Here is a 52778-nt window from a genome sequence, read left to right as displayed (position 1 = left end):
GTGGATCGAATTCAAACCCTCTTACTTTAAAATGTTGTACGAAGAAAAAAAATTAGCATTTTGCATTATTCTAAAATTTATATCTTATGGTAGTAAGGTATTGTTATTAACATTCCAAAATTTTCATTTTACATTTCAAATTTTTTATATTTAAAAAGAAAAATACACTTATAAAAAATATAAAGTAAAATTTTTAAAATGCTAATAATATCTTTTTCAATTTCGTAACACTACGTCAAAAGCTCGAACAAACGAATTCAATGGCTTGAAGGTAAAGAATTCGTAGGCGAAGACACGTATGGAGGACACTGTCGGCCAAACAAACCAGTTCAATTTTAGGCAAGCAGCTTCTCCAACGTTGACCAAACCAACTACACTTCCCTGACTATCTCTCTCTCTCTCTCTCTCTCTCTCTCTAAAACCTCCATTCTTTCTCTCTCATCATCTCCCCTCCCTCTCCACTTCCCACAACCTTCATCTCCCAAACCAATCAATCATTCGACTCTTTCAATGGCGGGGGAGCCACCGTCGTCGGGTGCCCAAATGAGAGTGAACTCACGGCGGCACTACAACGTAGTCCACCCAGTAGACATTGAGACGCCGCCGCTAGCCTCCCCAGCTCCGGCTGTGTCTCCGCCCGTGTACAGAGAGATCAAGCATTTCAAGAAATGGGTTGTCTGGCTGATTCCTGTCTTTGTTGCTGCCAACGTCGTTATGTTCATCATCACCATGTATGTCAACAACTGCCCCAAGAACTCAGTCTCTTGCATTGCCACGTTCTTGGGGAGGTTCTCCTTCCAGCCTTTTAAGGAGAACCCGCTTCTTGGACCGTCCTCATCGACGTGAGTTCGTAATTTCTGTTGTCAAATTTGAAGGATTCTGATTGTTTTCGCTTCGATTTTACATTTCAAGCAAAATTGGCAAGCGATAGGATAATGTACACTAAATTCATCTAAACTACGGCCAGTGCGGAAATGTTTGAACCCGAAGACGCAGCGGGTTGAAGAGAAGGGCCCTGTCCACCACTTGCAAACCCTTTGTTTTAAAAATTTCGTACTTTACTTTTCATTGTTATGTATTGGGAACATGTGTTCGAGTTTAGAACTTTATTCGAAATCATTTGGTGGGTATTTGGAACTTTGGAATTAGATTTTCAATTGGTTTGTGAAGTACTAACTTTTAATCTCATTTGGGTCTGACCCTTTAGCTGTTTTTGTTATGAAATTGTTAATTGATTGCATATTGTTAATTTGATACATTTTGTTTGAGTTAGCCCCAATTTTGTGCTTTAAGAAAACCATTTGGTTCTAAGTTTTGCATACTTTCCGTTGTTCTGTTTCAATAAAAAGATGTTTTACAAGTTTGAGGATTGATCCGAAATCATTTGGTGGGTGTTTGTAATCAGAGTTTTTGATTAGTTATGTTTTAATCTCAATTGGGGCGGACCCTTTTTGCTCTAAAGGTTGTTAATTGATTGAGATTGTAAGTATAACATGGTATTGTGTTGGATTTTCGTTGGTTTAGGTTGCAGAAGATGGGGGCTTTGGATGTAAATAAGGTGGTTGACAGACACCAGGGGTGGCTTCTCATCACTTGCAATTGGTTACATGGGGGTGTTTTCCATTTATTGGCTAATATGTTGAGCCTTTTAGTCATCGGATATCGGTTAGAGCAAGAGTTCGGCTTTGGTATGTATTCGAAAATTAGTTTTTTAGTCTAATTCCGTGGTATATATCATCTGCAAATTCAAAGAACTTTGTGATCATAAGCAATTTCATCATTCAAGGGAATCGACTGATGATTCTTTGCACTGCAACTTAGTCAAGTTAGGCTTTTATTATCATCGAGTCAAGTCGATTTGGTGATGTAGGTTTTGCTTATTTTACTTCATCTCAGTAAACTTACTCATGTCGTTTGTGCTATTCTCATGTGTTTCTATTGCAGTCCGGATTGGGTTGCTATATGTCATCTCTGGACTTGGTGGGAGTTTGTTGTCTTCACTTTTCATCCAAACAAACATCTCTGTTGGTGCTTCTGGTGCACTTTTCGGGTTGCTGGGAGCCATGCTTTCTGAACTTATCACTAATTGGACAATTTATGCTAGTAAGGTAATTGTTGAACTACTTTAAAGGAGCTTCATACTTCAGAAAACAAAAATTTGGTGACATTCAGGAACCCGTATCTAATTCGTTATTCTTGTTCAGTTTGGAGCACTTTTCACCCTCCTGATCATCATAGCAATCAATTTGGCAGTGGGAACACTCCCACACGTTGACAACTTTGCTCATATTGGAGGATTCCTTTCGGGATTTTTTCTTGGGTTTGTGTTTCTTATCCGCCCCCAGTTTGGATGGGTTAACCAAAGATATACTTCTCCAGGTCCAGGATATGCCTCATCTCAAACAAAATCAAAGTTCAAGACCTATCAGTGCGTTTTGTGGGTCCTCTCTGTGATCGTTTTAATTGTTGGGTGAGCCAATTTGTTTCTGTGCTTGTGTGCTTCTGTGCACTTCATGTTTCCATATTTAGGTTGCCATAGTACTAGTAAAAGTATATCAAAAACAAGATTACTACTAACTAAAAATATAACGTGCGGACTTCTTTCTACCCAATTAACATTTTTAACAAGTTCTTTTTAGGCGATATACAGCTCCTTTAGGACTTTAGGTTTTGCTCACTTACCAGCTTCAGCCCGGAATTTTTTTTTGTACTTGTATTGAAAGCGAGTTTCTAAAGTTCTTGTACCAAGTAAAAAGAGAAACACACTTGCCTACATGTTGAAATCTAGCTTTTGGAGTTCAACGTAATCATGAAACAGAACTTTCTCTATTTCAAATACCAGATTAGTGTAGAGTTTCCCATTCCTGGCTGAAGCTTTTTTCTTGGTTTCTTCTACCTAGGAATAAGCTTCAAAGCATCGGAAACTAATAATAGAAACTTTTCCAATTTTGTTGCCTACATATAGACTGGCAGGGAACCTTTTCGAAACATGGTAGCAGCTTACTCCGGAGTAATAATTAGATTGGAGACATGGGTTCAGACCGAGACTGAGGAGAGCTCTATATCAGTATATTTCTTTGGCGTGATCTTTGTTTCTCTAGAAGTGAAACATGTATACTTGGAGAGGCTTTGCAACACTCAGCACCCTCATTTTTGTTCTTGCTTTTCTTCTTGGTTGTATGGTCTCCTTCTATTAGTTCATGTCAAAATTGGTGCACCCGGGGGATATCATATATAGTAAACTTAGGTAGTTTGGATTTACGCCTGGCTGGGAAAGTTTGTGTAATTTGAAAATTTAGTAGTCAATTACGCAGCATAAATTTACAATCTAAACAGATTTTTGCTGATATGACAGGTTTACAGTTGGCCTCGTTATGCTTCTTCGGGGAGTTGATGCCAATAAGCATTGTTCTTGGTGTCATTATTTATCTTGTGTCCCTACTTCAAGATGGAGCTGCAACTCGGAGCCTGCATACTGCACGGTACCTAACACTCTACACCTGCTCCTACCTGTGCATATAATTTAAGACGCGCAATCAGTTTTACAATCCAAACCATTTTTCTAAAACTGGATTAACTTCTTAAGTTATTAGTAGACGCATATTGTCCTAGTTCCCGTGCGTTAAATGGAATTGTTCATTAGAAAGAGTCGGTTTATATACTATGAAATAATGTTTTGAGGCAATGTACGTATGGCACTGGTGAGCAAAAACAGTCTGTCCAGTACTCACCGTGTGATAACTGCATCAATCTGACTCCTGTGCGCGATGATCTCATTGCAGACAAACCAGATGGGTGATCAAATCTATTTAACTTGCTCGAGCAACGGTAAGAACGGCACGTATACGGTTCCAAATGCAAGCAGTTCTCAGATCCAGGGGTTATGCTCTCAGCTTTGCAGTTGATTTTTGCAGTCAAGAGGTTCCATGAGTTGCTCAGATGTATACCTTCGTTATTATATGTATTCATATCATCGTGTAATCTCGACTCTTGATCTTTACTATCAGTAGAAATTTGATTTGTGTACACTTTTAAAAAAAGCCTTATGTTCGACTCTCATAAATGGTGAGTTCGATATCAAATTTTTACTTCCCATTGTGCGGCTTAATCCAACTATTGCCACCCATTGTATGACTTATTCCAACCCCCAACCTAATATCATTGCATAAAAAGAATTTATTTTCAAATTTTTATTTTCATTTTGCGTCCTTGTACACTTTTATTTCGCATTCTTCTCCATTCTTTGTTCTTCCCTTCTCCCAGACTTTTCCTTTAACTATAACGGAAAAACTCAAAACAAAATAGTTATCAAATCGATCAGATTTTTTTTTATGAGAGGTCGTTTGATAATTATTTCGTTTTTAATTTTCACCTTTTTATTGTAAAATTGAAAAAAATAGAAACTGTTATAAATAGGCAAAAATTAAAGAGATAGCTTTTGATAGGGACAGGAGAAAAACTGGTGCAAAATATCATATTATATAGTTTCGTAACTATAACACAAAATGATTGCAGGTAAAAAGAGAAATCACTCACAGAGTACTCTTTATATATAGCTACATTCGTGACAAACTAAAAAGTGAAATGATTGCCCTTTTTGAAAACATCACACAACAACAATTACACTACTATTGCCCCTTTGAAAACATCACATAATAACAATTACACTACTGTTCTCAAGTCTTTCTCACTTAAAAGAATGTGTGCATCTATCCTCACAATTTTACAACAGAAATAGTTATTAAATGGTTTTTTAGTATTAATGTAAATACATATTAACAAACCGAAAAACTGCAAAATAACGTTGCACTAACGCTATTGTTTGTAAAAAAAAATAAAAAACGAAATGATTATGAATCTATTCGTTTCATTTCAATACAAGAGTTGGGTGTGACAAAAACTCAAACAAAAGGGCGGGTGTAGGAACAAACATTTCGCAATCACGAAGTGATAGCCCATTTTATCAACAACAAGAAGAAGCAGAGCAACCCAAAAACTCGCTCGCATTTCACCAAACCTTTCATCGGCCATGGCGGTTCGAGCCACTGTGGGCAGCTGCTCAATCTTCCGCTCCGCCTCCTCTTCCGCTTCCTCCCCCACTCTCCTTCCCTTCCGCTGCTGCCCTTGCCATTTCCCTACTCTCCAGTTCCGCCGACTCTCCAAATTAGGCATTCGCTTCCCGATATTTCGGTCCGGTAAGCTAGCTCCCGGCCATGGCAGCGGCGTTCAAAGCACCTCCGTCCACAGCCTCGTCGATAGCGTCATGGAAGAGCTCGGCGCCCTGCGCAGACGGAGACTAGTTCCTGCTGCCGCCAAGTACCTTCTCTCTCTCCCTCACAAAATTATCACGTTTCTCCTAATTTTCTTCTAATTATCGTTAATTGTGAACTTAGAGAACTTGGACTTCGTTTGGCAAAGATAACTGGATTGGATTGGATATGTGAAAGGGCTAAATGTGGCGGGAGATGGATTACTCGAAGAAAACTAATTCATTGTAGGATTAGACGGGAGAACAATCCCATTCTAATCCCCTCGAAATGACCTTCGATAAACCTGTTCAGGTTATCCATTCCAATCCAGTCCAATCCTAGACACCAAACGAAGCCTAGAGTAAAGTAATTATGCAGTGTTTGGTTGAATAGAAAGAAAAGGCATATCTTTAATGCATATATGATATACTGTTGTGAAGGGTGGAGCTGACAAGTAGTGGCGGGATTGTAGAGGATAAGCTTGTGAGCCGGGCACTGCAGCAAGGGTTGCTGCTTGAATTCAAGAAGGATGCAGAGAGAGTGTTGCTGGCTGTTGCGCAGAAGCCCGATGGCAAGAAGAACTGGATGGTGTCCGATCAGGTTCTACTAGAAACACAAAACAACTAATGCGGCATATTAATAGGTTGCTAGGTGTTGGAAAACTCACTGTTCGTTGTTTTTAACTTTAATAAACGCAAAGATTATAGCTTGTTTTCTTTGCTGGTATTCTGAAGTTTGTGTTTTGATTGTTGTACTTATGTCAGAATGGTGTTACATCGTCGATTAAACCACAACAGATTACGTATATTGTTCCCGGTGTTGAGAATTTTGACCACACAGATATATCAGACTTTATTCAGAAAGCTCAAGCTAACTCGGTTGGTGATTTGGTTCCTGCCCAAAAGTAGTTGCGGATAAAAATGTTTTTGTTTTCCCTTCTTGTGGTTTGTGTTTTGGTGAAGGTATTCGTTGATTTGGTGCAGGATCCAGCACTGCTTGAATTTGCTTGGGTTGAGCTCCTTGAAAAGAATAAGCGGGTGACGGCAGAAGAATTAGCTGAGGTACTGTACATTCCAGTTAAGGTTTTTATGTACTACTGCTCCTTCCAGTGACACTATCTCATTCATACAGATGATATTTGGTAGTGTAGAGCCTCTTGAATGCTACTGTGCTCATCTGTTGCTTTCAGAAGATGAAGTATACTTCACTGTTCTGGAGACAAAAGGTTCTCGCTCTGTATATGGACCTCGACCTGCTGTACAGGTACATTAGACATTGGGTCAACATCTTGTCCAAGAAAATGGTTCATGTGGGTCCAGAGGCCAATTAGATATGTTGCCTTGGTTTGAACATGTCTATCTTTAGGGCTCCTCATGTTTAGATGTGTTTCAAGAAGGAGTGATTCTAGATAGATGTATGCTTGAAGGAGTCATTCTTGTCATATGCTATTTCATAAAAGGGGATCTGCTTCATTGTTCATGGAGAGAGATAGGATGGTGCCCTTGTATTGACCATTTCGCAACCAAGTATTGACCGTAGTGATTTTTAGAGTAAGGTGCTTTTCCCCTGTTTTTGGCCTGACAAGAAAAAAAGCCAGTTATTCTTGACACCTGTTAGAAGTAAATGCAAGATTATTGGGTTGAGTTATCTTTGATAACCTTCATCTTGATTACTTGTTTGCTTTTCCAATAATTTTAACATGAAAGTCCTTTTAGGTTGAGGAGCTCCTGCGTAGGAAGCTCGCAAAGGAGGCTGCTGAGAAAGAACTGCAGGAGTTTAAACAATTACTGAAATCTGCTAAGGCAATGCCTTTAAATGCTAAACCTCCCAAATCTTCTTGGTTGGCTGAAGAGAAAATCAGACACAAAATTGAGTCTCTTGAAGCTTATGCTATTGATGCTTGCACAAATGATGACCAAAGGAAAACAGCCGGAACAGTAAGTCTGACTTAAACGACGGTGTTTTAGTTTACTGTTGTAATAGGTACTTACTTCTAAGCTCTGAAAATGTATGGGTTGCCAAGAGAAAAGTTATCCTCATATGATATTTCAGGAGCTAAAGATCTTGAATGATGTTATGCCCTATTTCTCTTTAATGCTCTTTGTATGATAATACATGATGCTTTGTTCCTGATCTGTATCTTGTTGTATACACATTTTTGTCAGATCCTAAGAACAATGGGGATGGTAAAAACAGCCTCATCAGCTTTGAATCTCCTCATAGACATTGGGTATTTTCCTGTACACGTGAATCTTGACCTGTTGAAGTTGAACATCCGTACTGATCATTCAGATGGAGTTATATCAGCTGCAGAACATCTTCTGTCAGATTCATCTGATTTAGATGTGGTTAGCCTGTTTCTTTTATAAATGTAGTAAATTAGTAGTACTCATGGGGGAAGATATTATACAGTATTACATTTTTCATTTCACATACTTAATTCTACATGGAACCATTTTGTGTGCGTGTGTGAAAATAATTAGTTAAATAATTAGACTAATTCTGTAAATGTTCTTGCTATAGATTGAAAGGACAGATCTCACTCACTTGAAGGTCTATGCTATTGATGTGGATGAGGCTGATGAGGTATGTTTTTCACATGCCTAACAATGATATCATCCCTCTGCTGTCAAAAAAGTAAAATTTGCCGCATCAAAATTTGACCTCTCTTGTGAAATTTTTTATTGTAATATGTTAGCTTGATGATGCCCTGAGTGCAACGAGGCTACAAGATGGACGCATTAAAATATGGATTCATGTTGCAGATGCAACTAGGTTTGTCCAACCTGGGAGCATAGTAGACAGGTAGCTCTTGAACACTACAAGAAAAAATGGATAAATGTTTGTGTTGCACTCATTTCTTATTAATTTATGATGTATAGGGAGGCAATGAGAAGAGGAACTTCTGTATTCTTGCCCACTGCTACTTATCCTATGTTCCCGGAGAAACTTGCCATGGAGGGAATGAGTTTGCAACAAGGAGAGATTTGCAATGCGGTTACTGTATCTGTGGTGCTACACTCCGATGGAAGGTAAAACTTTGCTTTTTGCAATTGGCCCCCCTCTTTGAGATCTCATCCCAATTGATGCTGTATTTTAGTTTAATGGAGTTACACAGAGGGCTTGGGAACCATTACCACTTAAAGGTTGTTGATTGCCATGGAATTGGGATTGAAGGTGGTGGTTAGATATATTTTAAATTTGAGTGAATCCTTATTCTACAGAGTGAAATGAATAAATCATTCTTGTCGTCGATAAGATAATTCCAAAATCCATATTACGTCCCACCTGGATATGTGTATTATGACCTTAGCTTTATGCCACTACCATATTTATGTCTCTTAGCCAAAATGAATAGTAACCTGTAAGTTAAACTTATGTTTGGAAGTTCATAGGAGTTTAGGAAATCCAACTTAATCTAGGAGTCTTCTATTACCAACTACATATGTAGAATGTTCCCACCTTTGAGGCTTTTTACACCGCAAGGATTATATAATCATTCGGAACAAGTTGGGTCGATATTTCTTTAAAGCATTATAGCTTTCGCTAATTTGAAGCGTAGTTTTCTTTTTGCCAACTAAATTTTACTAATGAACTAACTCCACCTTCTTTGGGGTTCGACAGTATTGCAGAATATTCAGTGGACAACTCAATCATTAAACCAACATACATGTTGACATATGAGAGTGCATCTGAGCTTCTTCATTTGAACCTGCAAGAAGAGGCTGAACTGAAAATCCTGTCTGAGGCTGCAACTCTCCGGTCAATATGGCGTCGAGAACAGGTTGAACTTAAAGAACCAGAGCCAACTTAACTCCGAACCTTTGTAGTGTGATTCAAAGTTCCAATGTATATTTTTGGTGTCTCATGATCCTCATGATCATGGTTGTACTATCCATAATAACATGGACCTATAGAGATTCTACTATAAATAGTAAATACTAATCCTGTGCAAAATCGTAAGATCACGACATATTGGGAAAAAAATCGGAAACCTGTCAGGAAAAAAGAAAAGATCTACAACTCATCTCAAACAGTTTCATTGATAAAACAAACATGCATTTACATTTGTTAATGGAAAATGTTGATTTAAGATCTCAGCAAGGATTGTTTTGTAGGCATGATATGTATCAGTAACCCTCCAATTCTTCTGATAATGACTATATGTGCATTTCTCAGGGCGCAATTGACACAGCCACATTGGAAGCACGCATCAAAGTGGTTAATCCAGAGGATCCGGAGCCTGTGATTAATTTGTATGTAGAAAACCAGGCAGACCCTGCAATGCGACTTGTCACTGAGATGATGGTACTCTGCGGAGAAGTTATAGCCACTTTTGGTTCTAGAAATAACATTCCTTTACCCTACAGAGGACAACCCCAGTCCAACATCGACACCTCTGTATATGCACATCTTCCAGAAGGACCTGTTAGAAGCTCTGCTCTTGTTAAACTAATGCGTGCTGCTGAAATTGATTTCAGAAAACCTATACGTCATGGAATTTTAGGACTTCCGGGTTATGTTCAGTTTACATCTCCCATCCGTAGATATATGGATCTACTAGCTCACTATCAGGTGAGTTTCTTTTCATGCAAGTATAGTTCTTAATAATCTAAAATGTAAAATGTGGACCTTGCCCTTAATGGGTCTGCTATCAACAAAATCATGTAGTGTTTTTTTATCTTTTGTTTGCCCTTTGCAAGTAGACAAAACTGTTAAGTGTCACTGCTATGTCGAGTCTATTGTTCAAACCAGACTTACGAAGGTAATCAAATCATATTTCTGTCTATATTCCCTCTGTGGGACAGATTTGCCACGCAGAATAAAAATGCGGGTATTTTATGTATCTACCCTTTTTTAAACTGGTCTTTAGCCATATTCTTCTCACGGGGAAGCTTGAACAGTTTTATATGTAATATCGTGCTAGTTGAGCACACATTTATTTAACCTTACTCATTAAATCTTATAAATTCGACAAAGCCAAGGTCAGAGAGTTTAGTGAAGGTGGTGGGGGCAAGTGCTATGACTTCTTCATGTTTTATGAAAATATTTACACTGTATTTAGCCACATTGTTGAGCTAATGTTGTTAATCATTCATGAATCCATTTGTTATGTAGGTGAAATCATTTCTCGCAGGGGAATCTCTTCCTTTCTCAGCTGGTCAGTTGGAGGGGATGGCATCTATTGTGAACATGAATGTTAGAGTAGCAAGGAGGCTCTTTAGCAGCAGTCTTCGCTACTGGATATTAGAATATCTGAGAAGGCAGCCAAAAGAAAAAAAATATCGGGCGCTGATTCTTAGATTCATTAAGGATCGGATTGCAGCCATATTGTTAGTTGAGGTAGCATCCCATTGCATCTGTTAATTGTAAATGCAGATATTTGTGTCGTGTTATTTGTAGTTTGAAACTTCCAGTATCGTATTAGAATTTAGAATTACATGCTAGGATAGTTTCCAAATAATTAGTTGTACAGTTTCATGATAGATTATATCAACGACTTTTATGGAATATCCCACACTCTGCAGATCGAGTGTGGACATATATGGTATATGTCAACTGAGATTATTATCTTTTTTGTGTTTTCCCTTCTATCTTGCTTTCAACTGTTCTTTTATTTGTGAGTGTGATATTCTTAAGCTTTAATTGATTTTGGTCACTTGCAAATCATTGCTGATTTGTTGCACTTACGTCAATTGTGTCCAACTTGAAATTTTGCAGGTGGGACTTCAATCTTCCGTGTGGATATCCGTGGGAGCCCAAATTGGAGATGAAGTTCTTGTTCGGATAGAAGAAGCTCATCCACGGGATGATGTGCTTTTACTTAAAGAGGTTGTCATTTGAGAGACAAAGAGACATTCGTTTCACTGGATTTTGTCATCAAAGAGACATATAGTCGCTGATATGACAATGATCTCTATGGGCAAGCAATGCTCTCTTGTTACACCATCTGTGAGGAGTTATTGTAAGCATCGTCATCTGCAGCAGACGATGCCCGAGCGTTATTGGAAAACCGTCAAATATGAGGAACAGGAATTCGCTTCAAGACCTTAGCTCAGCATGTTCCCCGTACTCTACTTGTTTTCTGTGGGCGCGCTATTGGCATCCAATCTATTGGGATGTATTGCTCAATACATGGCAGAAATCGTAGGTCAGCATTATACCAGGGGATTGCCATTTCCCAACAAGTTTTGTGTATTTCCGGTGTCGAATCAGGTGTCGAATTTTGATTGATTTTAGAAGTAAGCATATCTAAATCAGCTGTTCAATTCGTAACTAGCCGAATTTTTAGAAATAGTATATGAATAAGAAAATTTGAAGATGTCAGGACAGACAGTGGTGTAAATTTGCGTACTTTTGAGAAAACTGGAGATACTTCCGAATCCTTGTAGTAATGAATGTCGAAAAAGTGGTGCATTGTAAATCTTATCAGTAAGGGGTGGTTTGGGAGTGAGGTGCTTAAAAAAAAAGCACCCATGAAAAAAAGCTGTGAGGGTTTTAGGTGTTTGGTAAACTAAAAAAAAAGGGCTTATTTTGGAAGTTGCTGTGAGAATAAGCTGAAATCAAAGGAAAAAGCTGAAGCTGCTATTTGCAGCTTTGGAAAACTGGCTTTTTCTCAAAGCACACGGAACTACAATGCTCCTTTAATGAAAAGACACACTATTAGACTTCTTTTTTTTCCAAAAGCACTTTTACAAAAAAATTTACCAAACACTCTGCTGATTTATTTCACAGCCTCTTATTCTCACAGCACAGCTGCTTATTCTCACAGCAGCTTTTTTTTCAAAGCACAACAATACCAAACCAGCCCTAAAACATGTTACTTTTCCGTTCTCAGTCGACCTTCGTTGTTTGTGGATTGGTGAAGGCTTGTCACTTTGCGCAAGGTTGTAGAAAAATGGATCTGATTGTTTCAGTTTGATACTTGATATTACTATCTTTTAATAGACCGATAACGTTAGTGGGCTAAAGAGTTAGTTGTTAGGGGGAAGAGAAGCGGTAGGGATCAAACTTGCACCAGTGTGCGTAAGTATGAATGTTATTCGCCACTCATTTTAACATATATATGCTTCTAAAATTTTAGAGACGTTAGTATAGCTACACAGGTTTATGCGAGTATAACAGACTTAGGTATAGGTGTCCAACAATGTCATTCGCATGTATTTTTTACTAAAGAGTGACTCATTTTATATTTTAATCTCATCCGATTTCATGCAGTTTTACTCGAAGTTGTTTTAATTAAGCACTCCTACCAAATACTGGCAAAATCAGACAACCTTACCAAATATCTTATGATGTTTTAGTTTTTTCGTCTTTTTTCCCCTCTATTTTATTTTGGGAAAATCTCTATAGCCGCATCATGCATGTTAGCTTTTATAGTCAGTCACGTGAGAGGATAAAAGGTCAGTGATAATTACCTTCAGACTGCGAACGGCAGGGGAGACATGCTTATAGACTTGTGTGCTGCTTCATATTTAATTCAAAGAATAATTATATCGGGGAAATTCACCTCACAGGGATGAGGGATCCTCCATCATCAAATCGCAAAGCTGCTTTGTCTAGGGTTTCACATGTTTCAGAGGCTAAATTAAGAACAATAGTTAACGGTTTCAACCGCGACTTCTGCTTTTATCCAATTAGATTTAGACATATGTTCGAATAATTGAAATTATAAACATAAATTCAACACGTGTTCAGATTTAATTGGGTGAAAACAGAAGTGGCTACTGAAAATTCAACAACCAAGTATTGTTCCTAAATTAAAGTGCTAAAAGGTGCATGATATATGGTGAAGAATTAGGGTTTTTTTGTGCTCATATCATGCAGTCATGTGTAGTAGTAGTGCACAAACATTGACACAGGATCTCAATGGCCACCAAAGACAAACTTTTCTTGTTTTGTCCACCATTTGTGGGGCTATACCTAATTGCTTTGACCCCTTTAGGGCATAAATGTGAAGGGTTGTTAGCTAGGGTTGGTTTCTGTTTGGTCCTCAAATGAGCATGCATGATGAGGTAGCTAGCTAGCAACCAAATGAGAGGGTGTTTGCACTTAACAGGTGGAGGACCCTCTCAATTTGCTCATTTATTAATGAATGCCCTAGATGTTTCTCTAGTATAGTACATTACTTAAAATCAACGTTGTTTTGCTTAAATCGCAAGATCATAGTTGATCTAGATCAAACGCAAAACTTGGTATATACTATTATAGAAGCATGAACAATGTGGTCTAGTAGAACTATAGTAGTTATCTTCTCAATGTTAGACGAGATTATGGGTTCGACTCCCCATTTTTTATAATAAAAGGAAGGTATTCATTCTTTTGTGCATACAAGAGCTATGGCAAGTAAAACCAACTCCAACACATGGGTTGAGCTGTGATATCGTCTGATGGGTTCATGCATCGATCCAAAAGAAAACAAAGGGCTTTACAACACGTTTGATGGATTGACATATGTGGGGACTTGATAGTGGTGGTAGGGGCTGGCCAGAAACACAGAGATCGAGCCTGTGTTTGGTTCATTGAATTGAAGCTTGATCATCTGTATTACTTCCAGCCTAAGATTACTTTTGGTTACTAATTTTACGGGGAAATTAGAGGGCCAACTTGGCCAACATATTTTTTTAGGCTAACTCCATTTAACACCCTCAAAATTTGATCGAGATGATTTTTAAATTGGGCACGAGGTTTTAATTTTGACACATTGTCCCTAAAGTTTTGAAATTGTATCAATTTATACCTTATATATTTGAACATCTCAATATCCATTGTTTATGAGATTTTAGGCTATGTGGTGAAAATGTAGTTTACATGTCGACTAAGTCATTATTTATGAGTTTTAGGCTATGTGGTGCAAATGTAGTTTACATGTCAACCACAAGTTACGGGTTTCATGCTCATTGTATCATCAGTTTAGTAAAGATTTAAACAATTCATTGGAAAAAATGTTTAAATTAATACAGTTTCAAAACCTTATATAGAGGGTAATGTGAGAAAATTGAAACATCCTGACCTATTTTAAAAAAGGAATTTTAACGAAAAACTCTCGGTACTGTTCACTTTAACGAAAAATCACATTTTTACATTAAAATGTCAATCTTGGTACTATTCATTTTACCCTTTATTTTGTCCTTATCGTTAAACTCAAAGTTTTCAAACACTTTTTATTAGTTTTCTTTTTTTTTAAAATCGCCCCAAACATGAAAAGTGGAAAATGCAGTTGGCCTTTTCTTTTTCTTTCAAAAAGGGCCAACATTGTTGTTGAAAACATTAGGAGTTTATTTTTGGTCCGATCCAAGTTAAGTTTGATGGGTACTCTACTCATTGACATGTCCTTTTATTTAGCCAGCCTCTCTGCAGGTGTCCCAAACTCTGTGCCAAATTACATGCTAATCTGACATGCACTGATGCAAGCACATGTTTTATTTTGTTTGTAAATCGCATCAGAAGATGATACACGCATAATAAAACGACCATACAAGAAATTTAACTCGTATATTCTTTTGGGAATAAAGATGATATTTACCTCATTTTGGTGTTTCTGTCAATAACTCATTTCAATGACGGACAAGGATTGTCTGCCCTCCACTTTCGGTACCTTCTTCGTGCCCTCTTATTTTGTGTGGTCACGGTTAAATCACGTCAACATTTTATATTATTTTTTTATAAATATAATAAGATAAAATGAATAATAATATAAAATGTTGACGTGGCTTAATCGTGATCACACAAACAGAAGGTATTAGGAGGATACCAACAGTAGAGGGCAGACAATCCTTGTCCTTTAATGACGGTCTCCTTCTAGATACTTTATCAGACTCTGTCTGGATGGCTTCTGTATATGGCTATTTTCCTCATACATTAGAGTTTGCTTACAGAAAGAAATTCTATAGGTATGCTACAATGCATACTATACCGACCTACTATTATGTAAACTCCAAAACCTCCGTTGGCGACAACCACGTAGCAAGTATAATTATTGTTGGCATAGTTACTGTTAAACGCGTGACAAGCAGTCCAATGTGTGACAATTTTTTTACTTTTTGTCTTATTCTTAGCCATGCTTTTAGCAATAACTACTCCAACAACAGTCGCGTTTGGTTCGTGATTGTTGCTCCCTTTTCTTGTAGTGGGACACATACAACTATTAGATTGGCGGATATAACTCTCCTCTAAATACAGACACATTGATCATAAGACTGATGCAATTCGCTCTTCTCTATTACGGTATAGATTAATCACAACAACCAAATTGTGTTAACATTCACTACGAACTCACATTGTACATTGTTGGTTCCATATGCAGCGTAGAACCCTAATTTGAACTAAAAATGATAACAAACTACATATGCATGCATGCATGTACAAAAGGAAATAATAAATATGAAAAGGTTCGTGCTGTGCGTGTCCGATCAAGAGAGGTCGCAACCGCTCTGGTTAGGTAGAAAACCTAATTGTGCTTGGACAAATTAACGGTTGCAGAGGAGTGAGATATCACATGGAAAGAGCAGAAATCTGCAAGAGTTCTGTTGATGGATGATAGGTCAGGGAAAAGTGGCATGCTGCTGTAGATCTTTCTTGTCACATCATCCACTCCACTCTTTGTGCTTAGTTAATTTTCATGGCATATTCACACACCTAGCTCTATGATATGGGATAGTTTATATAGATTGTTATTCCTGTACTATTTTCCAATGTATTTTTTGAAACTTGAAAGTAGATAATATTATTAGCAAATATAAATTGCGACAACTCTTGAATAGTATTGATTATTTAGTTGACGTTAATTCGGGTTTGCATCTAGACAACAAAATATGATTTTATTTTTAACAATGTATTTGTTAAAAGTAGGTGTATTTATATATAGGTTTTAGTTTTAAGCACCAAAATCCGTTGTAGCACAACTTGATGAATTTTAGTCAATCCCCACCATCAGAATAAATTTTATGGTTTAATTGTACATTTGCTGAATGAGTAATGCTAGGAGACCATCAATTTAAATCATATTTGTAAACCATATGATGTGATTATTGATGATTGAATTATTACTTAAGTGTTGACTAACGTGCTTAATTCATATTAGTAACACATCACATGACTTGCAAATGTGGTCTAAAAAAATTGTCTACGTAGCATTACTCTTGCTGAATTGAGCTAATAATATTAACTATATTAGGATGATTAAAAGTGTGACAATTCTATACTTTCATGAGGATGCCTATGTTAAGGGTTACATATATAAATCAGTTGGCAAAGACTTTTTCATAAACTAGTTAGCTAGTTCGATAAGAAAGGCATAGTTTCCATTGAAAATTACAAATGCTTTTAACAACGTGCAACCGAGAAAGAGTGGTCAATAAGAAATCTGAGTTCTCTTTTATAGATATATAAAGTATTATTACAACTCGCAATATATAATTGGCCGTACACATTATCTGTTTCTACAAAGTGTACATTCTTTTTCTTGTTAATTAAAAGTCCAAGGTGGTGTCAAACAAGAAATTATATAACTTAGAATACCGTTACCATTTAGAAATACAAAGTCAAAAATTCGACACTGCATTTATAAATACAAAGTCAATACATGCACCCAAATAATGTATATAATTTAGAACACCATTAGCATGTTGCTGTGTTCTGCAGATAAGAAAATATGTTAATACCAATGCTGTTTAATTAATGAAAAAGTTTGTATTATATATGAACAAATGTATATTAATTAGAGTAATCGATAAGGATAATCACATAATTTAATGATAAGCAGGTGATAGCTGACATGAAAGTACGTTTGCTTAAGAGGGTACGGAAAATTTGGAGCACCGTCCTTTGATTAGAAAACAGCAGAATTAATTTGAACATGGTCACTCCCTGCTCCAGATCATACCTAAAATATTAAACAATGGTCAAACCTCAAATAATATACGTTAATACTTTAGCTATATATCATATATGGCCCTTGGCAAACTCACCTCTCATACTATACATAAATGGAACATTTTTGGGTTGCGCTATTTACACACACATTTTTATTTCTTATACATTCTTTTAATTTTCGGTTGTCAGATTAAATAAACTGTAAATTAATGACTAAAAATTAACGTCAACTAGCAGGCACCTCACGTCTCTGCCAGTCATGCATGGCTGTGTTCAAAAATAATTTAATTAGAATAAAATGTATATTGAATTGGTTTTTTTTTTGTTTTTTTGTTGCATATATAAAGTTTTTTTTATTTTTTTTATTTTTATATGGATCAAAACATGTTAGTTGCATGCATTTAGAATTCTCATTACTCATTTAATTATTTGTTGTAGATCATCAACTGCTGTATTTCGAAATGGACAGCAAGCCCCCCTTTTTTTATGAATTAGGTAGGCCTAAACATTCCAAATATAAAGTAAATAAAAGAGAATCGATTCTCTTATTGATTATATTAACCAATTTATATATTACATTTGGTGTCTACTTATCAATAAACAAGCTTAGTGTTATTATTTTGAATTTGTGAGATTCTTCTTTAACATAGGTCTTACAGGCTGCCTGCATAAGGATTGGATCTGATAAACTTTATAGACCCAGTATGGTTTAGATCAATACCAATATTGTCTCAACTTAATTATATATAGCTAGGTGGTGTTGAGTTTTATTATAAAATGTCTCAGTGATAGTAGGGGTTAAGACTCCCAAATATTAATTATATATATTGTTGTCATATGACCGGTATGAAATCCTATCCTCCAACACGCCCCATCACAAGTGGCCCTACAAGGGGTCACAAGGGAAATCAATTCCTACATCGGGAACTGTCAAATCATTATAGCAAAGCTAACGCAACTTTTTGAGAGCCCAGTCAATGGTCATCATTTAGAGACTAAATCAACACAATTTTTCGAGGGCCCAATCATTCAATATCCTTAAGTTGAAGCTTGCGCAACTTTTCGAAAACCCAACTTAAGGAGGCAAACTTAAGCCCAGTAAACCGCACCCAGATTGTGTTGAAAGAATAGTATGCTCTGATACCATGATGAACTTTATAGGTACAACATGACCCACAACCAATATTAGGATGTTGTCTCAACTTTACCACCTAATGCTAGGTCTTGGTTTTTATCGCAAAATTCCTCGGTGATATTAGAAGTGAAAACTCTCATACATTAATTGTATATTATTTTGTCATATAACTGATGTAGAATTATATTCTCCAGCATAATCAACATGAGATTGAACCATCTATTCACAACAAAGCCCATTAAAACCCAAAACAAAGTTGAAAAAAAAAAAAAACATGAACCCAATTAAGCATTATAATGCATACAGGACAATTGGTCAGAGCAAAATACCAAACCTTTATTCCGACGCGTATTTCGTATATTAAAGTAATTTAGGCTCATTTAATAAATATTTCAATTTTTAATTATCATTGTAATAAAAATTTGAGAACTAAAAACTTGTTTAATCATTGTTATCAGCTTTCGTTAAAAAAAAAAAAAGGGGTGTGATATCCACACACCCCTTTTTACTTCTCACACACCCTTCTAATTTTCGGCCGTCAGATCGGATGAAATGAAGAAGATCAACGGACATAAATTAATAAGGGGTGTGTGAGAAGTAAAAAGGGGTGTGTGGATAGCACACCCCAAAAAAAATTGATAAGCAAAAGCTGAAACCTAATACGGTGAATTATCAAATTTTGGCTTAATTTTGAAAAAAAAAAAAGAAGTTGTCAAACTGCTTCTTTGAAATCATTTTGTTAAAAAACACAAACTAACCCATTTTATTAGCATTGGTTTATTATTTTGTTTGACTTTGACATATAGTGGGATTTAACTCATATAATAAATTCATCAAACTAACTTTTGAAGCAAAGTGGATACAAGCTCCCATTAATCGATATTCGATAGACATGATTGGAATCGGAGGCAAATACATATAATCCCCTAAAGGATAATACTTGTGTTCCCCTTTTGAAGGAATGAGTTCATTTTCCTACTTACAAATAACGTATCTTTATTATAAAATTTTCATATTTAGGATGTTAAATTTCTTTGAATCTTTATTTGAAGATCATCCCTATAAAAAAATTTATTTGAATTGAAGTTCGTTTAGTCATCCAAATGTAGTAGATAAATATACGGTTTGTCATAAATATGTTACTTGGTACCTATATATTATTGATTTATTTGATCAATTTGGATGAGTAAACGAACTTTGTTCTAATTATTTTTTTTTATAAGGATGATCTTTAAATGAATATTAAGAAATTGAATGGCTCTGATGGTGAAATTTCTACAATTAAACTACAATATTGCAAGTGGAGAAATAAGCTCATCCTCCAAAGTGGGAATACAAGTAAGACCCACCAACGCGTATGGGTTTCATTTCTATTGGAGATATGGTACAAATAAATGATAAGAATATCATTTTTGTATGGAGAAATGCTATGGAGACTCTCTGTCATCTCACACTTTAACTTCAATTTTCGTGCCAACATTATAGAACATAACGATAAAAATATAAGGTGACAGAGAGTTTATAAAAAATCTCACTTTTGATAGAGTCTCCTAATTAGCATTTCTCTTATATATACCAGTGGGAGGCATAGCTAGCAAGAGCAAACTTTTAAAATGTTGATGCGCAATACGCAGAGAGCTCATGATTAGGGCTATCTCACTGGAGTGCAATTATTCTCAAAGCCATAAAATTACATCGCCCCAAGATGAAAGAATATTTTCTAATTCTCTTCTGAAATATATAATCATAAAATTGCATGCGATCGTGTTTGGATCCCAAGAAGCTTATTATGTATTCACCCGTACAAAACTACACATGCAATGCAATCATGGTCAACCCTTTTAGAAACCAATCACTCACCATCCCCAGATGATGAATGAGACAAAGAAATTTTGGAAAACCCAAATCAAATGTTGCTTTGGTTTATCAGTTTTATCTTTTGATAGGTTTGATCTATCGATTCTACAAGCACCAATTGATGTTCAAACTTTTCTGTTCGACTCTCAACTAATATTGAAATGTTTCATATATTGTTTATATTTTGGCCTCGTTAACTCTGATTTACATTTTCTTACATTGTAAAGAATCGAACTCTAGATCAGTTTTAATCCTAATTAACCCACCATTCTTCACTACTTAAATTTAGGTTTTCACTAAGCACATGAAATTAACTGAAGTAATGAAAGCCTATCAACCGGCTCATACAGTTAGTTATAAAGTCAGTTCTATTAATTAGGAGTCAAAACAGTTTGCCTTGTTTAGTGGAGTTTGGTTAGATGTTGTTAGAGATTAATTATAGTTTTAATCTATGTCTCAGTTATACACTAAAATATAATATATAAATGATTATACACACTCGTGGTATTCAACATGAATGCTATTATTCTATTCTCTATGTTTAAACCTCGCGTTTTTGCATCAAATAAGCAAATGTCATGTTATGTGCTACATCAATTTATAAGTTAGAAAAGAGATGGCACTATTCACCGATAGTCTTTTAAACTTTACAACGTACATAGTTGTGCAATTTGTTTTGCATTTCTCAAATTTTCACCCTTCTTTCTTAAAACAGATACTAATAATTAATTAACTATAAATACATCCAATTAATATGTATAAATAAGAATTAAAAGACAAGGTGATGGGAATCATTAATTTTAAATTATCATGTCTTATGATATCAAATTACAAATTAATTAAGCAAAGCCCCATGCATGCATAACTAACTTGATACATTTGAATTACTTAACAAAGTTTGAGTTCCGTACACACAAAAATGAAGGCCGTATGGGGAGCTCGGGCAGAGTGGTGCTAGCGTTGCACCATGCAGCAGCTGAGTACGTACGTACTAAGCAAAAGCAACACCATACATTACACATTTCATATGCTTCATTAATCCCCCTCACAAATTCACATTAAAACGTGCGTGGAAAATTTGGAGGAGGAGAAGGAGATCGAGATGAAGAGGTAGCTAGAGATCTAAGGAGATCTGGGTGGCACGTTCACATGTCTTGCCATGCATGGCATGGGTTTGGTACTGTTTAGTTGGGGCAAAAGCCAACCTTCATAACTCCATTGCCGATCGATTATGATGATGATGACCTGGCAGATTTGCTAGATCTAGTTGGTCGGTGCGCGCATGAGTGGGACGGACAAGGATTGCCCTCCCACTTCCGGTGTCCTCCCGTATCCTCATGTTTGTGTGGTCACGGTTAAGCCACGTCAGCATTGTATATTACTATTCATTTTTGTCTTATTATCTCTATAAAAAAACAATATAAAATGTTGACGTAGCTTAACCGTGACCACACAAAACAGAAGGACACGGAAGGGCACTGGAAGTGGGGGCAGACAATGCTTGTCCGAGTGAGACACCTTTTAGTTCCTAACACATTACGTGTCAAAAAGTACCAGCTAACTTGCTGCACCCAGCAGCCCCCACACATGCCCTCTCAACCATATCATCACCAATATGTGTACTTTTGATTTAGGGTTTCTTCCAAATTGTTTTTAAGAAAAAAAAACTAAAAAGATAACTAAATAGGCTTCTTTATTGTTTAATAAAAACTTTAAAAGTATTTTCATGTTATAAAAGCACTTTAGTGTTGTTTGGAGAGGTACTTACTCATAATTAAAGCACTTCAAATTTTATAGAACTTTCGATGTGTAAACGCGTTTTATAAACAACATGTTTTCTATATACACATTCGGCCCAAACATGCAATTAATGAATGAACGCACAATGGTGGGTTAAAGCTGTGGTATGTGAAGGTAAAATAGTCATACATTGGTGAAAGAAAAAATCTTACAAAAACTTATAAGAAGTTGTGGTATGCGAAGGTAAAATTATCATTTGATCATGTTACATGTTTCTCCATTTATCTCACCATGCTAACATTTATGCTCATATTTATTCAATTTATTTAGCCATATATAGCACATTGTGGCTTCGTCACGGCAATCTATCTTTCTGGGGGTCGGGAAGACTCATAGAGGCATTTTAGCCTTCTTCGTGTGATTCATCAACGTCAAAAGTCGAACTCAAAATGTGCCATGTGAAATACAGGTCTGAAATTCGTTCCCAACCATTAGAGTATAAATAAAGAAAAAGCATCGCATTACATTACATGTTATATGCCGTTACTTAATGTTTTCAAGTGATGCTATGTCTACCCACCTAGTTTATATGATAACTAATATATATATATGAAAAATGGATGCAAAATGTGTGCGAAAATAAGTTAAGTGGATCGGCATAAAAACACATTAATTTCTTATTAATAACCTAATGCAAGACAAGTTTAAGATATTTCAAGTACAAACTTAATAATTTATACTCATGGAATAAACAATTAATATATGCAATATATAGGAAATTAAGTAGGGAAAAAGAAAGAGAAAGAGTTAATTGGTGTATTTAGGGGGAAAATAAGGAAGAAAAATGAAAAGGGAAAGGTGGCAATTAGTGAAGGCACATGCATGCACCATGCAGTGAGATATGGAGATTGGAGAGGAGTCTAGAGGAAGACATATACGGGAAGCAAAAAACGAGGACAAGGATTTTCTTCCTTTTTTCTCCTATTTGAACACTCAAGATTTTTTCTTTTTTCTCCTAGTTGAACACTCAAGATTTTTTCTTTGTAGAGAGAGAAAGAAGAAGAAAGTAGAGAGAGAAAGAAGAAAACAAAACTATGCGAGGAAGAGCGGAAGTGGAGGAAAAAAGGGTGGGGAGAGAATCCTCATCCAAAAGAGAAAGCAATAATTCCATTCGCATGCAGATATTGAACCTTTTTGGATGAGGATTTCAGCAATTATGGTTTCAACTTTCAGCTAGCAAGCTTTGAACCTTAAAACTAAAAATCGGAGATCTTGGGTTCGAAAGCCATTGTTGATGTAGAAGTCAGACTTGTGATCAGAAGTATGCTGAAATGTCTTTGTGAGTCTTTCTAGCCACCGAAATGAGTGGATAACCATGGCTTGCCATCAATTGTCCTTTTTTTTTTCAAAAAAAAAAAACCTTAAATATCATCATGACTCTTCGGTCTATCCCTCCCTCCGCCCTTTGACTCACGGCGCCGCATGGTCTTTGATGGCCATTTGCCTTCGTAACATGGATAGTGGATTCACACCAAATACATATACCTAACAACCTACAACTACTAATTCTAATAAGGGTTAAAGTTGAGTAGTATCTTAATTAATACACCATAAATTCATTTACCATGATATGTTATTGAAATGTTAATACGAGTCACAAATTCCAATCAGAGATTAGATGGAAGCAGTATATGTAACAACATAATCAGATTGATTCTTAATTGTTAGAATCATGCAAAGATCTCTGCAACCTAACATGACTCGTTAAAAGAATCATCATGGCAGTGTTCAATTATATTCATATATCTTTCGTCACGAGACTAGTTAATAGAAATCGAGGTTTTCCTCCTTAGAAACATACAAGACACCAAAGGGGCAAAGAAATAGATAAGCTCACACTAGTCCAATACAAATCCAAGCTACAATTGAAGCAATTTACTATACTTGTAAAGTAGCTCTCAAGGTGGGTTTCTCTTCTTGATATATAGATGCAGATACACACACACACATATATTTACAGGCACTTTAACAAGAGGGATCCTCATTTTTTTTTAAATGGGGACACCTTCTTGACCGTTAGATTGGCTTTAATGAAGCTGTGTGGTTAAGATTAAATCACAAGTCATACAATCTCAACCACACAATTTCATTAAAATCAAGTCTAACGGTAAAGAGAATGGTCCATTTTTTTTAGAAAAATGAGGATCCCTCTTGTTAAAGGATTCTTTTATATATATATATATATAAGAAGTAGATAATTGAATTCCCTTTCTCCGGAAATAAATAGATGATGTTTATAAATGGAAAAATAAATGGAGGCAATTAAAATGGATTTTCACAAAAGAGGAGGGCAGGCAGTTGGAATTGGTGGACGTGCCATGTGCGCAACCCAATCATAGGCAACAAGACTATAAAGGACGACACGAGAACCCGGAAAAAAGTCTGACCGCGCCGCAGTAAGCACGAGTCATGCACCGTGAACCCTCCAAGGTGGGTCCTATTACGGTTAAGGCTCATGGCAAGTGTGCCACACGATAGAGGATGACTCATACAAAACGGGTTCACGTTGCGTCTAGATTAAGTAATAAAATGTTTTCTTTATGTTTTTTTTTCATTAGACCTGTATTAGTGAACAAGAGCATCACAATAACAATATATTCGTTCTAAGTAAGTTGTTCTTTGCAATGTGGCTGGCTGACATACAACACTTGGCTCTTTATTGTAAGTCAGTATTCATTTATCTGTCAAAGATGACATGACATCGATTTATCATACAAACGGTTAAAATCAGAATTAATCACTTTTTTTTTTATCATCATCTAAAATATTATTTTTTAGAAAAATTTATTTAATTTAGAGATTGTTTAACTGTTCATATTTGTCAAACAAATCAACAATTTTGTTTATAACATTTTGATGATGAACGGTTAATTGTAGTGATTTATATAGATGATAGAACGGTTTGAATTTTTCTTTTGGTTATCTTTAAATAATGATAAAAAAATAATCCATAATAACTATAACGTGAATAGGAAATAATGTCTCAATAATATAAGAATAAAAATGACTCGTCACATATAAAAAATGACAAGTTTGTCCTTCCACTTTCGGTGTTCTTTCGTGCTTTTTTGTTTATGTGGTCAATGTTAAGTTATGTCAACATTTTATATTATTATTTATTTTTATCTTATTATCTTTATAAAAAAGTAATATAAAATATTAATATAACTTAACTGTGATCATATAAAACCAAAAATAGGAAGACAGACAATCTTTTTCCTATAAAAAAAACTACGCCCCACCCTTTTAATCATCTTACCCTGCTAAAGATATACGGACAGATTGGGACCCACATTTTACGCGCTTTACTTATCTGTCTCAAGATTGCTATTTTGTCGTTTGTGCCCTTGTAATTAAGGTTAGAGTGTAGGCGGAGGAGGTGGTTTCGGGGCTTTGGATTCCCACCTTCATCTTTCTTATCGTTTTTCCAATTTTACAGTTTTTTTTTTCTGAACTTTAAAAATTAAATAAAAGGGAAAGATGCCAATTTTCTCAACAAATTGCAGCCATTGCTGATGGCTCAGCTTGTGATCCAAGCACAAATGTGACTTCCACTCACTACTATTTTTTCTGTTTTATTCTTCATGAATTTTTGAACAAACCTATATATATATATATATATAGGATTTTCACTGCATTTTTTTAAATTTTTTTTATCGTTTAGAAAGTGTTTGTTTTGGTTGGACTGAGTTTTTTTTCTTTCCCAAATTACAAGTTGGGGAAATGTTCATATACTAAAAAGATAAGGGGGAGGGAGAGAGAGAGAGAGAGTGAAAGTACATATTCTCAAGCATTGTTTGAGCTAAAAGGACCAATAATTCTCACTACTATTTGGTTTTACCTTGATGGAGTTGTTATTTGAACAAATCTCACAACTTAAATAAGACAAATGGTGGATCGATGCAAGATTTTCATACTTTTGGTAAACAGAGTTAAAAAAATATTTGAATAAATTGATGACTAGGATGACGCATCGATGAAGATATTGTCGTGATTACTAAACATCCAAAATTATTATAAAATGGACACTTGTTGTCTCTCCATACACCCATTTGTTAATTTTGGTGTTTAAATTAAATAAAATATTCGAGAATCAAGAGACAAGAATATGCATAAGTGCATAAAGATAAACATAGAAAATAAATTCAAGAATATATTTATCCAATTCCTTTTCCTTTTCACTTAAAATGCTTGTAATGTTGGATATCACACAACTAATTAAAGAAATTATGTCTACCCATTGGATTAATGATACTTAAGGTTCACATCAACAATGTGAAAATCAAATGGGGTTGGCCTCCTTAGCTTCAAAATCTATTTCATGCTAATTAAATCTTAATTTGCTTATCGAATAAGTCAAAAGAAAAAATAAATATAATTAAACATGAGTGTATAATAGGAAAAAAAGCACGTGTATTTATCGTTTCTCTGATCGGCTCTCCCTCTCTCCCTCCCTGTTGGCCCTTCAACTTGCCCCCAACTTGACCCCAACTTGACCAAACAAAATCAACATGAAGAGAGCCCATGTGTGCACATGCACATCAATTCATGTTTCCCCAATGAATGGTGACCCAAAAAAAAAATTACTTGGAAAATAAGAAAATAAGAAATAAAAATAAAACCTTTTTTTTTTGGTAATAAATAAAAAAGTAAATAATAATAAAAAAAAATAGATCTGAGAGTGGGCATTAATTATATCCAGACCTCTGATGCCCCGCTCGCAACCTCCATAAGTACCCCCACCTTCTTCCCGCTTTCGCCCCAACGCCAATCCTATATCCATCACTCTGTCTCTTCCTTCTGCTTTCTCACTCCTTTCTCTCCCTCTCTGACTCTCTCTCCGGCAATGGCCTTCCTTCGCATGCTCTGCATTGCTTCCCTGCTCTCGCTCTTCATGGCGGCCGACGCCAGAATCCCAGGGGTTTACACTGGTGGCGCATGGGAGGGCGCCCACGCCACCTTCTACGGCGGCAGCGACGCCTCTGGCACCATGGGTACGTCCCCATTTTCTTTTTCTCAAAACCCCATTTCACAAATTTCAAAAAAGAATAAACCCATTTCATTTCTCACTCTTTTTCTTCACAAATCTGTCTCATTTCTTCACTTTTTCTCTCTTGTTTTAAAAAACCCGTGTTATTTTCTAAATTTCTACTCAAAATCTCTGAGTCTCCTAAAACCCCTATTTCTCTGTTTTTTTCAGGTGGCGCTTGCGGGTACGGCAACCTCTACAGCCAGGGCTACGGCGTCAACACGGCTGCGCTTAGCACTGCTCTGTTCAACAATGGCCTCAGCTGCGGCGCCTGCTTTGAGATTAAGTGCGGCGACGACCCCAGGTGGTGCCACCCAGGCAACCCCTCCATCTTTGTCACCGCCACCAACTTCTGCCCTCCTAACTTCGCTCAGCCCAGCGACGACGGCGGCTGGTGCAACCCTCCCCGCACCCACTTCGACCTCGCCATGCCCATGTTCCTCAAAATCGCCGAGTACAAGGCCGGCATCGTCCCAGTCTCTTACCGCCGGTGAGTAAATCAAAACCCCACTGTCAGTCACAGTCAGTCTCTGTTTTCTTTCGCTCTTTCTGCGTTTCTTTTTCGTTTGGACGGAAATACCCTCGTTGTTTCTCTGTTTTTACGTTTTCTAAAATCCTGTTTGGCCGCCGACAAACAAGCGTAGAATATAGTGCTCTCTGTTACGAACATTCTTGTTTTCTACCTAACCAAACAGCAGAAATGTTTTTATTTTCTCGCGAACCAAACAGACCTTAATGTCAGAACCTTTCTTGTGTTAGTTAATCATCCGTCCCGTTTCACGTCGTTTCCCCGAAAATAACCAACGGGAACCCGTTTACCCTTTACCACTTTGCTCAAAATGACCAAACTAGCCTCGCCCGGAAACCCTTGTGCCTTGGTTTAGTGTAGAGTGTAATTTACCGAACGCATGAAGGGTATAGAAGTCTTTTGACCTTGCTAGGGTTACTGTAGATATTTCACGCCGTTCGACGCGTGTATAGAAAAGGTACTAACTTTATGGGAAGTTGCACCACTCCCGCATCGGAAATTTACCAGTCAAACCTACCCAATTGACTTTTTAACCGCAGTAATTAACCAAGTCACCGCAGTAACTAAACTTTGACTCTGTTTGTTGTATTTTTTATTTTCTACAGGGTTCCGTGCAGAAAGCAAGGCGGAGTGAGATTCACAATTAACGGTTTCCGTTACTTCAACCTGGTTCTGATCACCAACGTCGCGGGCGCAGGGGATATCGTGAGGGTGAGCGTGAAAGGTGCGAACACGGGGTGGATGCCGATGAGCCGGAACTGGGGGCAAAACTGGCAATCCAACGCAGACCTGGTGGGCCAGACCCTGTCCTTCAGAGTCACGGGCAGTGACAGGCGCACCTCCACCTCCCTCAACGTGGCGCCCGCTCATTGGCAGTTCGGACAAACTTTCACCGGGAAGAATTTCCGCGTCTAAAATTAAGGGAAACAGAAAAGCTTTATCCACTATCTTTAATTTTGTCCTTTTTAAAATTATCCAAAGCTTAATTTCCCGCGTTCGGATTTTCCTCTATTTTCCCGGGAAAATTTAGAGTGGTGGGAGCTAAAAGTAAAGTAGTAGATGTTGTGGGGGCAAAAGTTAAAATTGGGTGATTAGATGGGTAGAAAAGTGACTTACTTTTCGAGTGTGTTGTGTGTGGCAACTTTTACTTTTTTACTTTTGGTGCCTTTTTTTTTTTGCTTAAGTGGGAGGCTGGTAAAAATTAAAGTGATCCGGCCAAATGATATATGTGTAAAAGGAGTTGAAGAGGCTGCAAAGAATGAACATGCAGCCCGCAGCTCTTTCTATATCCTTTTTAATATATAATATAATATATTTTAGTTTAGTCTGTTGATTGTTGTGTATCGGTTACTTTTATGAAAAGAGATCATCTAATCATTTAATCTAATCCGGATTTTTGAAATTTGAATCAAATGTTTAAAGTTTTTATAACTTTTAAAATGACTATCTTGTTTGCAGTCGTTCAATCAAATTTCAAAGATCCGGATTGATTAATTAAGTTAATTTAATGAAAGGGATCCGGAGATGATCCATTTCCTACTTTTATCCTTATAGTTCACTTTACTCTTTAATTTGGTGGAAGAGATCTGATACTGTTCATTTTAACAAAAAAATTATATTTTAAACTAAAAAGTCAATCTAGTACTATTTACTTTACCTTTTATTTTTTATTTTATCTTTATTGTTAAAATTTAAAGTTTTCAAACTATTTTCATTAGTTTTTCTTTAAAAAAAATGTATTGTATTAAATAAATTTCTAACGTTACATCAAACCGTCTACAGAAAAAAAATTTCAAAAAGCAGAAAACTATTGCTGGCGAAAGTTGCACATATTGTAAACATACGTACTTCACCCAAATTAAGCACGATTGCTACCTTAATTACCTCCACAATGCAAAACCTGCAACACATTACTAATCATATTGACTGATAATGTTCCAGTTTAATTACCTCATTTTTCGGCAGGTCTTGAGTTTTATCACAAAACCTAACGAAAATAGAAAGATTTCATTTAAACATGGAATTAAGGAAAGGGAGATTCAGATTCAAAATACAAGGCAAAAGGAAATTTGTTTTTCATATATTTTGTATCTTTTTGGCGGCAATGGTTAGCAGTAAGGTAGGGGACTGAAGGTTCCTCTTAAGTTTAAGAATTCTTTCAGAATACTATTTTCTTGAATATCATTAAAAAAAAAAAGTCGGATTGCCTAGTTTTCCACCAATTAGTAAACAGAGATTTTAGACTTTTATTAAATGAGAGAGAGATCCATCAAAACAAAAATACTATAGATGCAAGATATAGAAGGGAAATGCATACTTTTTTTTTTGTTTGCCATTTTTCAAAATTTCAAATTTTAATTAATGAATAATTCAATATAGGTTGTAATTTATCCAACGGGATCCTCTCTGGATCCTTTTGGTGAGGATTCTAGGGATCCGTGAATCGTGTCCGTTCATCGTACATCACGCGGTCAGTTTATGTCAAATACTGTTTATGTTAAATTTTAAATAAAAATATTTAAAATAATTTCTGACCGCACGATGTACGATGAACTAACACCGTTCACGGATTCCCGGAATCCTCATAAAGAGGATCCTGCGAGGATCCGGATTCTTAATTTATTCTATCACATTTCTAAAGTAGGACTGCATTCTTCAACAAATGACCCATAAGTCTAAATCTTGAGAATTACGGCCACCACATAAAAATCACTGCATCTATGATGTTCGGAAATTGTCCATATAAATAAATCACGAGAAATGGAAATAAAATTGATGATAATGTTGAACTGAACTGGATGGAGGGCCATGACGTTTATTGCCTAGAAGGTAGTGATGATAGACGGGAAGAAATGGCTCCATATGAACATATCTACCAGATTGCCCGGAGGAAAACTGCATCACGTCTCACCTTTGCAACTTCCTCTGCACAGGCGCATTCATGGCCTCTTGGAATTTTGCCCATCCTACCTCCTTTCGGCGATGCTAAACATATGCATGTCCTTTCTTTCCCTGATTTCAGAAGTTGGTTCTTACCATCTCACTCAACAAGATAATGTCCTTCTCACGAATGATCCGTTAATTATGAGTAGAATTTACATGACACGTCGACACTGATACATCAGCTAATCAATGTGTTAATATTTCTTTACATAACATTGCGATTGTATCAAGGCATGAGAGGCTACTATATTAGTATACTTGTGCCATGTAAGTTACTCTCGTCGATTATCCATCAAATTTTATATACATTTTATAAATGCATTATATAGTTTTTTGGCTAAAAAACGGGGACAAGAGTTCAAATAAACCTATTCAATTATAAATCTAGACCGGGACATCTCTAATCGATCATCACAAATAAAATTAATTGAACAAGAATGAAGAATATCAAAATAAAAATTAGCTAAATCTAAATCAAGACTATAACTCATTAAACTGTTAGCCAAAAAATTCTTTTCCCTGATGACAAATCAAAGTTCGCATTTATAAGATATTGAAAAACAACCTGACAACTTCAAGTTTTTTAAAAGAATACTTCAGCAACTCAATTGGAGAAGGAAAAAAAAATCCTTTAACTATTCACTTGTCCTTTCCAATTCCTATGTGCCCTTCTTCCAATGCAAAGTATAAAGAGTATATTTCTACACGTATTAGTCAAGCGGTCTTTGAAGGAGGTCCTGTACCAAATTTATAAAATGGCCCGTCCTGTTATTATTGAGAATCATAATATTTCATTGTACTAGAAATTTTTATATTGCGTAATGATAGGGAGATTAAATTTATAAACTAAATTTTGTAAATTATACATATGAGTTGATATACATGCTCATTTTTTATTGGTGACATATCATTTAGTTTACAAATTTAGTCTTCTTATCATTGCCTTTTTATATTTAAAAAGGAAAAAAAATTACTCCTTTAAGAAATGCAATGAGATTTTAAAATGTTAACAATAGTCAATTTCTAAACATAGAACATTATTACATAATATTTGATGACAAAATTTTGGGGGCCTTTCAAATTTGGGCCCCTGTGCGACTACACCTTTCGCTCCCCTACCCCCCCCCCAAAAAAGAGCGGCCCCTTTGGTATTAGATTATGAAGGATTTTAAAGTATGATTCACATGGATCACGAGTTTGATACTTGATTAATAAGACTGTGTGTTACTCAGTACAAATATTTCTAAAATATAAATCGTTGTACATTTACTTAAAAAAATCCATAATTTTTCTCAAAATTATTGATGCACACCCGTACAACGCCCCCACCATGCCCAAGACCAATATACTTGCTACTGCGCTGCCACTTTCATGCCTCGTTGTGCCATCGTCGAACCCACTCTCACTAGAAATAAGTATTGATTTAGGTTTTGTAGATTTTCATGCGAAATGATTTTGACACCCAACAATGTTTTATGGCCATTAGATTGTAAAAAATACAGAAAAATTATAGATCAAATATTCGTAAAAGTTATTAGTGATGGCTGTTGGATTGAATAAAGTACAGAAAAACTAAAGATCAAATATTCACAAGAGTTTAGAATAAAAAAAAGATAGTGTAAAAATTATTTATCTTTTTCTATTATTTTAAAATTGGTAAAATTTCTAGCATTGAGTGCTTGGACTTGAGTTTTGAGAGATTTGGCATAGGAAAAAGCTACTTTGCTCGAATTAGGTTCTGAGAACTAATGAACCATAAATTTTGAGATCAAAGAGAAAGAGGATTCTATCCTACTTACTGAATTTTTGGTCTATAGATGTTGCCGAAGGCCTCTTGTGAATCTCGATAGCGAGATGCGAAACGACTCTTGTGGCTCACAAATAATTTCTTATATGGTCTTTTTACACTAAACTAAATGTTGGATGAACTCCAATGAGTGCAAAGTTTTAAAGCATTTTTTTTAGGAAAATGCTAGGGATACCATGTTTTGTAGACCACATGATATGACTGTTAATGATTGTGTTTCCTAATTTAATGATTTAAAGAATGAATCCAACTATTAACCGCCACATCATATGCTCTTCACAATATGATTTAAGTAGATGGTTCCTCTAGGATCATCCATTTTATTTATAGAATGAGAAAATTGTACAAATGATTCCTCAACTTTAACCCAATTGGAACAATAGTACCTCAACTAAAATTTCATGACCATCAATCTCTTAACTCATAAAAACATAGAGCTATGATCATTTCCATCAACTCCTTTAGAATACCATCAAAATGAGTCATGTTTGAAGGATCATTGCTACAATTAGACTAAAGTTAAGGGACTATTGCTCCAATTGGGTTAAAGTTGAAGAGCTATTACTACAATTTTTTTCATTTGGTTCTTCATTTGCCCCTTGATTCAGCCTCACGTGAGTGGCACGTGACATATTAGGACAAAAGTTCTAACGAAGTTGACGAAAATGATCATAGCTACATATTTTTATGAGTAAAAGGACCAATAGTCATAGATTTTTAGTTAGAGACCATTACTCCAAGGGTTAGAATTAAGGAACTAGTGCTACAATTTCCTCTCATAAAATTGAGTATATGTGATTGGTAGATTAGCACCAACTAGTTTAAGGTAGTCAGTGTGCGTGGCACACCCTTATTGGTGAGTACATCTGCTGGATACCATTTGCAACTGCCACTCAGACTTGTCCGTAATTACTCTTCTTTTCCTAACCATGTTGTACCATGGCAAATGTAATTTGATGCTACAGAGATTTTTTTTATGGTGCTCTAAAGTATAAGATATTTTAGATTTTTTAATGATAATCTTTCTTGTGAAAAGAATAAAATAAAATTTTAACGATTAAAAGCTTGAGAGTATCTCATACTTCGAAGCACCATAATTTTTTTGTTGATGTCAATCCTCAACCTTTGACATTTTCTCGTCCTAGTTACTCCTTTTACCTAAAGCATCCACGGAACTACCATTTTCCATTAGTTTAAACTTGATTCATTTTTAGCTTGTAAGAGAGCTTGTAACTGAAAGCGTTTTTAATAGCATTTATGAGCCGAAATGTTTTCTATAGAAGTATATTCTCAAAAGAACAATTAAAATATGTTTCCAAATGGTTCCTATCAAATGGTCACAGCTTGCTAATATCTTGAATGCCCTTCAATTTCACACCCCCTTGGAGGCAATTAACATTGGTTGTCTACTTGCTTTCTTGCAATCAATTTTTGTGGTCCTTTTTGTGCATATATATGACCAAAGAACACACAAAACATCGAACGGACGGTGATGATTTCATTGAAACAAAACCAAAGATGGATGTGTCAAAGATGCTGAAATTGAAGCTCTTTTATTTGCTTCCAAAACTAAAAGCTCAATGCTTCAAAAGCAAACCCTAGAGGGCGGTGCTAGGTTCCATGTAGATGTGTAGAAAACGTTGGTGGCATTTATACCTTATCCACCACATTATCTCACAACTTTCGGTGTAAGAAAAGAAACTCCATTGGTGCAAAGACTTTTGCAGTTTAGGATGTCAATTGTTAACGGTTTATATTCTTCTAACGTAGCATATGTTCGCTAACTTAGGGCTGATTTCGGGTTGCTTAATTTTTTTTTAAAAACAGCTTTTTTAAAAAATTGGAGCCTTAATGTGTTTGGAAAATGAGAAAACAAAAACGTTTTTTGTTTCAAAATCATGGTTCCAAAACAACTAAGCAACTTTACATATGCTTCTCACAAAAACCTTTTTTTCATTGGAGGTAGGTGAACAATACCAATTGATGAAACCTTCATATTGACAATCCTAAAAGCACTTTTAGGACTATGTTTTATCAAACACTTAATTTTTTTTTCATAACTGTTTATTTTCACAGCACAACAAAAGCAGTTTTTACGAAAAGTATTGCAACCCTAGACTAGCCCTTGGTTGGTCAGGGCAATGTGTTTGTCTCAATACTTAAATTTGAAGTGCCGTTTATGTAAATTAAAGTAATTTAGAATAAAATATTGTTTTGTAAAAAGCAAAATTCTTTGACCTAGGCACATAGTATCCCTTCTATATGCTTTTGGTCAAGTAGTCACATATTTGAAATCTTTATACAAATTGGATTTTGAGGTTGTGAGGGCAGATCTATCGTATCCATGGAGATTGGTAGAATACGAATATATACTTGGGAATCCTATCAAAAACTAGTTTCTTCAATTTTACAATTTACAGTGCAGCCTACGCCAATGTCAAGAGGCCACGAATTGCTTGTAAGGTAATCTATTTTTTACCTTATTTATATCATTTTAAAATTTAAGAGGAGTGAGGTTCGCTTTTCTCTAGCATTTTTTTAGCTATTGAATTGAATAAGTGAAAGAAAAAGTATCGAATAAAGCATAAAAGTGCAAATAAAAAAGGAAGTGCGAAAATAATATTTTCAATAACAATCTCAACTATTTGGAGCTCGTTTGACAAATGTTTATCAAGGACTAAATGCTCGTTTGCAAATGCTTTTAAAATGATTGAAGACACTTTTGGTGAAAAACACTTCCAAACGAGCTCTAAAGAGTTTTGAAATGAGGCCTAAGGCCATCTCCAACCGAAGGGTCCAGAGGGCCAGAGGACCGAAAAGAGCCCAAAAATCGTCTATAACCGAGGGTCAGGCCAAATGACTGATGGGCCCCACTGGACAAAAAAGGGCAAAAAAGCCTACCGGCTGGCCATCTTCAGCCAGCCAGCTAGCCTAATTTCATTTTTTGTTTTGTTTTTGTTTTTGTTCTTTTCCATTTGCCTAGCCCACTTTAGGGTTTAGAGCTTATGTTTTTTTTTTGTCCCAGCCCATTTTTTTTATGCCCAACACAATTTTTTTTTTTAATTTCTAATTTTTTCTACACCATTTCTCACATATTTTTCACCATTTCATACTATCTTACCTCATTTTATTTCAATTCTTCACATTCCATACTATAGCCCTTTGGCCCTCTGTTGGAGATGGTTTTTTATGATAGAGCTGTTCATTAAAATATTAGGGCTTGTTTGGTGGTATCCTTTTGAAAATTTTTATTATTTCTCAAAACATTTCTTGAAAATAATTTTCTTTAAGACTCAAAAACTTGATTGGTTTGCGATTTCAAATTTTTATATCTTACGACTTGAACTAGACAAAGAGATCTAAAAAGAGGGTGGTTGCAGGAGAGGAAGAAAGATGAGAGAGGAGGAAAGAAAGTCAAAGATGATTGAAGGAAAGAGAAAGAAGAGAGAGGATTGGATGAGATAGAGAGGAAGGAGTGAGAGAAAGAACTAAGAGAATAAAGAGAACAAATTGAATGAGAGACGAAAAAGGTAAAAAAATAAAAAGGAGAGAGAAAGAAGAAAAGAGAGAGAGATAGATTTCGAGTGAGAGGGGGAGGAGGGAGAAAAAGGAAAGAAGTGAGTTTTAAGTTTAAAAACTCACTTTTTATGTTTTTAGATAATAGACTATATTTTTTAGTTAGTCTTGAGTTCAGTTTTTGAAAATAGTCCACCAAACAAGTTTTTAAGGCCTAAAACTTAAAAATTGTTTTTGAATTTAAAAAGTTAGATTCATGTAAAGTATCAAACAAACCCTTAATTTCTTGAAGGGCCTTGGAGATGGCCTAAGTACCAATGAATTTAAATTTTGTCCGACATTTAAATTTAGTGAAGAATTTTATGAGAGGGGGGGAGCGGGGGCCAACATAATCTTTCTTTTTAGCCCAATGGACCAACCTTATAGTCGCTTTAAATAGATTGGGCCTTATTTTCTTATTCTATTTAAATGAACCCAAAAAGTAAAATCACAACGCCGTCTGTGGGAATCGAACCCACGACCACGTGGTTAAAAGCCACGCGCTCTACCAGCTGAGCTAAGACGGCTGATCGAAATTTTAAGCAATATTTATTATTTATTCACGAACTGGGAACATTTGGATTTTGAAGAACAATTTGCTCATGAATTTAAGGTGAAAGTTAAAGCAACAGAGATCTCTCCGGCATAAGTCTTGTCTTGAAGGACAACTCTGTGCTTTGCAGATCGAAGTTCAGCCTTTCCTCTCTCTGTGCCCAACGCTATCACATCCTTCACGTACACCCTGCATGTCAATCACCAAGTATAATAGAGATGTTATGTTGCATGTACTATATCCAACGTTTGGTCTATCGACATTTAATCTTTATTTTATTTGAGAAATTTCTGAATTCAAATCTTATGTTTGACAATTAATATAATTAATAAAAGTGACAATGATATATGCGTAGGACTTTACTTGGATTCACCGACAACTACATCATGGTCCAAGAGCTTTTGGGTGTCCATGATACGAAACCAAAGCATATATTTGTGATCTTCGCCTCCAGGATATTCCACGTTGAATGTAAACTTTTCATTCCATATTGGTTTCGTTCCTGATCCTGCATTTGAATATATATAGTACTAACCCAATTAATTTCATTTGCGATCATTAACCAAAAACATGCGAACGGGCCAATTATTTATAGTCCTTATCCTTGATTGGTCGGCACATATGAGATCTATCTAGTAGCAATATGAGTATAAAATATGTCATGAATTACATATTAGTCACGATTCTGACCTTTGGCCACGTTGCTTGTATGCTTTTGATTTCCATATTGGATTACAACGTACGTGTTCATCTTTACTGCAAATTTCAAGAATATATGAACACAATAATTAAACATGGAAAAAGATTTGAGGTAAAGCAATACTGAAATGATGGAATTATGCAATTAAACAAACCAAAAAAATCCATGTTCTTGAGGCCCTGAGCTTCAACCAATGTGACCTCCAATACACCACCTGCCATCTCTCTCTCTCTCTCTCTCTCTCTCTCTCTGTGGGAAGTTCAAACTGGATCGATGGTTTAAGCTGTGGATAATGGAATCATAAGTCATGGTCGTCCCATGCAAATTGGTGTTATATAAATAACTAATTAATTCTTTTTTCCGGCTGCGCATTGAAATCTGTTTTGGTACGTCAGAAACTTCTATGGGATAATTGCTTTTGAATTTGGTGCTGTTTATTAATTGTTTAATATTGCCAACCAGAAGAATTTGATAGCAGGAAATTTTTAACGAAATTTGCAAGGGACTTAATTTTATGTTGGTTCGGTTAGCTGGTCTACTAAGAAATGGAATTGATGAAAGTCAATGATAGTGATTTAAAGAAAAGGGAACCCAAAGAACTACCACCCTATGCGACCAACCTCCGCCACCTCCCCCTCCGCGATCCTATCCACCACCCGTCAACTCCGGTTCCCGCACACCCCGTCCTCCACGACCCATCCCACTGATGCCCGACCTGAATCTCAGAGAGAGAGAGAGAGAGAGAGAGATCGACCAGCAAAAGAAGCAGCGTACGTCGTTTGTATTAGTTAGAATTTCATGGGTTTGTTGGGTAATCCATGGGTATGCTTACCCACTCCTCCGTTAAGAGATGAGCATAATGAATATGGATTATAGAAACTCCAAACCATTTGATCCATTTGATTTGAGTCAAAATGACTTCCAAAGGGTGACACAATAATTAAGCCTTAAATTTTATATAAATGTTGTCAAAATTAAATTTCCCACAGTTTCAATCTTCCTAATATTTTCTTTTTTCATCATAAAAAAAAATAAAAAAAATAATGTTGAAAAAAGCAAAACGGCAATTCCGCTGCCGGGAGTCGAACCCGGTTAAACAGCTATCCGTTGTTAGATGTGCTACAGCGGATTCACGTGTTTACATAAAGAATCAAAAGCTATATAAACGATTAGGGAATAATCATAGATTCTACATAGCTTGGGTATGGTTTAAGTTTTGACAAAGTTAATTAAAAAAATAATAATTTCACTGTCTGATTTTTTTTTTTTTAAAAAGAGTACAATATTTCATTTATTGATAAAAGAACATTACAAATATGAATTATGAAGAACTCGGTCCAAAAGGGTCCTTGCAAACTAGATCTACAAATATTACAATAAAGTATCACTAATCGCTCGCAAAGCAACAAGTATACTCTAAGCACTCGTAAGAGCTCATCAAGAATCAAACGATTACACATATCAATAAAACCGTTAAACTTCATGTTACATAGAAATCATATGAGAACAAAATCTCAAAACATAAATTAGGACAAGGAGTACAATGCCATGGGTCGCTCGTATCACATAATCACCACCACGATCTAGAACACCAAATGAAGTAGATCTAGCAAATCAAACAACTCCACCCTTCACACAGATATCCAAAAGAGGTAGCGCACCAAATCCAAAGTTAAAATCAAGCACTCTCCTACATAGAGCAATCAAATCAGCAAACTCTCCTCCTGGAAATTATTCAACGATAACAAAATAAAAGGATAGAATCATGTTGCTGCTCCATATCCTTTGGAAATCCGAAAGCCATATCATCACACCAGCTAAACCCAAAGTGTTGTACCAATTAAACATGATCTTGACACACTTTAACATCATCCATGTCCTCCAGCTTCAACCCTCCATCGAAGGTGATAATTGGATCCAAAACCTTGTGTTAACTATGTGCCTGGGCCATAAGACAACAATTATCACGGTGACTATAACGTTTGATGGCGACAATTCAACACTAGATAAAGTAAACGGAAAGTGAGAGGAAAGAGATCAAAAATAATTTTCAAGAAGATTGCCGCCGGCCTCAAAGCTAAAAGCATGGATAGACGGCAGAGAATTTTCCTTTGGTTTTTCTCTAGACGGCTAGGGTTTTAATTGGATCTTTAATAGGTGTTCTAATTTAAGGCCATGTAAACAATGGATTCTTGTTGAATTATGGATAAAAATTTATATAACCGCTGTTCGGAGTTATAATATCTCCGATGCACCGGGAGCTTACGACTTACATGTTACATTTGGGAATGAGACTCCATATGAGACATTCATGGAGGATGTTATGAAGGTCACATAATTTCGAGAGATACCAAAAACACCCGAATGAGCTGAACCTGAATCACACTTCTCATACACATGTTGCACTTCTGCATTACTATTTTTCAGTAACCAGAACAGAATTCTGCACCGTCGGTGATTCTGTGAGTAAATCACCGCGAAATGCCGGAAGGCAATAGACTCAGAGACATTATACACAATCACTGCACACTACTTGAACAATTCTTGGGTATGTACAAATTTGAACTCTCAAGATTAAGATTCAAGACTTCACTTCACACCTTCCCTATATCTCTGGCAACACGAAAGCTTTCCCTTCAAGCAAAAAGTGGGTTTCTGGAAGGCCGGGGATAAGCAGTCACGCTGGGAGCGTCGTTAGGAAGGCCTTGACTAGTTGCATTGTGCTCTTTCTGTGTACTTTTTGGAATGTCCTTTGTGTCCTGAAGCTCCTCCAGTATAGTTACCACTTCATTCATGTCAGGTCTGTACTTGGGATCTACAGCAAGACATTGAAGTGCAAGGACGGCAGCCTTTTGGGAACGACTGACTGAGTACTGGCCTTCAAGGCGGGGATCAATGACACGAAAAACTCGGCGTTTGTTTCTCAAGTATGGTTTTGCCCATTCCACCAGATTGTGTTCTCCAGTTGGCCTGTTCTTATCTATAGCTCGTCGTCCAGATAACATTTCTAGAAGAACAACTCCGAAACTGTATATGTCACTCTTGGTAGTAAGATGACCTGCCGAGGAAAACAGCAATTAGATAAGCACTAACTGAACTTTGGTTCTATTAAATTCTAATACCTTAACTTTGGCAATCGCAGCCGCATTACAACAGTGGCCAACAATCGAGCGAAGGTAATTTGACAGATTATTTTTCAGGCGTTTGATGCATTGAGGGACCAAAATAAGAGAAGGCCGTGAACCGGTATACTTAATGGAAAAAACTAAATGAAATCACCCCGCTCACATTCTCTTTTTATGATTGAAGGGGCCATTATTTTGTGAGGGTAATCTTAAAAACTTAATTTGAAAGACTATTGTCTTGTGAGGTATAAAATTTGAATTCTTTTGAAAAGAGCTAGTTATTAGCTCTGTAAATTGAAATATCATCTAAAGCATGACATTCGACCCGAGCTTGGTTTCTAAAAGCCAAAGAGGTTCAGACAGGCAAAGGGTCTTAGAGAAGATGAAGTATGAAAGTAGTACCTGTGGCTAAATACTCCGGAGCAGCATATCCCTGGGTTCCAATGACCCTAGTAGAGACGTGGCTCTTGTCACCAGTTGGCCCATCCCTGGCTAACCCGAAATCAGACAGCTTTGCATTGTAGTTCTGAAATTAAAACAAGATGTCAGTGGGGGGACCCTGAAACTTGGCATATCAAACCATACTTGAATCTGATGAAAATAGGTTATCAAGTTACAAACCGAGTCGAGCAAAATATTCGATGACTTGAAGTCACGATGTATGATTTGTCTTTCAGCATTGTGGAGAAAGGCAAGTCCCTTTGCAGCGCCGAGGGCAATTTTCATTCGGAGGCTCCAAGAAAGTGGCTGAAAGTGAGAACTTCCTGTTGCAACAATAGCTAATGCTTCAGTAACAAGGTATCATATGCAACTTGCAATATGCTTTCTCTAAGGAGAAAAAGGGGGAGGAGAACTGTTAAAAAAGAATGCCGCAGGATGTAAGGAACTCACTCCTGAATAGATGGTTTTCCATGCTGCCCTTAGGCATGAACTCGTAAACCAAGAGCCGGTGATCATCCTCTAAGCAATAACCAATGAGTTTCACAAGATTGGGATGATGCAGCTCACCAAGATAGTTAATTTCTGTCTGTATGTCCAACAATGTAGTACTATTAATCACTCTGGTATTGAGAAATGCTCCGAAAACAATGCAAAATCGACAATCTATAATCTAGCCAAGAATTGCAAGCATTAGCAAAAATAATCTGTTACGGATAATTTCAAATTGCATTCTCATAAATTTAAGAGAAATAAACTATTAAGGCACGAAGTTATAAGTATATAATTCACAAAGAAGATACATCAGACCACTGTCAAAACTCATAAAAATGAAAACGAGGTAATTGGATTTACCAGCCATTCCTTGTGACCCTGGAATCCATCTTGGTTGAGTTTCTTCACAGCGATCACCATGCCAGTCCCGGCCTTGGACGCTTTAAGCGAACTTTCATCCATCCAACCTTTGAAAACAGAACCAAAACCCCCATCTCCAAGCACACTGTCAGGACGGAAGTTTCTTGTGGCGGTTTTGAGCTCACTGAAGCTGACACTCTTCAAAGTAGTGGACTGTAAGATCTCACCCTCGCTCCGAGGAGTCAGGGGCATGGAAGTCGACGAGGCCCTGCTACTTGAACCACTCCCATTTTTCGAATTGAATCCTGCAGAGAAAGCAACCCGATTGACATATATCACCAAAGATTCGCTTCACAATGTAGTGGTGAACTCATACTATACATTCATAAACCTTCATCATTCATCACCAAAACAATTTCGCCAAAACAAAACCTTTAAATACTCATGATTTCTATACTTCTATCAAATTTGAAAAGTCCCAAAAACCCCATCAACAAAGCAGATGAACTGATATAAAAGCAGTGAAATTATTGCCTCACTAAAATACATTAAGCAAATATCAACCAAAAACATATAAAATTACCTCAAAACAAAAACTTAAAAACCCATCTGGTCAAACAAAAAGAAGACATTCAGTTGAATAAAGTTCAATAATTTCTGAGGTAAAATCAACAACTGACTTGTTTTGTTTCCAGAAAATTATTAAAAATACCTGTATTGAAAGGACTTTCAGCCTTGATTTTGTTGCTCCAGCAAACCCCCATCAAACAAAAGTTCCCCAAAATCTCTCTCTCACCAAGGTCTTCAAATCCAACATAAACCTTAAAAATCCAAACCAAAAGAACCCCAACAGCAAAATAAGCAAAGATCTTCTTTTCCCTGCAGACTGAGATTTTTGTTTCTGGGTTCAATCTGCCAGCAAGATTTTTTCCTCTTTCCCCAGAAAAAACATAAATACCAAGAACCCAACTGCAATTCAGACACGAAAAATATCTCAACTTTTTACTTTTCAGAGATCATAGCTAGCAGTAGCTGATAGCATAGACCACTGACGCTTTTGGGTTGGTTCCCTTTTACTTTTTTGGGTTGGTTCCCTTTTACTTTTTTGGGTTTTGTTTTTTGGATGAGAAGCTTAACAAAAAACGAGGAGGAAAAAAATGGATAAGTTGCTATGAGGCTGTCTTGCCATTGGAGCTTCTTTGGTTGCCTATGTAGACCTTCGGGGAAGTACACAGACCTAGACGCGCGGTTGACTTGCTTTTTGGTTTCTTCGTCTTTTTACTCCCACAGAATCATTCATTGCTGTTTAAAAATTGGATAATAATAACATCCTCTGGTTTTGTTTTTGTGTGTGCTAATTTTTCCATTTCGTTTTTTGTAAGTAGATGGGGTTTATTGAGAACGACATCTTAGAAGAGAATCAGTCAATGTTTACATAATTAGAAGCTGGAATCAATGTTCATATGATTTTTTGCAAAAATGGTAGTCCGTACAGATACTCTGATATCTTCAAAAGAGAGAGAAATCATTGTTCTTGTATTAAAATGTCAATTCTGGAAAAAAGATTATTATGGAATTGGTTTTTTCATGACAAATGATCAAATGTGTACAAAAATATTTTAAAATGGGAGGGTTAATTGTAATTTGTAGCACTGATACAACACATTATTAAATTTGAAGATTAAAAAAATTAATATGAAACTTCATCGACTAAAATTAAACTAGGAGTAAAATTTGAAAACCATTATTACAATAAGCCAAAATGGGACAATACATTGTCAATAAAGCTGCGGCACTATAATGGGATTAATCACAATCAAGTATCAATTTCATCATAACATCATCATAGCATCAATACGAGTCAAACTTGAAATCTCGTCTAACTAGCTGAAGACAACACACTAGACTTAGGGCATGTTTAGACTTCTGAAATGAGTAAGGTAATTATTAGGATTCTGACGAATGACTAAAAAATTATGACCAAGTTTGGCTAAAAACTTGTAACTTGTAAGTGCTCTAGCTCATAGCGCTTTTCAAAGAAGCACATGGCAGTTACAGTAACAATGTCAATGGATTCAAAATTGAAGGAAAAAAAACCTTTGACATTGTTATTGTAACTGCCACAATGTCAATGGGTTTATGATAAAAAGGGAATCTTGCATAATAAGTGCTAATGAGAAAAGGAGCATATATAAAGAAACAATATCAAACATGCTCCCAAAGCTCTTTTCGGCAACCAAAAGAAAATTTGATTAGGCATGACAAAAAATTCAAAGGTGTTTTTGGGTGATTGAAACTTCGAAATGCCTTTGTCATATACTTCTACAAGAGTACTTACAAGTGTTTGTTTAAGAAACATCTAGATTTTAAATAAAAATTTCAACGTGTTTCTAATAAAATCATTTTAGAAAAAAAAGTTTATATGATCATAAGTATTTTCTAAAAAAAGTATCTCCAACGAGTCCTAAAGGTTAGTCAATTTTAATTAACTACTCTCTGTCTCTATCTCTCTTCTCAAGTGAAGATTATTCGGAAAAAAGTGTTTTATCTCTCTTCTCAATTGATGATCACACGGAGAAAGTGATTGTGAAAGGGCGGGGGCGAGGAAAAATCAGTGGATAGCAAATCTGCAACAAAGTAGATATGATTGTTTTCGCCACCGTGATTTAAGAGTGTTTTTTTTTTTTAATTAATAAGCCAATTGATACTCATTACGTACAATATTACGATGGCTGTGATGCAGGTTCATGATACTTATTGTGTTGCTGCATGTCTAGTGCTTAAACTTGTCACGCGGATGCATGAATATGTTGTAATCATTGGAGTTTGTCGGTGTGTGGTATTTTGTGGTGTTGTTATATTCTCCTCCATTTTTTAATCAAATTTAAGACCATTTCCTTGTCTCGTTAATATTTATTATTTATGTGTTGTGTATGTAGTCAAATTTAGATCACCATCCTGTTTTATTTAATTATTTGATAAATCTAGTTGATTATTTTATACATTATATTAATTAATTTATGACCATGTCGTTAAATAAGGGTCTCATTTTTCAATTTGTTGGTGGAGTTTATTTATTTATTTATGGAAAACTGACGAACGAAAATATGATTTCAATTTGATTCTGAGAATTTTGAGGAACAGTATTAGTAGATATAAAATGGTGACCTTCTGGAAATTTGGAGTTTCTAGAAGGGGAGATTAATTAACTGAAAAATTCATAAGTTGATGGGATTTTCAAACTTATTTCTTACTTTACTTGTAATAACCGTTCATTATTTTACATTGGGACAAAAAATCGATTTTAATTCTTTTTGCTTTCTTTTTAACTAGCATGAAATTTTCATATCTAATGCTAATATGGTTTGATAAGGATAAACTGATAAAGAAATAATATGATTGCTCTTACTTATAGACCAGAGTCAGAGCCGATCCTGAGGAGAGCTGGAAGAGGCGGCCACTTAAGGCCATCTCCAACCGAATGGTCCAGAGGGCCAAAGGGCCGAAAATAGCCTGAAAACCGTCTCCAACCGAAGGCCCGGGCAAAGGGCTCATGGATCCCACTAGACAAAAAAGGACCAAAGGGCTTATAGTTTTTAAATATAAGTTGTTGTTTTTAAATTTAAGTTATTGTAGTTTTTAAATTTATATAATAAATTATGTTTGGTCTCTTGGCCCTCCGTTGAAGATAGATGTAAATATAGTCATGTACTGTTCATTAAAATATTAATATCTTGGAGGGCCAGAGGGCTTGTTTTAGCCCTATGGCCCTCTAAGAAATTAATATTTTAATGAACAGTGCCACGCCATGTTTCTTACCATCTCCAACTAAGGGGCCAAAGGGCCATAGGCCAAACATAGCTCTGTAACAAAATATCATCTGCAACCAAGGGGGCCAAAGGGTCATATGGTCAAACATAATTTATTATTTTAATTGAATTAATATGGTTACTTAAATTAAACAACCTCAATAATTTTTCGAGATGGAATGTCAATAATTTTTCGAGTTGGAATCTTAATAATTTTCAAGTGCCACATGTTGGATTTGGAATGTCAATAATTTTTTTTTTAATGTTGTTTAAGTTTCATGTTGTTATTTTTTTTAATGTTGTTTAATGTTACTTAATGTTATTTAATGTTGTTTAATGGCTTAGGTAGTGATAGGGAAAAAAAAATCAAATTTAATAGTTAGCTGACGTCAACAAGTAGCCGTTGGGATTCAAAATGTTGGATTGGCCGGGGCTGGCTGGCTAGTTTGGGCTAGCCGGTTGGCATGATTCTCCAATTGTGGCCTGGTGGGGCCCACGAGCCATTTGACAGGAACTGAAAAGTGGACTATAGCCACTAATTTCGACCATCACCAAGTATGAGATTTAAGGGTTCGTTTTTAAGATTTGAATAGATTAGATAATTCATAAAATCCAAGATATATGACGCTAGAGACAAATGAGTTTTTATTTTAAGAGATCATAAGAGGATTAGATATGAATGAAATTTATCTCTTCTAATTTTACCATTTGACAGGAACTAAATTTTGGAATAGATAATAATAGATAACTTTTCTTATGAGTATTTACACGTCCAAATTAGACGTAATCCATTCTAATCTAATCATAGACACTAGATGAGTCTTATGTGGATTAAAAAAAATTTCTTTCAAAACTTTCTAATATAATTTCACTTTACTATTTTACCCTCACAGTCATAAACTAAATGAATAAGCTTCTTGATGATCAGAAGACATGATAGTTCGCAGTTGGTAATGAGTTTGTCAATTGTGATGACAACAATATTAATTAAACAACATTATTAAGCTCCCACGTTTTATTTATTATATTTTTTCGGCCCACCTTAATTTTGTGTTGTATCAATGTTTGATTAATGTCCCAACACATGGCCAAAATTCATGGCTAATGTCCTACCTGCCGTCCACCAAGGCTTGCATATAATTATGTGCCAAATTCTGCGATTTTCAACACCAAATCTACGTCTTGTTTGATTAGGGCACGACATTGAAAACGTGGTGTGCAAATTTAGCAAGTGTGATGTAAGGTTGAAGAAGGTTAAAAGGAAAAGATTTGAGATTTAAGGTTGCTGAAGATCGAAGCTTAAAATTCGACCAAAAAAAAAAAAAAAACGGAAGAGACATGAGAAGAGAAGTGAAGGATCCACGATAAAAGAGAGTTGAGGAGAAGCAAGATAATTTGTCAATTCCGCCTGCTTAGGTGGAACTTACAAACTGGACTGGGCCTCCTTAAGTGCCCTATAAAAATCTCGTCATTTTCTAAATTTTCTCATCCAAGATGTAAATCGAGGTGTTATTTGTTACTATCGTTTAGTGATGGTGTATATTGGGATGATAATTTTGCGATTTTAAGTTTGGAGGTAGGAATTTGTGTTTGCTCTCCTTCCCACCCACCCACCCCCCCCCCCCCCCCCAGGGGTGGATAGATAAGGTAACATGGGGAGAGGAGCTGCTATCCATTGGATGTGGTGCTTTCTGGGTTTTGATCTAGTGGAGCACGCCCAGCTACATCATTTTTAAATCCAACGACTCAAATTCAATTTAATTAATTTTAATGGTAATAAAAAAATATAATGGCTCAAATTTAAATCAAACAATCAAAATATTATTAAATAATCTAAATCAAATCCAACACCAAAACCCCTACAAAACTCTACAAATACACATCCATTTGTACATTAATCCATAGAAAATGTAATTTTCTCAACAATTATTATATTTTGTGTTGTATTGTATCAATGTTTGATTAATGTCCCAACACATGTCCAAAATTCATGAAAAATGTCCCACCTGCCGTCCACCAAGGCTCGCATATGATTGATTATGTGCCAAATTCAACCATTTTCAACACCAAATCTATGACATTGAAAACGTGGTGTGTTGAAGAAGGTTAAAAGGAAAAGATTTGAGATTAAAAGTTGGTGAAGATCAAAGCTAAAATTTGTCGAAGAAAAGCGAAATAGACGCGAAAAGAGATGCAAAGGATCTGCGATAAAAGAGATGCAAAGGGACTGATTCTCAACACGCCCCCTCACGTGTAGCGAATTTTCAAGCCTAACACGTGGACAACACAATGGGGTGACGTGGAGCGCATGTGACCGTTTGGCTTCACATGTGAGACAACATGGCTCTAATATCATAATGAAAGTTAAGGTTCCACCTAAAACCAATTGGCAATATGGGGAGTAGCCCAACCTCCTATAAGCCCATGCAAGGTTCTTCATTCCATCAATGTGAGACTCATTCTCAACAGAACTTACAAAGTGAATTGAGCCTCCTTAATTGCCCTCTAAAAATCTCATCATTTTTAAAATTATCGCATCCGAGATGTAAATTGAGATGCTACTTATTACTACGGTCTATTGACATTCTTTTTTTTTAATTTTTTTATTTTTTATAAGTGAGAAATTTGAGGTTCAGAATATCGTAGAATGCGATTTTAAATTCACCTTCTAGATATCATTCTCTTCCTATTTGATTACTTTGTGCATGTAACCTCTTGTTCGTCAACTAAACTGCTAAATACGTGCAATTCCCCTTACAAAAATGAGCATCAAAATTTGGGTCTGAGAAAATAAGCCCATTTTTCTGTTGGACAATTTACCACCAACATGGATTTTCTAATTTCGAATGACAAATTCTGTTAGGACCATCAATCTTGGGCTTCAATGTTTAAGAAACACACAAACATAACCCCTTATCTTAGATGATTTGATACCAACATTATTGTAAAATCATTAATGTTTTTTGTGTTTTTGTGTATTTTTGTGCAAGTTTTTTATTTTTATTACGGGAGCTGGAGGATGTCATGCCTGAGTGTCGAAGAGCCTTATACGAGAAGGCCGGTGGGCAATAAGACAGAGCCTGAATTGGGAGAAATTTTTCATTATGACGGGAATACAAATGGTACACCACGTGTTTTAATAGAAATGATGGAAAATTTTATTTTTTAAGTTGCTAGCTTTTTAGCACACATATCTCACTATTTGTATAGTGAAATATGGTGTACCACCCGTGTACCGGTCACACTAAAAAATCTCTCATGAATCGGAGGCTTAGTGCCCAAAAACTACTCTAAATTATATATATTTTTTTAAATATTAGTTTGAACCTGAAACACAATGAGTTGACAAAAAATATTTGCCAGCAAGGACAATTCACCACTTGATTTGTATTTTAGTGCAGATTGTAGGGTTTTGGGGAAGGGGGTGGGGGGAATTTGTAGAAAGGGATCTGAGGATGATTCATATACACCCAACCGAGGTTAAATGGGCTCCCATTTTTTAACCTCTTTCTATTTTTCCCCTCTCACGGATTCCTATTCTCTCATTTCCTACCACAAAATAATCTTTTATGTTTTCAGGAAAATTCAGATGTGGGATCAGGGGCTCAGAGAGGCTTTTGATCGTTAATCTTAATTTTTCTATTTCTAATATACAATATAACAGTTAAAATTCAAAAATATACAATGTTGCCGAACACCATGAAAAACCAACCTTTTGTATAACATTGCAGTATCAAAAGAGATCACATTAATAGTGTAGCTGTGACATATAAATTGATTTCGTGACATATAAATTGGACTAGAGGCAAACTTGCACTTAGAAAAAAAAAAAAAAAAAGTAAAGAAATTGAAGTGACACATCAAAGGCATCAACAAACACAGACATAAATGTATAAAATTGAGGGAGATCCACCCCTACAATCTCATCCTCCAGTCCCTCTCAGCCCCTGATCCCACATCTGAATTTTCCTGAAAACTTATAAGATTATTTTGTGGTAGGAAATGAGAGAATAGGAATCGGTGAGCGGGGAAAAAATAGAAAGAGGTTAAAAAATGGAAGCCCATTTAACCTCGGTTGGGAGAATATAAAATTGGTAAATTGATTACATTAATAGTGTAGCCGGGAGCCCATTTAGCAATGTTAAATGGGTAAATATCTTATGCTCAACGTTAATCTTATATATTAAAAATCTAAAAATCAAAAGCCCAGCATTATAAAATAGATATTCAGATACTCTGGAGCATTATAAAATGGGTAAATGACTAAGCCTCGGAGTATAAAAATTAAGAAAAAAAAGAAAACCCCCCGGCCCTGCCGCGACCTGCAACCCACGACCCACCTCCCTTCCCCCCTGCGCGACCTTCCCGCGAACTGGGCTGTTTTTTTCTCCCTCTTCTTCTTCTTGTTGCAGGTTTTGGGGGGGACGAACTGGGGTTTTTTTCCCCCTCCTTCCTCTTCTTCTTCTTCTTGTTGTTGCAAGTTTTTGGGTTCTAGGTTAGGGATAGGGATGTGGGTCGCTTGGGGGGAGGTCGCTGGGGGGTGGGTGAAGGATGGTGGGAAGGGATTGCAGAGAGGAGAGGGGGAAGAAAGGGGATCTGGGTTAATATTATAATATTTTTAATGTATAAAAAATATTTTTTTTCCAGCCACATAAGCACCAATGTGGTAGCCACGTCAGCATTTAACAGACTAATTGATGGAAAATCTAACGGAGATGTTATTTTGAAATAAAATGGTACTGGATGTATGAAAATGAAATATTTTAAAGTTTTTGTATGAAGTTGTAATTTACTTTCAAACCTGAAAGGCTACTATGTAATTTATCCTTATAAAATATTTGGTGAAAGAAACTTGTACATAACTAGGGGTGGGTTCGGTTCACTTAAATTAAATGAAATTGCTGTTAGATAAACAGTTCGGGCTTTTGCTGTTTTGATTTTTGGTTTTCCAAGCCTACCACTAGCGATATCAGTGTACTCGTGTTATGAAATTTGTTTTTTCTTCTATAGCAGCTGCATGTACATGTACTTGTCTCTCATCCAAGCCCAGCAACCCAACCCTTCTGCTCTAACCTCAGTACGCTACTGCACTCCCACCAAGCAAAACGATTAAGAAAAAGCAGTGACTTTCTGTAACAGTGTTCTCTCCCAAGTCATATGTATCTGCACAGTAAAACTTTAATCATCCTCCCAAATCTCCCAAAGGGATAAAAAAGTACTAAAAGAAAAGGTGCATAATTTCGTTTCTAATCGTTACACTTTTTTGAGTAGTCGTAAAAATCCTTCTCTACGTAGAGATTTTCAGTATGAACACGAACATATCATGTATCAAGAGGATAGATCTTTAATCATTAATCATAATCTTTTGCTGAACATTCAGTCATTCATTCGCTTGATATACATGCTATGAACTGGTTTAATCCAAAATTTCCGCTCTATGCATGGGCACCATCCTTATGATAAACATAAGATGACGGAAATGTTGCCCTAGAATATGAGCATTGTCTACTATTGCCTAAAAACTCCATGCAATCGATGTAGGAGCGTAATGAAACGGTCTCCTTTTAACTAATTGATACGTGATTTTCCTAATCTATATATCCTAGTATAAAATTCGAAGTGAACAAGCAGTGAAAAAAAAGAGTGTTGCCCATATTAGGGTTTAGGATTCATATACAAAAAAGACAGGGAGGGGATTTTTATAGGACCCAAGAAATAAATAATGGGTTGGTGGGAGAAATGGAATCTGAGATGCAAGAAATGGTAAGTTGAGTAAATAGTGGTTTGGTGGGAGGGGCAGATTTAGAAAAGAAAGAATGTGAGAATTGAGATGGTGGCAGCAGCTCAGCCGCGGCTGGCATGGCAGACTGCCAGTGGTAATATTATTGCTTGTTAGGGGGTAGTGAAAGGTGGTGGCCTGTTGGGTTTTTCCTCACTGCCGCTGTCATCCCCAAAACAAAAGATCCCCACCACCACGACGCCCCACTGTACTACTGCAGCTGAGGTAGATGATGCAGTAAATAAACCGAAGGACATATATTGCAGTTGGAGTCCCTCTAGTTTATTTGAGTTTCCACTTTGGTTCTTGTAACTTTTTTGTTTCCATTTCATCGCTGTAGTTTCGTGTTGCTTTCATATGGCTCAACTAAAGATTTGTTTAGTGGAAATGTGTTGAACTCTTGTATAACAACGTGAGTTTAAATTTTGTTGGTGACTAATCTAACATCCAATCTAACAAAATCTATCGTTTAACAAAAAAAAAGAAAAAGATTTGTTTGGTAATTACCTTCATTTTTGTAAATAATGAAAATTGACAACCCAAAAGTGGAGGTTACCCATTTAACTTTTTAAACTTTTCCTTTTAATTTTAAAATTTTATTTTCTAAAACTAAAAAGTAAAACTAAAAACGAAATCAATTATCAATCAACGTTAAGTTTGTATGAAGAGATTTTATCTCATTTGACAGAATGAAAGTTGGCAGCAGTGGTGTAAAGCTATAAGGTAGAGGGTGGGATCATTAGTCGAGTCACTTCATTAGTCTTGGACAGTTAGATCTAGCCCTATTTTGATTTGCCAGTTTTTCTCCGTCATTCTTTTTTTTTTACTCAAAGGATCACGTCACTCGTTGTTCAAACAAAATAAACGTATCTCTTGTACTGAACTTAGTTAAAGTAGTTAACGACGGATCTCACTATGGAGGATGGATACGATTTAATTTCGTGTCCGGGAGTGCGAGTAACGTGATACCCATGACGAACACACGATTCGTTCAATTTGACAGATTAGACAACGAATAATGAGGATAAAACAAAACTACAAGGATCAAAATGCAAACAGAAAACAAGCTGTGAGGACGAAAATATAAATAGAGAATAGAGAGCGTTTAAAATTTATAATTTTAAAGAAAAAGGGGGATAAAAATGGACGTGAGACGCATCACTGACATCTGAGCGGAGCAGAAGGTCGAGTCTCCATCACATTCGTCTCCTTGTGCCGCGAAACCCGGACTACAGTCCCCTCCACGTCCCTGCTGGGTCCCATCACACCTCCTCATGATGGCATTTCCCTCTTTGATATTTGATCCCCTGCTACGCCTGCCTACACTACTATTCCTGCTCTATTCTCTTCTAATCATCACTAGGGTTTATAAATTCTTCACCAGACACGTGATATTAGCAGTCTTACCCCCTGGTCCCCCGAGAAGGTTCGGATCATTTTTGTGAAGATGTCGAGAATCCTTTAATTATATATGTTCATTGTATATCGTGTAGTTAGTTTTTGTTAAATATTATATATATTCAATTTTAAATAAAAAATTTACATTAATTTCTAATCGCATGATATACGATGAACATATGTAATTTAAAAATTCCCAATATCTTCACAAAGAAAATCCGGCGAGAATTCTCACTCGTCTTACCCTAACATAGATTTTTGGGAAACTTAAGGAAAAACTACCAGTACTGTTCACTTTAATAAAAAAAAACATTTTTAAACTAAAAAATCCATCATGATACTA

At 36.0% G+C, this 52778-nt stretch overlaps 5 protein-coding genes and 1 non-coding gene across 7 annotated transcripts; 3 read left to right on the top strand and 3 right to left on the bottom strand.

Annotated features, from left to right (window-relative positions):
• Positions 1-213: 213 nt before the first annotated feature.
• LOC103450235 (RHOMBOID-like protein 1) lies at positions 214-4095 on the top strand. Its single transcript, XM_008389549.4, has 6 exons — positions 214-842; positions 1525-1688; positions 1945-2108; positions 2205-2470; positions 3356-3482; positions 3783-4095. Exons 1-6 carry the CDS (start codon positions 511-513, stop codon positions 3903-3905), a joined length of 1176 nt encoding a protein of 391 aa, XP_008387771.1. The 5' UTR covers positions 214-510; the 3' UTR covers positions 3906-4095.
• An 809-nt stretch (positions 4096-4904) lies between these two features.
• On the top strand, positions 4905-11673 carry LOC103450234 (ribonuclease II, chloroplastic/mitochondrial). Of its 2 annotated transcripts, XM_008389548.4 has the most exons (14): positions 4905-5316; positions 5690-5849; positions 6014-6127; positions 6233-6310; positions 6381-6512; positions 6965-7186; positions 7415-7597; positions 7773-7835; positions 7948-8054; positions 8132-8281; positions 8874-9033; positions 9429-9824; positions 10368-10592; positions 10971-11673. In XM_008389548.4, the coding sequence occupies exons 1-14, from the start codon at positions 5030-5032 to the stop codon at positions 11091-11093; spliced, it is 2400 nt and encodes a 799-aa protein (XP_008387770.2). In that variant the 5' UTR covers positions 4905-5029; the 3' UTR covers positions 11094-11673. The 2 variants fall into 2 exon arrangements, with proteins under 2 accessions (XP_008387770.2, XP_017192070.2); XM_017336581.3 differs by lacking the exon at positions 6381-6512.
• A 14740-nt stretch (positions 11674-26413) lies between these two features.
• Positions 26414-28797, top strand: LOC103450231 (expansin-A4-like). Its single transcript, XM_008389543.4, has 3 exons — positions 26414-26909; positions 27116-27434; positions 28079-28797. Exons 1-3 carry the CDS (start codon positions 26762-26764, stop codon positions 28386-28388), a joined length of 777 nt encoding a protein of 258 aa, XP_008387765.2. The 5' UTR covers positions 26414-26761; the 3' UTR covers positions 28389-28797.
• A 7435-nt stretch (positions 28798-36232) lies between these two features.
• Positions 36233-36305, bottom strand: TRNAK-UUU (transfer RNA lysine (anticodon UUU)). Its single transcript has one exon. It is a non-coding gene; the product is annotated as a tRNA-Lys (tRNA).
• Positions 36306-36310: 5 nt separating this feature from the next.
• LOC103450232 (elicitor-responsive protein 1-like) lies at positions 36311-37346 on the bottom strand. Its single transcript, XM_008389545.4, has 4 exons — positions 37186-37346; positions 37022-37087; positions 36695-36839; positions 36311-36520 (listed from the first exon to the last, which is right to left on the bottom strand). The coding sequence occupies exons 1-4, from the start codon at positions 37250-37252 to the stop codon at positions 36379-36381; spliced, it is 420 nt and encodes a 139-aa protein (XP_008387767.3). The 5' UTR covers positions 37253-37346; the 3' UTR covers positions 36311-36378.
• A 2050-nt stretch (positions 37347-39396) lies between these two features.
• Positions 39397-42721, bottom strand: LOC103450233 (probable serine/threonine-protein kinase PBL11). Its single transcript, XM_008389547.4, has 6 exons — positions 42162-42721; positions 41450-41754; positions 41048-41183; positions 40778-40920; positions 40559-40682; positions 39397-40089 (listed from the first exon to the last, which is right to left on the bottom strand). The coding sequence occupies exons 1-6, from the start codon at positions 42211-42213 to the stop codon at positions 39668-39670; spliced, it is 1182 nt and encodes a 393-aa protein (XP_008387769.2). The 5' UTR covers positions 42214-42721; the 3' UTR covers positions 39397-39667.
• Between the last annotated feature and the right edge of the window lie 10057 nt (positions 42722-52778).

This window comes from Malus domestica, chromosome 12 (genome assembly GCF_042453785.1).
Source record: "Malus domestica chromosome 12, GDT2T_hap1".
NCBI classification, from domain to species: Eukaryota; Viridiplantae; Streptophyta; class Magnoliopsida; order Rosales; family Rosaceae; genus Malus; species Malus domestica.
This window is presented reverse-complemented; position numbering and strand designations above follow the sequence as displayed.

Excerpts from the sequence above, each read along its gene's own strand:
- LOC103450231 (XM_008389543.4), top strand. The coding sequence starts at position 26,762 with ATGGCCTTCCTTCGCATGCTCTGCATTGCTTCCCTGCTCTCGCTCTTC. Across the intron at positions 26,910-27,115 it reads CGACGCCTCTGGCACCATGG|GTGGCGCTTGCGGGTACGGC; the intron begins GTACGTCCCCAT and ends TGTTTTTTTCAG. Across the intron at positions 27,435-28,078 it reads GTCCCAGTCTCTTACCGCCG|GGTTCCGTGCAGAAAGCAAG; the intron begins GTGAGTAAATCA and ends TATTTTCTACAG.
- LOC103450233 (XM_008389547.4), bottom strand. The coding sequence starts at position 42,213 with ATGGGGGTTTGCTGGAGCAACAAAATCAAGGCTGAAAGTCCTTTCAAT. Across the intron at positions 41,755-42,161 it reads TGAAAGTCCTTTCAATACAG|GATTCAATTCGAAAAATGGG; the intron begins GTATTTTTAATA and ends CTTTCTCTGCAG. Across the intron at positions 40,090-40,558 it reads TCCGGAGTATTTAGCCACAG|GTCATCTTACTACCAAGAGT; the intron begins GTACTACTTTCA and ends TTTCCTCGGCAG.
- LOC103450235 (XM_008389549.4), top strand. The coding sequence starts at position 511 with ATGGCGGGGGAGCCACCGTCGTCGGGTGCCCAAATGAGAGTGAACTCA. Across the intron at positions 1,689-1,944 it reads AGAGCAAGAGTTCGGCTTTG|TCCGGATTGGGTTGCTATAT; the intron begins GTATGTATTCGA and ends TTTCTATTGCAG. Across the intron at positions 2,471-3,355 it reads GTGATCGTTTTAATTGTTGG|GTTTACAGTTGGCCTCGTTA; the intron begins GTGAGCCAATTT and ends CTGATATGACAG.
- LOC103450232 (XM_008389545.4), bottom strand. The coding sequence starts at position 37,252 with ATGGCAGGTGGTGTATTGGAGGTCACATTGGTTGAAGCTCAGGGCCTC. Across the intron at positions 37,088-37,185 it reads CAAGAACATGGATTTTTTTG|TAAAGATGAACACGTACGTT; the intron begins GTTTGTTTAATT and ends TGAAATTTGCAG. Across the intron at positions 36,521-36,694 it reads GTAGTTGTCGGTGAATCCAA|GGTGTACGTGAAGGATGTGA; the intron begins GTAAAGTCCTAC and ends ATTGACATGCAG.
- LOC103450234 (XM_008389548.4), top strand. The coding sequence starts at position 5,030 with ATGGCGGTTCGAGCCACTGTGGGCAGCTGCTCAATCTTCCGCTCCGCC. Across the intron at positions 5,850-6,013 it reads ACTGGATGGTGTCCGATCAG|AATGGTGTTACATCGTCGAT; the intron begins GTTCTACTAGAA and ends TACTTATGTCAG. Across the intron at positions 8,055-8,131 it reads CCTGGGAGCATAGTAGACAG|GGAGGCAATGAGAAGAGGAA; the intron begins GTAGCTCTTGAA and ends TATGATGTATAG.